The sequence below is a fragment of the Muntiacus reevesi genome, chromosome 18, assembly GCF_963930625.1.
Source record: "Muntiacus reevesi chromosome 18, mMunRee1.1, whole genome shotgun sequence".
NCBI lineage: Eukaryota > Metazoa > Chordata > Mammalia > Artiodactyla > Cervidae > Muntiacus > Muntiacus reevesi.
In genome coordinates, this window is record NC_089266.1 from 39015921 (window position 1) to 39084136 (window position 68216).

Genomic DNA, 68216 nt, shown 5'->3' on the forward strand with positions numbered 1-68216 from the left:
CCCACATGCTATGTAGTGTGGCCAAAAAATAAAAAACCTGAAGTCTTGTGCTTCCCAGGTGGTGCCAGTGGTTAAGAACCCACCTGCCAAAGCAGGAGACATAGAGACGCAGGTTCAATCCCTGGGTCGGGAAGATCCCCTGGAGGAAGGCATGGCAACCCACTCCAGTATTCTTGCCTGGAGAACCCCATGGACAGAGGAGCCTGGCGGGCAACAGTCCATAGGGTCGCAAAGAGTCAGACATGACTGAAGCAGCTTAGCATGCAAAATCCTCTGTGTTAAAGAGCTGGCTCCACTGATTGTAGAGACAGGAAATCTCTTCCCAGGGGGATTGGTGTCCTAAAGTGTGAACCCCCACAGAGCAGAGAATCAGTCCCAACATTATATAGTTCATATCTCGTATGGTGACTCTGTGCAGTATAGGTAGACCCAGCCTATAAAGACGGGACCAACAAATTCCTAAAGGGCTATTTGTCTTCATATTAAATTTAACATAGCTCAATATAGGAGGAGGAGCAGGGTAACGAAAGGTAAGGATAAAGCACTTTTATTGCAAAGTATACAGTGAAACGTAGGGGCAGCCTCATATAATATATAATCTGCCATCCCGCTAGTATTTTTTTCTTCTGGGGTATTTGAACCTTAAGTTGGAGTATTAAGTGCCCCTGGGGTCCAGAATTTTGCCTATGAAGAGAAGGGCCCCTGTGTCTGTGTCCCTCAGTACAAAGATGAAAGGTTGGTTAAGGTGATAGTCCAGAGGGAAGGTGAGGCGGGCAGGCTGGACCCCTGGGCTGGGGTTAGTACCTGCCCCATCCTCATTCCACTCGAATCCGATGCGATGTTCCACTTGAGTGAGTTTGATAGGTTTGCCCGTGATCTTGCTAAAGTCTGGTGCATCAAACAGGGATTGCAGCTCTGCAGAAATTGAGAAAGATTTCCATTAAAACCTTGCCTTGTGAATGCTACAAGAAAGAATAGAAACCTGATTCTCAAGAAGGCAAGCAGAGTGGGGATGGAACACTGCTTTTGGCTGTCTGTGACATACGTAGAACTCTGGGCTGGTTAAGGGTTAAGTGACTTGCCTAAGAGCACTCAGCCAGTGAGGTTAAGATTAGAAACCAGGTCAAGGGACCTATCTTGAGAGGCAGTGTTCAGAGTTCCTGTTATAGGATGTATGCTCTGGGGGCTTAGGAATGAGTCTGATAAGGAAGGCAGTTCAGCCTTCCCCTCCAGCACTATTAGAATGAAGGGATCATCCGGAGCCCCAGTATTAGTCCGTGGAGGCTTTGCATTCTGTTTAGCAAGGTGGAGGACTTCCCTTGTGGCTCAGCTGGTAAACAATCTGCCCGCAATGCAGGAGACCTGGGTTTGATCCCTGGGTTGGGAATATCCCCTGGAGAAGGGAAAGGCTACCCACTCCAGTATTCTGGCCTGGAGAATTCCATGGGAATTCCAGTCCATGGGGTTGAAAGGTCAGACACAACTGAGCGACTTTCACTGTAGCAAGGTGGAAGGAAGGCTCAAAGATTCAACCCCACCCTCCCCAAGAGCACAGAGGTGTTGTAGCCGTACTCAGCTCCTGCACAGACTTCGTGAGTTCGCCTTCATAACTCAGCTTCAGCTTGGGAACAGTCAAGACCGCCTGAACAGTCTTCAGTTCTCGGTCTATGTCATGAATGAACTCAGAGGTGAGGCTCTCTTCTATCAAGGTCAAGTTCTGGGTCACTCTCTGAGGCAGGAAGAAGATGATACTTGTGCTCCCAGTCAAGGGCAGCTGGGCAATCTGAAACAACAGAGAGGAAGCACATGGGTTAGATGTTTGGAGCCCAGGAGCCTAGCCATGGACAAACGCCCCTAGCCGCCTTCTCTCCTGGACCAGGCCTTGCCTCGCTTCCCCCACCCCTCGTCTGTGTAACAGTTGTCCCTCTAAGCTGTTGCTTTCCGGCAGCAAGATGTCTACTGCTGGGACTTCCCTGGTGGTAGAGTGGTTAAAGAATTCTGGCATTGCAGGGGGCACCGACAATCCCTAGGCTGAGAAGTAAGATCCCACATGCTGCAGAGCAGCTAAGCCCATAGGCCACAACTAGAGAGTCCTTGCACTGCAATGAAAGACCCTGCATGAGGCAACTAAGACCTGATGCAGGTAAATAAATAAAAGCTATCTACTGATGTTTCTTCAAGCATAAACCATTGTCTTTTCTTAGCTGAATACCAACTGAAGTTATCTGCTGAAAGAATTTTCTTCTGTGGTTTTCTAAAGACCCAGAATTGAATTCCCAGGTCTGTGTTTTCTTCCAAAGTTTGTTGGCCAATAGTTACTGATCATCTGTTATATACAGAGCCCCGGACTAGAAATGAGGGCACTGGGAAGAGCAATGCAGAAGCAGCAATACAATGACCCTCTGAGCTGAGGTCTTTAACCTAAGGGGCAGATGGCATCGGGGGGTCCCAAGAGCCCCTGAAATCACCTGCAGAGATGCATATGTGGCATTTCTCTCCGGTGCTTCAGGCATTTTGTCAGATTCCCAAAGAAAAAAAACTACTGACTTAGAATTTTCTTAAGTCAGCTAGGAGAGACTTAGAATGCCAGCAACTTGGAGTTTGCGACAGATTTTGAAAGTTTGGATTTTTATAAATACAAGTTCTCCCCAAAAAAAGAGAAGAAGGAAAGACAAAAAAATAAATAAATAACCAGTATTTGAATGCCCAGTCTTGAGGACTCATTTTCACTTTACCAACCCTTGCAACAAACCCTGAGTTGCAGGATAAGTTTCAATAGCCATGGCCCTTCATTTTTAGAAACAAAGGGCTCAGCTGGTGGGGCTTCCCTGATAGTTCAGTTGGTAAAGAATCTGCCTGCAATGCCAGAGACCCCGATTTGATTGCTGGGTTGGGAAGGTCCGCAAGAGAAGGGATAGGCTACCCACTCCAGTATTCTTGGGCTTCCGTTGTGGCTCAGCTGGTAAAGAATCCTCCTGCAATGCAGGAGACCTGGGTTCTCAATCCCTGGGTTGGGAAGATCCCCTGGAGGAAGGCATGGCAACTCACTCAGAAAACCTCTTAATTTACTGAAGGGCACGTAGCAGGTAAAATTCAGACAGCTCCATAACAAGAGAAGCCACCACAGTGAGAAGCCCACCTCACAACTACAGAAAGTCCATGCTGCGCAGCAAGGAAGACCCAGCTCAGCCGTAAATAAGTCAATGAATAATTCAGACTGCTGTCAGATCTCAAAGGCCATTCTATTCCCACTGCGCCATCCTGCCTGAACACCACCACTCACTGCCCATACAGACCTTGCAGTTGAGATCAGAATCCAAGCCGTACCGTAAAACGGCCTTAGGGTCTGACATCATGGGGACTTTCACAGTCCTCTCCTCATCCAAGTGGAAATCCTCCAGGGAAGTCTTTCTGGAGTCAAACTTTGTTACCCACTGCCCTGGAATGAAACAGATGGAGTGCCCTGAGCCCCAGGAGACCAGAAAGGCATACTGCTGAAAATTGCCCAGCTACAGGAATCTTGGGATTCCTTGATGGCTCAGTGGTAAAGAACTGAGAATTGACCTGCGTCTCCTGTCAATGCAGGAGACGCGGGTGCAACCCTTGGGTTGGGAAGATCACCTGGAAGATGGCATGGCAACCCACTCCAGTATGCTTGCCTGGGAAATCCCATGGACAGAGGAGCTACAGTCCGTGGGATTGCAAAAGAGTCCACTTAGCAATTAAACAACAGCAGGAATCTGAGTCATCAGAGGCCCTTACACATCAGGGAGTAGATCTGTCTTGGGATGGGCAGTCTGGACCATGATATTTTAAGGGTCCTGACTACCTTCCACATGTAAACTCAGAAAAAAATATTGTCAGGTTTATTTAAGTTCTGTGATAGCTAGGAGAAAGGTGTAGAGTGTACACACTCTACAGTGATGTGTCCGGGAGACAGACTGCAGGGAGGCCAGAGTTGGAAGGGACTGCGACGTCATGTCATTGACCATCTCATAGATGAAAAACCATGAACGCCCAGAGAAAAGTGACTTGCCAGTGCTCACACAGTGAGCCGATCGTTTAACGTGGTCTTTAACATGCTGGTCTGTGACAGCTTCTTTCACTTCGTGGATCTCAGTGCTCCATGAAGGACTTTTCTCTGGGGGCTTAGGAGTCCTCTTTCAATACTGCCTGATAGACAGTTGTGAAGCTTTTTAAGGGGAGGTTGCCCAAAATCCCACCCAAGTCTCATGAATAGGGCTGGCCTCACACTGGGCCTGTGGAATAGTTGGGTACCTCACCATGGCCTATAAGAACATTATTAGAGAACTAATATGGTTTATCAAGGACTTCCCAAGTGGTGGTAGTGGTAAAGAATCTGCCTGCCAATGCATGAGATGTAAGAGATGTGGGTTCAGTCCCTGGGTTGGGAAAATCCCCTGGAGGAGGACATGGCAACCCACTCCAGTATTCTTGCCTGGAGAATTCCATGGACAAAGGAGCCTGGTGGGCTACGGTCCATAGAGTTGCAAAGAGACACAACTGAACCAACTTAGCACACACACACACTCGGTTTATCGAGTACCTGCTGTGTGTCCCAGGCATGATGCTAGGTCCATGAGAAGATAGGAGACAACACACATAGAGTGCCTCTGAAATCAGTTTGCCATCTCCCAGTGACAGATGAAAAAACAAGCTCAAAAAAGCTATGAAGTTCATGCAGGTCTCTCCAGCCAGAGCCAGGCATGGGCCCTCTACCAACGCCCGCCCCAAAAAAGGCACAGGATTGGGAGTGCCCCCTTATCTCTGCTGGTCTTTCTCCACCACCCCTTACACTTTGTAGGTACTTATCCAATGTTTGCCTCGAGTTTGGTGACAAGCAGGCAGCCTTCAGACAAGGACCTTTCCAGGGTCCTCCTCTGCCTTCTTTGACGTCCCCTCCTTCCTGGCCCCCTCTTGACACCCACTGTCCACCCTCAGCCGAAAGCCAAGTGGAGAAGCCCTCACCCTTGAAGTAAGCCACGCCCAGGAGGAAAATGCTGATCTCACTGGGCATCTCCCTCGTGGACCTAGCGACTTTCCCTTTCATCTGGGCCTGCACCCAGTTGTTAATCTCTTGAAGGTCTATTCGAGAGTTGCCGGTTAGGATTCTGGGCCTGGTCCCATATGACTTCTCCAGGGGTGGGATGAAGCTGGCTTTTATACGAAGCTCTGCAAAGAGATGGGGCAGAGGTTAGTGCACTCTGAGACCTCACCCAGCATCCTCCCTGACAGTCTGTGGCTCTGCCTGATCCTCGGCAGGCCCTGACTCCCTGCCTGGCATCCTTCCGGGGCTCTCCGGACTCCGTGCCAGCTTCCCCGAGCACTGGATGGGGAACAACAGATTTCACTCATTGCTGTTTCTCTTCACGTGACTGTCCTCCCCCATCCCTCCCGATATCTCCTTCAGCCCGTATCCTCTTTCTGATCCTCTTTGTACTCATGCGGCCCCTTCCTGCCCACCCCCCAGTGCCTGGCCTGGCCCCAGGCAGACATGCTCTGGTGACTCACTCCTCTCAAAGATAATCCGGGAAGCGCTCTTAAGGTTCTTCTGGGGGGCGGTTACGGAGGCAAGGAGGTCCTTGTAGGTGCCGTGGATGTCTGGGTTACTGATCAGGTCATAGTACAGAGCCCTGTGAATGATGGATTCTGTCCGCTGTTCCGCACCTGCCAAGGGGAACAGGCCTGTGAGCCTCTGTAACTGCTTGCCTGGCCCATGTCAGCCTAGCTCCTGTGGACACTGAACCCTGAGCCTATCTATCTGCTGGTACCTGGAGATTTTCTAGGTGGCAAGGAATTTGAAGGCAGTGGAAGAATAATAGGTTTTCCTGAAGGTAGGCCAAAGGCATCAGGCCTGGAAAAATAAAAGGATGGGAGTGAGGGTTCAAAGTCCCCGTACTTCTCCCATCACAGCACTTACCAGACTGTCCTACAGCTTCCTATTTCCTGCTTTTCCCCATGAACCCAGCTGTGTGGGTCGAGTGAGAGCAGAGACTGTTGGTCCCAAGGCCACACACCTCTGTCGGCAGTGCTCCGCGCCCCCCTCCCCAACCTGAGCCCCCACTCGTACATGCCAGGACCCTGGGCCAGCCTCTCAGGCCTCATCACCCTCCCTAAGTGAAGTGTGTCCAGGGCCTCGAGTCAGCTATGTACAGAGGTCAGAGGGCGGCTCTGGGATCCCGGGCTTTCTGCAGCAGCGGACTCACCCAGCGACAGGGCAGAGAGCGCCGTGGCCACGCTGAGCGGAGACAGCAGCACGTTGGTGGTGGGGCTCTCGCCGGATCTCACGCGGTACAGGTCGTAGCCAAAGTTGGAGACGGCCGCCGCCAGCTTGTTCACAGGGACCTTGAAGAAGGGATCCTCTTCCTCCACTGGCGCCCCCGTGCTCTCGGGGGCCATGGAGCCCTGCATTTGAGTACAAGGACCAGTGCAGATGAGCAGGGGCTGACTGGTCTCCTGGCTTGGCGTGGGACTGTCCTTCTAGTCCCTGAAGGCTGTCCTGCCTGAGGAGGTATAGCCATGCGTTGGACTGAGTCTGTGCCCCCTACTCCTATGGGGGTGCTCTGCTGGGGAGAGGCAACCCTCAAGAGAGGTTAGCTGGCCAGCTTTAAACACCAGTGACCTGTGAGCTTCAGGCCTGTGACTCGGAAAAAGAAAAAAACGGAGGGAAGTCCCCCTTCCCAAGAAATTCTGTTCTCAGGCCAGAGTCTCCCTGTCTGCTCAGACTTGCCCACTGCTCCCAGGTCTCCACCTGGACCCTCCTATCAAACCCTCCTTGTCTTTCTTGGCCCGGATCAGACATCACCTCTTCCATCACAGACTTTCTCTGGTGGCCCCAATATGAAGGCATCTTTAGTTCTCTGGCCATTGTTGAGAGTCAACTACCACTCACATATTAACCACTTACCATGTATATACCATGCGCCAGGCTCTGTGGTGGTTCTTTCCATTTGAGTTACTTCATTTCATACTAGTTGATGTAAGTGATATTCTCAAAGATTAATGTCTTAAAACAGTTCCTTGAAGGCCAGAACTGAGTCTTTTATATTTCCACCCATCCCCAGCACCTACAGAGTGGGTGTTCAGTAGATAAATAAGTCACTGTCCACGTTGGCCCTGTAAGGATGGGTATTTTTCATCCCGTCTTATAGATAAGAAAATAGATTGAAGTTACAGTGACTTATCTAAAATTAAAAAAAAACTGGTGACAGGTAGAACCAGAATTCAAACTTGGAACTCACAATAAAGTCCAGAGCTCCTACCAATATACCCCACCTGGCCTGGCCACCCTTGTGACAGTCACCACTACCTCCCTACCCTCGACTCTCACATAGCCTAGGCCTCTTGGCATCTGCCTTTGCAACCCGACTGTACTCTGTCTGGACAGGAAAGAGGCATTTCCATGCTCTTACATCACTGCTGCCCCCTAGTTAGGATCGGAGCAAACATCCAAGACCACCAGCTCCTCAGTGAGACCCATAAGTAATGCAGGGTAATGAGAAAATCTTCACTGAAGCGCTTGTTAAAGGGCTTTCGCCTTTCACCTTCTTGGATCTCCCCCCAGCCCCCCCGCCCCCCCGCTGCCAACCCCCATCCTCTGAAAGGCAGGGCCAGACACTTTCTGTTTTGCTCTTGGAAAAACCAAGGCCCTGTCTGGACGGAAAGACCAGAGCCTGGCCTGCAGCCTGGGTGCTGTCCAGTCTCCCCGTGCTGCCTGACAAGGTGGGACTGGGATTGCTAACGTCGTCCCCCCACCGCGCCCAACTTCTACTGACCGCCTCCGGGCCGGCGTTCTGGCAGCAGCCAAGCCCAAGGAGGGCTCCAGTCCAGAGGAGTAGCACAAGGGCCTGCATCTCCGGGTCTGCAAGAGAGCAAAAGAGGAGGCAGGCTGCAAGAGAGCAAAAGAGGAGGCAGGCTGCTTCCCTCACCACCACCCTGCACCACCAGCTGCCCTGGGCAGGGAGCAGGGCCAGGCACCTTCCGTCCAGCCTCCCCCCGGGCTGGAAGTGGACCCTAAGCTTGCTAACCCCTCCCTCTCAGCACCTCCCCAGCCCTCCCCCTGCTCACAGCCCACAGTCCTATGGCAAGCTTGTGTTTTCATTCATGGTCTGTGCCAGGAGACCCTCCTTCAGGCCTAAACCTCCAGGATGGTGAAGGCCCAGCAGTGGGCTTCTGTGTGGGGGCGTGATCCAGCCCAAATGCACACCAAGGCTGTTCAGGCACCTGACCAGCTCGTTATGTAGGATTTGGATCTATGTCTAGTAACAGCATGGGGGCAGAATCTCAGATGTAGAATCATAGAACACAGAGAATGGGAGCATCTGGTCCAGTCCCAGGTCCGCCACAAGAAGCTCTCAAACTCTCTCCTTGAATTGCTCTGCCCTGGAAACTGTGGTTTCATCAGGGAATCATGGGATCTTAGTTCCCTGACCAGGGATCGAACCCAGATCCAGGCAGTGAAAATGCTGAGTTCTAGCCACTGGACTGCCAGGGAATTCCCATCAATCCTGTGTCTTTTTTGTTTCTCTGTTTATGGCTGTGCCAGGTCTCAATTGCAGCACATGGGAATCTCTTTTTTTTTCTTTAGATGCGTGTGAACTCTTAGTTTTGGCATGTGGGATCCACTTCCCCAATCAGGGATTGAAACTGGACCCCCTGCATTGGGAATGCAGTCTTAGTCACTGAGCTACCAGGGAAGTCCCCAGTTCTGTGTCTTAATACCTCTCTAAAGCCCAGTGTCTTCTCTTGTAAAATGGAAATCAATTCTTACCTGTTGCGATGAGAATTAAATTCAGTGATGCCTTCATAGCACTCAGCGGGGCCAAAGACAGGTGAGTTCTCCAATGATCCCTGAGTCAAATTGTGTCTCCCTACTCCTGGAACCTCAGGACCCACCCTTTCCCCTTGGGAAGCCAAATCCTCTTCCTCCTACCAGCTTGGAACCCGCTCTGACACCCCTCAGAGTCCTTTCCTTCAAGTTAAATAATACCATGTCTTAGTAAGGCCACCCACATCCCTACACCTCCCCAGCAGTAGCCTCTTTGGACATGACTCTGATCCAAACTCTGGACCACAAGGACAAAGGGAACTCTAAGTGCAAGACTCCCCCATCTCTTGCCCTCCTACATTCACTGCCTCTGTGAGCTCAACCTTGGGGGCAGGATGTGGAGGTGGGAGGGGATGAAAGCAGTGGGGAGTTCATAAATAAGGTCTTCTGAGGGCCTTCTGGTTAGAGAGAGGGATAAGGTCCCAGCAGTCAGGACCTCTGGCTGGTCCCTGTTCTCCCTCCATTCACATTGCTGGGTCAAGAACTTAAAATCTGTCTTCCCTACCTCTCACCTCCCCTACAACACACACACAGGCCAAGGGTCTCAAACTCTTTCTTCCTTTTGTATACCCATAAACACATACTCGGGGCTTCCCAGTAGGCATTACTGGTAAAGAAGCCCCTTGCCAGTGAAGGAGATTAAAGAGATGCAGGTTTGATCCCTGCCTTGGGAAGGTCCCCTGGAGGAGGGCATGGCAACCCACTCCAGGATTCTTGCCTGGAGAATCCCATGGACAGAAGAGCCTGGCGGGCTACAGTCCAGGGGGTCGCAGAGAATGGGACACGACTCAAGCAACTTAGTACACATGCATGCAAACACACACACTTTTCTGACTTCTCAGAACAAATAGGAAAATTAAGAGTGCAGTGTGTGGGGAATTCCCTGGTATCTAATGGTTAAGACTCCAAACTTGCAATGCAGGGGGCTGGGCTTGATCCCTGTTTGGAGAACTAAGATCCCACATGCTACGTGGCCAAAAAAAAAAAGAATGCAGTGTGCGATTTGGGGGCAAAGTCCTTAAAATTAAGTCTGTCTTGGTGGCTCAGACAGTAAAGAATCTGCCTGCAATGTGAGAGACCCAGATTTGATCCCTGAGTCAGGAAGATACCCTGGAGAAGTGAATGGCTACCCACTCCGGTATTCTTGCCTGGAGAATCCTATGGACAGGAGAGTCTGGCAAGCTACGGTCCATGGAGTCACAAAGAGTCAGACAAACTGAGTGACTGACACAATCTTCTGGACAATGTGAAAGGCACCAAAAGAAAAGATGGCCTCTGATTTTGTTCTGCTTATGGCTGGATGGCCAGTGGGTACCAACCTGGCTTTTTCTCTAAACCCTGATCGCGAGCATGTATCTCCCAGTGAGTTCCACTGACCCCTCTGTTCTCAGCCAGCTGCTCTTCTGCATGGCAGCCCCTGCCACTCAAGGAGAAATTGTCCACCGAGGCAACGGGAAGAACTTTCTGCAGGCAAGATAGAGCCTGTAACAGCGTCTAGGCTCACAGCTGCTCTCTCCACCCGGCCAGCCCCACCCAGAGCTGGCAGGGCTCTTCCCTGCCTGAGCCCCAGCAAACTGGTTTAGCAGAGACTGGAAATTCAGTGAGATGCAGGGGCGGCAGGGCTCAAGGAAAAGCCATTAGCTCTAGTCCCTGGCCCAGGGTAGGGAGCCGACGGAGGAGGGAGGAGGGAGGTGAGAGATGCCACCCTGGCCTGGTGTTTAAGGAAACCAAATCCAGATGCTGTTGAAGGTGGATCTTCTCTATAGGAGCTCCTACAGAGTTTGAGCTCAAACCTTGGGTCATGTGATCACTGTTACCACGTGGGTGGGCTGAGAACTGAAGATGCGGTGGTGAGGGACCCTGGCAGGGAAAGGCACGCGGATCCATAGCTGCCGGAGCCAGTCGCCAGGACACACAGTATTAACGGTACCTCTTTGAACCCTTCACCTCAAGCCCTGGGGATGAGGGAAGTGGAGAGATTCTTGGAAGCCCCCTGCAAGGGCAGGGACAGGGTTGAGAGTAAGGGTCTTCTGCACAGGGGGGCCCCTCTGAGCACACTCGGTGCCTTGTCCAAGGGGGCGGCTCTGTGGGCTGGGCCAGGCAGCCATCACCTGGCCAGGGGCACAGGCACAGTGGTGCCATCCAGTCCAAAGGGCGGGGGGGGGTGGGGGGGGGGCGGAGGAGGTGACTCTCCTCCCAGCTCGGCCAAGCTCAGGTCTGCCTCTCAGCCACATTGCCCCAATCAAGAGACACAAGGAACTGCAATTTTGAGATCCTGCCTACCAGCTGGAAGGATACATTTGAGCCAATACATGTGTTTCAGATTAAACCCAGTGGTGAGACAAACACCATCACTCCTCCTCCTCCTCCTCCTCCTCCCAGAACCATAGGGCCTTTAAGCCACATGGCGGTGGACCTCACAGGCAGTGCAGGGAAGGCCACCGCCCTCCTCCCTGTCTCTGGGAGGGAGATCCCGAGGGGTCCCCTCCGGATCCACCCCACCGTGGTGACCCCACCAAGTCCCCAGGCAACTTTTTTTTCTGAAAGTCTTGGAACCTGAATACATGGAGGCAGAGTACACAGGGGTTTCAGCTCCCCACACCCCGGAAGGATCAGTCTTGGAAACAGAATTCCCTGGCCTGCTTCCCCTCCCACCCTCAGCCTGGGGGCTGAACTTCTGGTGGACTGGCATAGGCCAGACAATGATGGGGTTTCCGGGAAGCCTGAAGTTCTTCTCTGGCCCAGACCCGCCCCTCGATGTGGCTGGCCCCAGGGAGCACCGAGGGTGCGGGCGGCCAACCTCTCCAGCTCTGGCAGCTAAGCCCCCAGATCCCATACCCCGGCTGGACTCAATAGCGGTCATTGTTTGCGAGAGGCCGAGACCCCATTGATCTCCCAGCTTGTACTGGCAGCTGACTTGGCCAAAGAAAACGGGTGGGCCCTGGAGAGAAGGACCTCGCTGCCCTCCATCCCAGCACACAACCCCTGCCCCCGGAGGGCTCCCCGCAAGCCAGCTGCTTGGCAGTGTTGAGAAGTTACCTTTGAAATCAGCGCCAGTTGATGTTGAATGGCAACAGGGAGCTGAGTCTAAGCCATGGCCAGGCTGCCCGATGGGCTCCCCAGTGGAGGCACAGCACCCAACAGCCTCTTTCCCCCAGGGTTGCAGAGCACCCCACCCCAAACTGCTGCTCAGACCTGACCCAGCAGCTAGCCACGTTCTCACCTTCTTCCCCTCCACTGCCTCCTTCCTCCACTGTTTCCAGCCCATTCCATTCAAGAGTTTTCCTGGCTTCTTCTAGTGGTGCAGTTGGTTTAGGGATAATTGGGTTCTGACCTTCTGACCTCCAACTCCCTCTGTCCTCCCTCACATATTCACCCTGGTCCCCAAGCTGCAGGAACTGTGGTCTCCCCGCCTCTTCTCCCTGGCACCCCTCTTTTCTGCTCCCTGGAGTTATACCTGCCTCACCCTAGTCACCCCAGCCCAGGAGAGCCTCCCATCGTCCCCTGATACGCACGCGGACCAGACAGGGAGCTGCTTTACCTGTGGGTGCACCGCCGCTGCACGCCCAGCCTGGGTCTGCACACTGAGGGCCTCCTGTGAGCACCAGAGCCTTTTCTGCTGCCTCCCAAGCCAGCGTCCAGCAGGCTTCAGATTACAGCTACTCCTTTCTTAAAGCGACCTGCACTCAATTTGGACTCTGTGATTGCATCATTGTCTGGTGTTAACTTTAACCCACTGCTGGCCTTCTGCCACACACCCCCAGTTCACACATCAGACTGCAACACCAAACCTTTCTTTGGAGCCCTGGCCGTGCCCCCCATCCCTGGAGGGCAGCCTGTTCAGCCTGGGTGGGAGCGGGGCTGAGGAAGAGTCTGGCAAGAGGAGGCCCAGGAGTAAGCCAAAATAGAGGAAACACTGGTCCAGAACTGGGACTCAGGTTTTTGCTGGTCCTTGGTTCTGGTACCTAGATCTGGGGCAAGACATCATTCATGGCTTCTCCCTATCCTTGACTGAAAAATGAGTGAATGGGACTGGGATGTCTGTGTGCTTTTTCAGCCCTGAAATGCTCTGATTTCTGAAGATGAGGCAAGACAGTGGGGAAAATATCTGAGCAGAAGAAATGAGATGTACTGTAAACATTAGTCCTGAGAGAAGGCCAAGTGTGAGTACCTGGCACCCACCTGGGCACCGTAGAGTTCACCTGGGAGCAGTGCTCCAAGGCTCTGCTCACCTCGGGGCATTAAGAAACTTGCAGTGTGATTATGAGACTAAAATACTGACATGAGAAATGATTATAGAGAATGTACCATAACCTTCTCCAGGCACTTGTGAGTCCTGACACAGGCCCAGTGGTTGTTCAGAGAAGGAGGGACCAGAGAAGGAAGGGAAAGCACTCTGGGATATTTAGAAGAGAAAATTTAGGGGACCCTCACTGGTGGTTCAGTCAGTAAAAGATCTGCCTGCCCATGCAGGAGACCCAGGTTCAATCCCTGGATCGGGAAGATCCCCTGGAGAAGGGAATGACTACCCACTCCAGTGTTCTTGCCTGGAGAATCCCATGGACAGAGGAGCCTGTTGGGTGACAGTCCATGGGTTGCAAAGAGTTAGACACCACTGAAAGACTAATACACACACACACACACACACACACACACACACTTCATGTGAGGTTCCAGGGAGCAGAGCTGGGGCCTTTGGGTAGAACTCCCCAGTGAACCAGGTTGAGATTTATGTAAAGAACAAAGTGTCAACAGTCAGAGTTCTCCATTGACAGATGAATGGATAAAGAAGATGTGGTACATATATACAGTGGAATATTAGCCATAAAAAAGAACAAAACTGGGTTATTTCTAGAGATATAGGTAAACCAGGTGTTTGTCATACAGAGTGAAGGAAGTCAGAAAGAGAAAAACAAGCATCGTACATTAACACATATATCGAATCTAGAAAGATGGTACAGATGAACCTATTTGCAGGGCAGAAATAGAGACCCAGGCATAGAAAATGGCCATGTGGACACGAGGTGGGGGTACTGGGATGAACTGGGACATTGGGATTGACATAAACTCACTGTGCTCTTAGTCACTCAGTCGTGTCCAACTCTTTGTGACCCCGTGGACTGTAGCCCAGCAGGCTCCTTTGTCCATGGAGTTCTCCAGGCAAGAACACTAGAGTGGGTTGCCATGCCCTCCTCTAGGGGATCTTCCCAATCCAGTGATCAAACCCAGGTCCTCTGTATTGCGTGCGGATTCTTTACTGACTGAGCCACAGGGGAAGCCCCATCTACACACTACCATGTGTAAAATAGACAGCTAGTGGGAACCTGTTGTATAACATAGAGAGCTCAGCTTGGTGCTCCGTAATGATCTAGATGGGTGGGATGTGAGGTCAGGGGGAGGGAAGGCCAATAGAGAGGGGATAAATGTAGACATATAGCTAATTCACTTTATTGTACAACCTTGTAAAGCAAGTATACCCCAGTTTTTGAAAAAGCAGTCAGCGTTCAATCCTTTCAACCAAAAACTGAGGACCTCTACTCAAATCGCTTGCTAGGTACACGGAGAAGGAGTACATAGATGATTAAGACTTGGTGCCCGTCCTTCAGAAGCTCACTGGCTAAAAACAGAGGCTGATACGAGCCCAGATCCTTCCAGTATAATATGGCACATTCTGTGATACCTGTCTACAGCCATGCCATCTAATATGATAACCACTCACCATGGGTCACAGAGCTCCTGTAAATATAAAATACACACTAGGTTTTTAATATTTATCATGAAAATTAATGTGAACAATAGCAATAATTTTGACCCTGATTAATATACTGGATTAAATAAATATACTGTTAAAATTAATTTCTCCTGTTTATTTAATGTAACCACTAGAAATCTTAAACTACATATGTGGTTTTCATTGTGTTTCTGATGGATGGCACTGCTCTATAGGTTATCATGGCAGCAAAGTTGGAATATATGAATCTAAGTTGAGTTTTGAAGGATGAATACAAATAAGCTAATCATAGGAACATGGGAAGGGGACTTTCCTGGTAGTCAAATTTCCACGATCCCAAGGCAGGGGTCTGGGTTTGATCCCTGGTCAGGGAACTGGACCCCACATGCTGCATGTAAGAGTTTGTATGCCACAACTTAGAAAAAAGATCCCGCATGCCACAATGAAGATGGAAGCGCCTATGTGCCACAACTAAGACCTGGAGAAGTCAAGTAAAAGAATATGCTTACTGTTTACAATAGCCAGGACATGGAAGCAACCTGGATGCCCATCAGCAGACGAGTGGATAAGGAAGCTGTGGTGCATATACACCATGGAATATTACTCAGCCGTTAAAAAGAATACATTTGAATCAGTTCTAATGATATGGATGAAACTGGAGCCCATTATACAGAGTGAAGTAAGCCAGAAAGATAAAGACCAATACAGTATACTAATGCATATATATGGAATTTTAAAAGATGGTAACGATAACCCTATATGCAAAACAGAAAAAGAGACACAGATGTATAGAACAGACTTTGGAACTCTGTGGGAGAAGGCGAGGGTGGGATGTTCAGAGAGAACAGCATTGAAACAAGTATACTATCAAGGGTGAAACAGATCACCAGCCCAGGTTGGATGCATGAGACAAGTGCTCGGGCCTGGTGCACTGGGAAGACCCAGAGGGATGGAATGGAGAGGGAGACGGGAAGTGGGATCGAGATGGGGAACACATGTAAATCCATGGCTGATTCATGTCAATGTATGGCAAAAACCACTACAATATTGTAAAGTAATTAGCCTCCAACTAATATAAATAAATGAAAAACATTTAAAAATTAAAAAAAAATGTGCTTAGTCGTGTCTGACTCTTCGTGATCCCCATGGACTATAACCTGTCAGGCTCCTCTGTCCATGGAATTCTCCAGGCAAGAATACTGGAGTGGGTTCCCCTGCCCTCCTCCCGGGGATCTTTCCCACCCAGGGATGGAATCCAGGTCTCCCACGTTGCAGGCAGATTCTTTACCATCTGAACACCAAGGAAGCCCCAAATAAAAGAATAATAAGGAAGAAATATGGGAAGGCATGACTATCTTTGTGGACAAGCTAAAGTTGGATCCCTGTTTTACACCATACACAAAAATTAACTGTAGGTACGTTAGAGATTTAAGTGTTTCTGAAAAACAATTTCTGTTTTTGCAGCACCTTTTTAATGCATTTTTATTTAAATTATTCACTAATTTTTGAATAGGTATTTTGTTCATATGTTCAAAACTCAAAACTATCTAAAGACAATGTCTTCTTTTCACTCTGATCTCCAGTCACCTGAGTCCACACTCCCTGGAGACAGATAATAATAATAAAAATAATTCTTTCAAAGATAATTTTAATGGCTTAAACAACAAATTCAGGGGCCACAGTCCTTGAGGCACTAGCCTACTGTGTTTCCCCTTTGCCTGGCAAAGAAATAAAGGCACTCACTCGTTCCTTCTCTTCCATTAAAAAAAAAAAAGCAAATACAAACAGAAATACACAACAGGAAAAAAATGTAAACATTTTAGAAAATTGTATAGATGAATTTCTTTGTGATCTCTGAATAGGAATGCTTTTTTAGACAAGAGACCAAAAGAAGCACAAATTGTGAAAGACTGATAAATTTGGCACTAAAATTAAAAACTTGTTCTCGTGAACAGGTACCATAAAACAAAATGAAAAGACAAGCCTCACACGAAGAGAAAATGTTTGTAACACTGATAACTGACAAAAAAGATTACTAACTGTAACAGCAATAATAACAAATCAATAAAAACATAAATAAAAACAATTCAACAGAAAAACAGGCCCAGGTAATTCACAGATGAAGACTCCTGAGCGTCCAATAAACTTACGAGTAGATGTTTTTTTCACCAGCTAATCAAGGGAATGCAAATTAAAACCATACTTTGATGAGTGTACTTCACACTCTTCAGATGGGCTAAACTGAAACGGCTGAGAATACCAAGTACTGGTAAGCATGAGGACAGCTAGGATCTCTTGGGCCCTCCTTATGAGAATGTAAATTGATACAACCCCTCTGAAGAACAATCTGGCAACAAACGGCAAAGTTGTGCATAACCGTATTTAACATGGGACGTCCCTGGCAGTCCAGGGGCTAAGACTCCACGCTTAGTGACCCGGTTTCAATCCCTGGTCAGGGAACCAGATCCCACATATCACAACTAAGAGTTTGTGTGCCACAACTAAAAGACCCTGCGTGCCCCAATTAAGACCTGGCGCAGCCAAATAAATTTTTTTTTCTGGTTTTCAATTTTGTTTTATTTCTCTTTTTAACATAATACATTAGTGTATGTGGGACTGTTCGTTCGCTTCAGTCATATCCAACTCTTCGAAGCCGACTCTTTGTAGCCTTCCAGTCTCCTCTGTTCATGGGATTTCCCAGGCAAGAATTCTGGAGTGGGTTGCCATTTCCTTCTCCAAGGTAAATATTTTTTTTAAAAAAAGGATTCAATGCAGGGGACACAGGTTCAGTTCCTGGTCGTGGAATTAGGAGCCCACATGCTGCAGGGCAACTGAGCCCACGTGCCACAACAAAGACCAGGAGCAGCCAAAATTTCAAAATAATAATAATAGTGACTGTGTGTGGCAGCCCTGGCAGTGAAAGATAGAAAACACAAACCCACAACTCATTTACTCTACTTCTAAGTGTTTGAGCCAAAAAGACTGCATATGTGCACAAGGACATAGCAAGAATGTCACAGCAGCACTGCATAGGTCGCCCCGCTCTTGCATAATCAATGTACCCCTCTCTGAGGGACCATTCCACAGCCTTAAAACAGCCTCTGTTACTCCCCTGTTTAAAGGCACTGCCTTTATTGCCACATCCCTTAAAGCTACTGTCCAATTCTCCATCCTCCCTCCCACCTGCATGGGACAGAGCTATTTACCGTTGCATCTGCACAGCCTTAGCGCTTTCCCTCCTCACCCTCCAACTTGCTTCTGTGCCCAGCTCTCCTTGGAAACTGCTGTCAAAGGAGCAGACATCTCTGCTTGGCTGCAGGCAGCCAACTCTTCCTCCTTCTTGAAACCCTGACTCCCTACATCCTCCTATTTTTCTCCATCTCACAAGCCCCATCTTTTCCATCTTCCTTGCTGGCTTGATTCTGGGACCCCCTTTCTTCTCTTTCCATCTCCATCTCCTCTTAGGTGACATCAGCCAGTTCTGTGACTTTCAAAGCATCTGTATGTTCCCAAATACACACTTCCAGCCTTGACTTTGACATAACCAAATGGATGTCGAGCAAGTGAGAGGAGCATATAATTCATCATCCAAACACTTCCAAGTTCAAAAATAGGTGCTGTGAATTAAACTGGAACCACAGACATAACTCGAATTCCCCGGGCACACTGGGACATATGGTCGCTCTGTATTAATGTAGCATTTCAGTCATGTTCAAAATGGACATCTCCAATCAATCCTAAAGCCTGTCCCTCACTCAGATTCCCATCTCAGTAAATCTCATCTTCTCAAGACAAAAATAGGGGATTTGAATCATGAACCCCACATCTGCGAGCCTCTCCTTTCCCTCATCTCTAGTACAATCTGTGCACAAATTCTGTAACATCTACCTGCACAATATACCTGAAGCCTGATCACTTCCCTGCATTTCCACAGCCAGCACCCTGGGCCAAGCCACCTACGACTCGACTCTTGCCTGCTAACCAGCCTCCCTCCTCCTGCGTTTGCCCCTTGATGTCTGTTCACACAATAGCCAAATGAGCCTTCCAGAGCTTACTTCAGACCATGGCGCCCCTCAATTAAAGTCTTCCACAGGGAGTGAATAATTGCCATCCACATGGCACTGATGAATCTCACAAACAGGAGGTTGAATGAAAAAGAGTCGGGCACAAGGGAGCACGGATTGCATGCTTCTTTTATTTCAAGTTCAAAACCAGGAGAAACTAGTCTATTACCAGGAGTTAGGAGAGTGAGTACTGTTTCTTGATCTGGGTACTGGTTGCACAGGGGTGCTCAGTTCATGAAACAAATTCATTACACTTTTGTTGTTGTTCCGTCGCTATGTCGTGTCCAACACATTACACTTCAGCATACTATGCATGCGTGCATGCTCAGTTGCTAAGTCATGTCTGATTCTTTGTGACTCTATGAACTGTGGCCTGCCCGGCTCCTCTGTCCGTGGGATTCTCCAGGCAAGAGTACTGGAGCAGGTTGCCGTGCCCTCCTCCAGGGGATCTTCCTGACCCAGGGATCAAACCAGCATCTCCTGTATCTCCAGCATTGCAGATGGAGTCTTCACCCACTGAGCCACCTGGGAAGCCCTATACTTCAATCCAAAATTTTAACTTGTTTATTGTCTAGACCAGCATCTCTAACCTTTTTGGTACCTGGTAGTGGTTTTGTGAAAGATAGTTTTTCCACGAACCCAGGGGGGTGGGGGGTGATTTGGGGATGATTCAAGCACATTACATTTCTTGTGCACTTTATTATTATTACATCAACTCCACCTCAGATTATCAGGCATTAGATCCCAGAGGTGGGGGACTGCTGGACTAGACCAGTCCACCTCCAGATTAGGTTCTGCGGGGGAGAATCTTGTCGGCTTTTTCATCACTGCAGCCCCAGAGCTTGGGGTGCTGCTGGACCCAGCAGAGGCACCTGACAAGTATTTACAGGGCAGAAGACGCAGTCAAGGCAGCCAGAGCATCAGCAGGGAGAACCTGGGTGTGATGACTAGAGCCAAATGGTGGCTAGAGCCTGAATAGACAGGAGAGGACTGAATAAAACTCAGGAGTGGGATAATTAAGCTGGTGGGGTGGCCGATTTGTTCCAATAATTTTCCAATGATCTCTTTACAATTCTCTCTCTCCCCAGGCCCCACGGATCTCCTGCTCATCCTAAACCTTTTGGGCAGCTCCCACTCCTCTTCCTGGGACGCTCTTCTTCAGGATGTCCCCCTGGTGCCTGCCCTCACCTCCTTCTAGTCTCTGCTCCAAAGTCACCTCCTCAGGGAGGCCTTCCCTGCTTTACTTCTCAGCAGAGCTCTTATCCCTCTCTCACACACATATGTCACTTGTTGACTTATTTCTCATCTCCCTACCCTGCTGGTTTGTTAGAAGCCAGAGCCTGTCCTAGGGACTTGCTCTTAACCACTGCACCACAGGGCTGCAAGTGGCTGCTGCCACACAGACACCCTGCACTCCCAGACAAGCGCCCACCCGCGTGGACAGCCATGTGGCCCCACCCCTGCTCCCGGGAGCCCCCAGTCGCTTCCCCCAAATCCTCAGGCGTTGATAGTCTCCAGCTGGAGCCCGTGCTCCCAGCTGCCTGCTCCCCCGCCTCCCTGGCTGGCGGGCGCCAGCTCCTGACAGAGGGGGCCGGCATGTAATTAGAAATTCCTCAAGCTCCCTAATTGCCAGTTCTTCTCCCAAACCAGGAGGCTGGCGCTATTCTGGGCCACCTTTGTTGCCGCTGCCTGAGGCCGGGAGAGAGGACCAGGCTGAGAGCAGGGCCAGGCTGGCGAGGTCAGAGGGCCTGCGCGCTGGACAAGGGCTGGCGAGCGGCCAGAGGCCAGACGTGGCACGGGCAGGGTTGCGCCCCGGAGCCCAGCCTGGTTCTCCTCGCGTCTGCTCGGTGGCCTCATTCCCGCCTTCCCCCAGCACCTCCGAGCTCCCACCCATTCCCCGAACAATGACATCAAAGCAGACAGGCCCATTCATTCTTTATTCAGGTGGTGTAAAAATCACTACAAAAACTTTACAAAAGAGCCTTTGAGAGGTAATGCCCCCCACTTCCCCCACCCTCTCAGCCGCTGAGATGCCGCGCAGAGGGGGCAGAGGGGAGAAGGAAGAAGTCTTGGCAGTGTTGGGACCTCCAAAGATCAGCAGTGGGACTGAGGTGACAGTGGGCGGGAGGCTGGCAGGCCCTGGGCAGCTCAGGTCGGACGGAGGCAGTGGTGCGGGGAGCTCAAACTCCACCTGTATTGTGCAACCTCAAGACGGCCGCCCCCTCTCCTCGGCCAGGGTGTCCCCTCCTCCCTGCCCCTCCCTCTCTGATAAACAGGTGTGGAGGCACACAGCTGCCCTAGGGAATAAACTACCTACCTTCCCGACAAAACGATCCACCGCTGCCCCTCTGTCTGAGCCCCAAACCAGGACACCCTCCAGGCCCCGTTGGAAGAAGCGATGTGGGACCGAGGTCCATGGTTTCCTGACGCCTACCCTCCTCCCAGAGCCACCCCACCCCAAACTCCCCAAGAGGAGACAAGAGAACGGCTCCCTTCCTCCCTTCTCCCAGACTGCCCTCCCCAGGCCCCCAGCCCCAATCCCACAAAGCTGTTTTTGGAAAGAGTCACACGAGTTGAGAGGTTGGTCCAAGCAGGGACTCGGGTTGCTAGAGGCCACAGCTCCTCACTTGGGGCTGCTGGGCTGAGGGTAATCCTCTTCCGAGGGGGGCCCAAGTTTCAAGTCTGGGTCGAAGGGCTTGTCTCCACGGGGGAGGCCTTTGTGATCCTGGAAAGAGTCCCTGCCGTCGGGGGAGTCCTGCTGCTCCTTGCGTTCCGGCTGCGCGCCAGGGTTGGGGTTCCTCACGCTGCCCACGAAGAGGGGGAGGCTCGTGCTGTCCTCGAGGATGAAGAAGAGGAAGGGGCGGTTCACGATGAAGGAGGACAGGGACATGCGGGACATGGCCGTGCTGGTTGCCGCGGCCGCCTCCACTCCGGCCTCGCTGAGCTCCAGCGCCGACTGATGCTGCACGCTGGATACCACCAGCCTCTCGTCAGAGATCCCACGCAGGTCCGGGGCCTGGAATAACTCCTGCAGGCCTGCCCCGGGGCAGCAGATGGCTGGTCAGAGCTGCCTTCTGCCCCACAGGCTGCCTGGACCTGCCTGGGAGAGTGTCTGGCATCCTGGTCAGGGAACACCTTGAACTCACAGAGGGCTAGTTAACTCCTATTTAACCTTCATGTATCAGCTTAAAGGCCCCTTCCTCCAGGAAGCCTTCCCTGATTCCCTGCCCCAAAGTCCAGACAGGTGCCTGGTGCCTTTTTGATGTTCTCCCAGGTGAACTGGAGAGAAGCCTTCTATCTTAACACTGATGCTGAATTGTTAGTACCTGACTCCTCATCTGCCCACCCCATAAGACTGAGCTCCTCGTACGTGGTCGGCTTGCCATGCCCCTTGCAGGGGAGCCAGGGAGGCTCCTGTGCCACTCTGGCTCTCCACTCAGGATTCTTTACAGAGCTCAGTCTTGGGTAGAGCAGGCCCTCCAGGGCCGGGCCACCCACCCCTCCCCAGGACAGAGGAGCCAAAGGCTCCCACCTCCCTAAGCCCCAGAAAAGGCCAGGATACAAGGCTAGCTCTGACTCTGACCTGCCAGCTGGAAGCTTTCTCCTCACCCGCCCTACCTAGCCTGAGAGGGGGCTGTCCCATGCCCAGCCTCCTTACCCAGCTGGCTGAGGGTGGCCACCAGGTCCAGTTGGTATTTGAGACGCAGCTTAGGCAGCTGGACCTTGGTGGGCCTCTCCCGCAACGAGGGCTGGTGCAGAATGTCCCAGGTCAGGTTGGCCAGCACCTGGGACACGTTCCACTCAAAGCTGGTGGGCATCAGGACCACGAAGCTCATGTTGTTCTTAAAAGGGAAATGAGCCACCTACAGACAGGAAAAGGAGACACCATGAGGGCCAAAAGCACCCAGGCCCAGGTGGGGGCTGGGCCAGCATCCCTTATGAGACAGCCCATCCTTCACAGGTGTGTCCCTCCCTGAGCCTCCACTTCCTCATGGGCAGAGTAACACTACCTGCCCACACTGCTCGCTGACATGTGACGGAAAGAGATACACTGTTAAAGCTTCTAGCAGAGTGTTTGCACATAGGCGGTGCTCACTCAATAAATGGTGGTTTTCTCTCTTCCTCTGGTGCCAGCCAGCCCATGACTCGGGATGAGGAACTCCCGGTGTCCACCTCTCGCTTCCTCCCTGTGTACAATGGACCAGGTTTCCCTGGTGGAGGGTGGTACTCTCTCTATTCCTTTCTCCTCCAACAGTGACTTGCCTGGCTGCCTATTTATACTGTGATTTGGGGTAAGATTTCACGTGAATGGGAGTTTCTGCAGCTCAAGAAGGGTGAAAACCAGTGGGCTCCACAGGCCCTAGTGGATGTGATTCCTCAGGCTCCAGGCAGAGCACCCAGGGGGCAGGACCCCTTCGGTGGTAGGGGGAGTGCCAGCATCTGGCTGCCTGGGCCGGCCTGCAGAGGGCACGAGGAAGAGGAGGGCCAGGGAGGGCAAAGGATGGAGACTAAAGGATGAAGGAAGGGACTTCCCTAGAGGTCCAGTGGTTAAGACTTCGTGCTTCCAGTACAAAGGTTTAATGCCTGGTTGAGGAACTGAGATTCCACATGCCTAGTAGCGCAGACAAAAAATTTTAAAAATTAAAGGGTGAAGGAAGTGTGGGCAGAACACAGCCTGGTGGGGAGGACAGCAGGAAAGGCACTGGTGGGGAGGTGAACCAGACGGTCCATGTGTCAGGGTAAACTGGAGAGAAGCCGGAACACTGTTCCAGGGGGCCCATCTTGTCCACAGCCCCTCTCAGTCGTGGCCTTGTGAAATTAACCAACACTGCCATCTCAGTTGACTGGCCCAGGGACCAGTGCTCGCTCAGGCCAAGGGGACCATGTTTAGGCTAGAAGCTAGGGAGGCTGCACCTGAGATAGCCAGGCATAGCACTCTCTTTAATCAGAACGCTCCATCAGGAAGCTGACGAAGCCTTCCCAATCAGACCCTCCCTTCTAAGGAGCATGCGTGAGAGCTCAAGTCACATCTCAAAGGCTTCAGGTTGCTGAGGCCCTGTGCTGCCCCACAACCCACAGGTCCTTGAAATGAATCCCCACAGCCAAAGGGGTCTCAACAGTGTCCCTTCCTCAAAGAAGGCTCTCTGACCACTCTAGCTAAAATACCTCCCCCGACTCTTTGAAATTATCCTGTTGATCTGTTTGCTCATGCACTGTGCGTTTTCTCTGGATTTGTTTTTCCTTGTTCTCCACTGAACCACAGTGCCTGGGACAGAGTCTGCACACAGCTATTGCCCAATGAATGAACCTCAAAGAGACTCAAGCCTCAGTTCCCCTGGGTGAGGGCCCAGAAAGACTTTTCAGAGTCACCTGCCCCAGTGACAAGACTGCAAGGAAGGTGGGGTGCACTGTTGAGCCCTAAGGTGGCCCACAGCTGCACAGTTCCTTCCCCACCTCCCAGCACCCAGCCCGGCCTGAGCAGTCAAGGGTAACCTGGATCTCAGGCTGCTCCAGCAGGAACCAGTGCAGTGGGTATGTGAGGGCTTGCATCATGTCCACTGGCACGGTGAACTGCTCGTCCAGGTGGAAAGTGCCTCTCTGTGTGAGGTTTGGGTCGAACTTGCTCCTCCAGAAGCCTACATCCAACAGAGGGCAGGGCCGTTTAGACTGGGACCAAGGTAGGTCTACACTACCAGCTTCTTCTTCATTCCACCCAGAACCAGGGAAAAAAGGTGGAGGGTAAGGCAGCAGGCAGTGGTGTGCCAGGCGATACCCAGGTGATCTGAGGTGTCTTCTCTGGAGCGATTGCAGAATCTGGGCTTCCATTCCCCCTACCCTGCTCTGCTCCCAGGAACATCCCCCCATCACCCCAGGTTTTTTTAGACTTCATTTCTTCCTAGGGAGGACTTCCCTATAGTTCAGACGGTAAAGAATCTGCCTGCAATGCAGAAGACCAGGGTTCAATTCCCGGATTGGGAAGATCCTCTGAAGACAGTATTCTTGCCTGAAGAATCCCATGGACAGAGGAGCCTGGCGGGCTAAGTCCACGCTGTCACAAAGAGTTGGACATGACTGACACTGCTACTATTACTACTACTCCTAGGGCTGTGCTGTGCTTAGTCGCTCAGTCGTGTCTGACTCTTTGAGACTTCATGGACTGTAGCCCGTCAGGCTCCTCTGTCCATGGGGATTCTCCAGGCAAGAATACTGGAGTGGGTTGCCATGCGCTCCTCCTAGGGAACTCTCCACGAAAGTCCCATCCAGCTCCTGGGCCTCCTCCCAGCAACACTGTGACCTGTCTCCTACCCTCCCCACCGCCTCCCAGCCTAGCCCTGCCTACAGGGCAGGGGTAGGGGCTGCAGGCAGGGACCCAAGAAGGGGAGGAGCTCACCCTGGAAATGGATGGCATTGAGGAGAAGCAACACTGTGTCATCTGGCAGATCTGAAAGGAAATCCTCGATCTTCCCCTCCGTGGCCTCCTTCACCCACTGGTTGATGTTTGCCAGGTCCTCCCCCTTCCTTCCCGTCAGGCTCATGGGCTTTGAACCAAAAAGCTGTTCTGATTGTTCCAGGAAGTCCTCTTTGATGGGAAATCCTACACAGAAGGGAGCGCAGTCTGTTGCCAGGACTTGGGCTCCAGAGCCACCAGCGTTCCGACCAACTGCCTGAGCCCATGCCCGTCTCCCTCACCCTGTCCACCCCAGAGCACTACTTAGCTATCTAGGGAGTGTCTGCCATCACCCAACCTACCTTTCTGCAGGTACATTCTGGCAGCCAACCGGAAAGCTCCAGGCCCCAGGTCCTGGCAGAGGCGGCTGAGCAGGTGGGGGAGGCAGGGCCCTGAGTCTGCGTGCAGCACCTGTTTCAGCCTTTGCAGTGTTTGGTTCTGAGCACCTGAGCGGGGAGGACATAGCAGCAGTGGGGATTCCCACCCCCACGTCTTTTCCTAATCTTTTTTTTCCGGGGGCGGGGGGGGGGCGGGGAGCTGTGCCTTGCAGCATTGCAGGATCTTAGTTCCCAGACCAGGGATTGAACCCATGTCCCCTGCAGTGGAAGCGCAGAGTCTTCAGTGCTAGACCACCAGGGAAGTGCTCCTGTCCCCCCTGAATACCGACAATGAGTATGCCCATGAGACCACACTGTCTCCTCCCACCTCCTGAGGGTCAGGACACCCAAGTTTTACTTCCATCTCTGCTGCTGCCAGTCTGGGTGACCTCATCTCATCACCTTCCCTCTCTGAACTCTGTCGCACCGTGAGACCCTCCAGTCCAAAAGAGACGTTGGAACTGCCAGACTCTTGCATAAAATTCACCAGAGGCCCATCCAGTCCCTGAGACTCTGATTCACGGAGACAGGAGTCTGTGGTTGTTTTTTTTTTTTTTTTTTTTAGGAGTCTGTGTTTTTAACAAACTTTCAAGAGACCCAGATAGAGGAAGCGCCCGCTAGTAAGCTCTGGGGAAGGAGGCGAGTTCCTACTGGCCTCCCAGCTCTCCTAGTCTGCTGCCCCAGTACCTAGTGCCACGTGAGACAGTGCCAGGGCCACACTCAGAGGCGACAGGATGAGGTTGGGCCTGGTGGAGCTTTGGGCCACCAGGGAGAAGAGGTCTGTGGTGAAGGTCACCATGGCCTGGGCCAGCCTGCGTGTCTGCTCCGGGGTTGGGGACGCCTTGCAGTCCCCTGGGGCCTTCTTCGGGGCAATTTGGCTACCTGGCTCCTGCATGGACAGATGGGGGGGAGGAGCAATGGGGTCAAGGGGTCAGCTCTGTATTGAAGATTTCCTTCAAAGCCCCTGGGGACAGCAGGGCCTTGTCTCAGTCTAGACATGGGCAATGGCATTCTGGGGGCTAGGTCCTTCCCTCTGGTCCCTCCCATCCTCTCCCTTCAGGCCTCAGCCTCACTGCCACCCTCCCCTCCCCGTTTCCTTGCCCTTCGGATCTGCCTTCCTCCCGCGGGTCCCGCCCACTCTTCCCCAGCCCCACCTGGTTGTACCTGGTTGCCCAGCTTGAGGAGGGAAAGTGGGGGCAGCTTCTCCTGGGCCTGCCCGCCCATGAGCTGAAGGAAGGAGGAAGCAGATGGAGAGCAGCCCTTCCCCGCAGCCCCCCACCCTGCACCAACCACAGGGGAGGCCCCTGGGGACCTTCCTCCCCAGCCTGCCTCTCATTCCCCAGTACCTGCAGACCCAAGGGCTCCATGGCGCTCACAGGAGAGAACTGCTGAGAGAGGGAGGGGGAGAGGAGAGGGAACCTCTGAAGCCAAGACCTCCCTCAACCCAGCCCCCCCCCCCACTCTTTCCCCAAGACCCTTGACCTCTCCCAAAGCTGCTGCCCTGTCCCACCCAGACCACGACCCAGGCTCACCGCTGAGCACGGGCTTGGCAGGCAGGAGAGGCTGAGCACCAGGAGCCCCCAGAGCAGCGCCATGTTCCTGTGCGGGACGGGAAGGCTCTGTTCCTGCCTCACCCCCACACCCGTCAAGGAATCCCACCCACGGGCTCATGGGCAGCTGGAGTCCTGAGCCATCACTGCAGAGGGGACAACGCCAGCTGCAGTACCCACGCCCACAGTGTGCCTCTCTGAGCTTCAAACTGCTCCAACTCTCTCCTGAATTGCTTTTTCCCCTTTTGTGTTTTCTGGTTTTTTACACTGTATGCCCTGAAAGTGTTTTGGTTCATGGCGGAAAATATTACCCAAACAGAAAAAGTCCCCATTCCTCAAGGCCGGGAGTTGTGAGTCAGACCTGGGTTTGAATCCAGGCTTCGCCTCTTGGCAAAGGACCCAGGACGTGTCCCTTAAACTCTCTGGGCTCTGCTTTATCTTGTAAAATGGTGGCAAAATTCCCTTCCTCCTCCCACATGAATTGTGGAGACCAACCTAGCTCGGTCTTGGTGAGCCCTGACTGCACAGGCCGGCACGCAGTGATGGCTCTTGTCAGCCTCCCCAGACCCCTCTTCTGGGAGGCCTGTCCTGAAGCCTGCTCTGTACTGGAATTCCCTCCCCAGAGCTCCTATCCAACCCCCATTTCTGGCTGGCCTGGTCTTATCCACAAGGGTGGGCAGGCCTGTGGTCTCAGCAGGGGTGGAGAGCTGGGCCAGAGACTGGCCTTATTGACCCAACGGCAGAACCCAATGAATGACTGTGGCCAGAGCCACCTTTGGACTTACGGAAAACACAGGCCTCAGCCCCCGCTCTAGTCCCAAGCTGACTCCGGGAAGCCAGGATGACTGGTGGGGATGGGCAGGTCTCGGTCTGGTCCCAGAGTGGGTCTCGCACACACCCCGACCCCGCCCCCATCTCAAATGTCCTTCTCTCACCCCTGGCCCCCTCCGCATCCCACACAAGGACCCTTGGCCAGGGCCCCAATCTCCAACCTGGGTTTTTGAATCTTCCTGCCAAGAAAAAGACCTCCGATTTTTCACTTCCCAAAGAGACTCCCCCTGAAAGCCCCAACCTTGGCTCCTCATCATCTCAGGAGGCTGGGAAGTCACAAACCTCCTGAATAAACTCAGTCCAGACCCTCTCAGCAAGGTGGGCAGCTTCAGGCCAAGGCACCCCCCCCCCCCCCCCCCCCCGCCCTTACCTCCGCAGGCTCCTCACTGCTGTACACAACGTCCCTCCGGCCCCGCTTGGTGCTCCCACGCTCTGCCCCGGCTCCAGGCAGCCCAGCCGAGCCCGCCCCTCCCACCAGGACCTTTGCTCTCAGCCAACCACTGTTCCAGTTGCCTTCTCTTCTGGTAAATATTGACCTGCACATCCGGTTAAACATTGATACTGGGACCAAAAACCCCTTTCCCACCAGGGCATCTAATACTGGGGCAGCCAACTGGAACCCCGGGAGAGGTGGGTCCCCCCTGAGCCTGGAGAAAGGAGATTCAGGAGACAGTCAAAGAGACTGTCTTCAATCGGAGGGTTAGACCCAAGGACAGAGGACTTTCAGTGACCCTCGAAGTGGGGGTTTATCCCCACTTTAGTCAGGCTCAGAGAAGCTGTGTGACTTGGCCAAGGACGTAGAGCTGGGCTGAGAGTCACATTCAGGTTCCGGCTTCCAGTGTCCTCGCCTCTTCCTCAGAACTGCCTCCCCCTCCCAAGAATAGGGAAGAGGAAGCTGCAAAAGGCAAGGGATGAGACCTGGATCAGGATGCAGGATGCGAATCCCTGGTCCTCCCATGTCCCAGCTCCTGGTTGGCTGCCTCCAGCCTGGGACCAGAAGGCAGGGGGAGGGGAGAGAAAAGATGCCAGCTAGGGACACAGCCTCTCCTAGCATCCCACCTCCTCGGAAGCAATGTTTCCTTCCCCTCCTCAGGGTGAGGGTTCTCGGCTGAATGAACCAGAAGCCATGGATCTTGTAACCACCTGAAGAACCATGGTCAGGATGCCTCCCCTCCTCCTCCCTGTCCCAGAGGCTGTGGGGCCCCAACCTTTCCTCCCCCCAACACCACCATCAAGAAAAGCCTCACTCGGATCCATGGCTCTTCCACAGGATTTATTGATTATATTTACACCTATTGCAAATAGTGAGAAGGCAGCAGGGGTCCAGCCTCAGACCTCATCTATGCTCCAGAACGTGAGGGCCTGCGAAACCTGGATCTTCCTGTCCCCCTGGGGAGGGACACCTGAGATGCAGAGATGATTCTTCTCGCCCCTTCTTTCAGGGTCTTGGACCCCCTCCCCCAAGGCTTCTGGACACAGAGGCTGCCTCATCAGCTCAAGGCACAAACACTGTGGTGAGGGGTGGGCGGGTAAGGTGTGGGGTCACTCCAGGCAGGCACCACCTGGCCCCATTCATCTGCCCTCCTTTGGTCCTGCCCTCTTTCTTCCCCTACTGGTCCCACACTGGCCAGGGCCTGGCTGGGCGGACACTTAAGAGCCCAACCCAAGGCTCTTAACTCCTGGACAGTGGTCAGCCCTTAGAGGCTGGAGTCCAAGCGGCGTCAGTGTCCTGGACTGGGGCAGCTTCCCTATCCTTGCAGGACAGGGTCAGAGAGCACCAGCTGGAGGTGGGCTATGGTGGAGACAGCTTAGCAGGGGGTCTCCTTCCCCTTCCCCAGAGCATCCTGTCCCCATACGGACGCAGGGGCGGAGCTGGGGAGAAAGGAGGGCAGCGGTGCTTTCCCAGGCTCTCCCTCTTTTTTTTTAAATTTTTTATTTTTATTTCTTGGCCACACCATTCGGTATGTGGGATCTTAGCTCCTCAACCAGGCATCAAACCCACACCCCTTACAGTGGAAGCACAGAGTCTTAATCACTGGGCCACCAGGGAAGCCCCTGCCAGGCTCTCTCATCTGCTTCCTGCTGGCTCCAAGCAGCATGGCCCCAAGCCATGAATGAGATCCCCTCTGGGGGCCTCAGTGGCTCTGGGGGTTCAGGAGCCCAGACTCCCACACCACCCTAGCTGGCAGGCCACGTGGCTACCCAGTGCATGAGGCCTGGGGCTTGCTAGGAATGAGATGCTGGGGAAACATGATGAGGGACGGCTTCCTGGAGGATGTGTGCCCGTCTCCACCTGACCAGATCTCGCCTCAGCCTACGCCAGGAGGCGGACCACCCCGTTGTCCGAGCCCAGTAGGAGGTGGCGTTTGGTGGGCAGCAAGGCCAGGCTGGTGAGCGTGCCGCGGAAGTTCTCAGAGCTGAGCTTGGTGGTGGCCTGGGTAGGCGGCTCGAGCAGGGAGCAGACGCCGATCTTGTTGGCCACAGTGCCGGTCACCACCTCGCTGCCGTACAAGTCGAAGGTGTGGATGGGGTCAGAGGCTGACTTGTAGTGATGCGTGGGCTTCGGCTCCAGCTCCTTCCAGACCGTCAAGGAGTGGTCGGAGGAGGAGCTGACCAGGACGCTGCCCTCCACTGCCTGCCAGGGAGAGGGGAGAGCCTCAGCGGGGGCCGGAGTCTTCCTGTTCTCTCCCACATCTCCTCCCAGGAAGACGTGTCGTCCTGAGTCAGGGACAGGCTGCCACCCTCCCACATTATATTAATGTCAGCTCATATGAATATATTAATGTATCATCCACCCAGTCATCATTGTAACTTGAGCGCTTACTACGTCAGGTGTTATATCAGGCACATTAAACATCTTACAATTAACCTTCATAACAACTCTATGAGATAGGTGCTATTGTTTCCATTTTACAGAGAAAAAAAAACTAAGGCTCAGGAAAGTTAAGTCATCATACAAGGTCACAGAGCCAGTAGGTGGCAGACCCAGGACTAACACCCAGGCTGACCCCAGAGACCTCCTGATGCTTTCTTGGAAAGTCAAAATTTAGAGGCACCCAGAACCCAGATCAAACCAGTCAATCCTAAAGGAAATCAACCCTGAATATTCACTGAAGGACTGATGCTGAAGCTCCAATACTTTGGCCACCTGAAGTGAACAGCCAACTCATTGGAAAAGACTATGATGCTGGGAAAGACTGAGGGCAGGAGGAGAAGGGGGAAGCAGAGGATGAGATGGTTGGATGGCATCACCGACTCAGTGGACATGAGTTTGAGCAAGCTCAACTATCACCAGGAGATAGTGAAGGACAGGGAAGCCTGGCGTGCTGCAGTCCATGGGGTTGCAAAGAGCTGGACACAACTGAGTGACTGAACAACGACAGAACCCAGGGGGCCCTGGAGGCAGCCAGGGGCGCCCAGCCCCCAGCAATAGCAGTGCATGTCCCCTGGCTGCCACTTAGGTCGGGGAGGAACTCCCAGCTGCCTGGAAAAACCCTCCCACAAACAGCCCCGGTTCCTCCCAGCCTGGACCTCCCTGAAGTCTGTGATTGAAAAAACGGGGCGGGGGTGGAGGTGGGAGCAGGATTCCCAGGCCTGACCCGCCCCTTCCCCCACCAGGTTAGCCCAGAAAGGGGCATGGACTCTGCTCAGTGGTCTGGGGGCAGTAAACAGCCTCCCAGCTGAGCTTTATTTAACCTGACTGGGTCACGGACAGGGCCTGACCCCTGATCCCCCAAATAAGACAAATATGGACAAGGGTTACTCATTAGAACATCTCCAGGAAGCTCAGGGTCAGCTCGGCCCCCTGGTTCCCGCCCCCGGGGCCCACCTCCTGCCCAAGTCCCTGAGGTGCAGCCTGGCTCCTGACCCGCCCTGCCTGTCAGTCCTCTGGCAGGTATGAAGGACAACAGCAGGGGGGCCCGTCCTGGGTGGACCCTAAGCAGAGGTGAAGGCTGGAGCAGTCAGGCAGGAGGGGAGGGGCCCTGGCCTGTCACCTTGATCTGCAGGATGTCCCCTTCGTGGGCAGGCCAGCCACGCAGAACCAGGCCCGTACGGGTGTCCAGCAGCACCATGAAGCCCGAGGAGAAGCCGGCCACGACGCTCCGGCCGCTGGGGCTGACAGCCAGGGAGCGGACGAGCCCAGGGTTCAGCCCGCTGCTCAGGCGGAACTCATGCTGCCAGCAGAGGAGGACAAGCTGGGACTCCACCACCCAGTCCAACCCGCGTTTCCCCCCTCTAGGTGCAGCTCAGCCTCCAACCCCCAGAGCCTCATTACCCATCAAGGGGAGGCCCCCAGGATCCCAGGCCAGAGTCCCACCCCCACCCCAGAGGGTTTGTTGCTGCAGGTGATCTGTCTCCAATGAGAAACTCTGCCCTGGGCTCCTCTCTTCCCGGGGGCAGGGGGCAGGGAAGGGGTTTCTCTCCTCCCTGCCAGGCACCCAGGCCAGGGCTGGAAAAAAGGACGCCCCTGACCTGCAGGCCTGGCTTCCTGCAGTCCACAAAGCGCAGGGTCGAATCAGAGCTGGCCATGGTGATGCTGGTGTGGGGGGCGGGCATGACGGCCACAGCGGTCAGGGGCACCCGGCTGTCCGATGGCTCCACCGTGCGAAGAGTCTTCCCTGTGAAGGAAAGGCATGGTGGGTCTGGGGTTCCAGTCACTGATAGAAGAGCCCCAACTCCTCCTATTCCTCCTGCTGCTGCTACTGCTAAGTCTCTTCAGTCGTGTCTGACTCTGTGCGACCCCTGGACAGCAGCCCACCAGGCTCCTCTGTCCCTGGGATTCTCCAGGCAACAATACTGGAGTGGGTTGCCATTTCCTTCTCCAATGCATGCATGCACGCTAAGTCACTTCAGTCGTGTCCAACTCTGTGCGACACCATAGATGGCAGCCCACCAGGTTCAGCTGTCCACAGGATTCTCTAGGCAAGAATACTGGAGTGGGTTGCCACTTCCTTCTCCCCTATCCCCCCTACCCACCCCATACTTGCCTCCCACATCCCAGATCTCAATGAATACTAAGGATGTTTTTTGACCTTCCCACCTTTCTATTAACATCTCCGTGGCCATGCCAGGCTTCTCTCTTCACATAGCAAACTGTGGCCGAAAGCTACAGCTTCCACCATCTGCTTTGATACTACTCCATCCCCCCAATCCCTGCTTTTTAACCTTCTTTCTCTCTACAATGATGACACAAAATAAGCAAGCAACTGTTTAGCAACCAGGATACTATACGCTACATGTTAACCCAAACCTCTAGGCATTATCTACTTAAGCACTTGTTCTGATTCCCATTTTGCAGATGGGAAAACTGATGTTTCCAGGGACTTCCCTGGTGGTCCAGTAGCTGGAGACTCTTCGCTGCTAATGCAGGGGGCACGGATTCAATCCCTGGTCGGGAAACTAGGATGCCACATGCTGGCAGCATGGTCAAAAGATTAAAACACATCCACACATATACACCAATGCTTCCAGCAGCAGAGGGACTTGCTCAAGGTCACTCAGTAAGGAAGCTGGCAGACCCTCAAACTCAGGTCTGATGGATTCCAAGTCCTAAATGCTCCATTCTGCGGACTCACTGCATCACCCCCAACCACATACCGTTACACCCCAACCCTCCACCCTTGGTGGAAAGGACAGCAGCTACAGAACAGGCCTCACCTGGGCCCGCTCACCTGTGAAGGGGTCCCAGACGTGCACAGCCCCATCACAGCTCACCACGCACTGTGGAGCCTCGAGCTGGCCCACGAAGAAGACACTCTTGCGGTGCTGGGCGTAGATGAGGCGAGGGGCCGTCTCGCTGGTGCCGTCCCCGGAGTTGTAGAGCGGCCAGAGGCGGACAGTGCGGTCCTTGCTGCCGCTCAGGAAGAAGTCCTCGCCGCTCAGGGGCACCACACACTTGACGGCCCCCGAGTGGCCTGGGAAGCTCTGCAGGCGGATCTGGTGGAAGTGGAAGTGGGCGTCCTGCTGGCTCACGCCGATCTCGTACTGCCAGTAGGCCAGCCAGTTCCCGCTCAGCCCATGCGCGCTCCGCGGCAGCTCCCGCTTCAGTGCGTTGTCCTCACTCTGGCTGCCGGGGTCCCCGCCACCCACCCCAGAGATGGGGCCCAGTGGACTGGGGCTGTCAGGCTGGGAGTCATCGGGGATCTGGATGCGGTTCCCAACCAGGACGCTCCCAAAGGTCCCTGAGTGGCCATCGTCCTGGGGGCAGCCCCCACCCTGGGGGTCCCACTCCGGGCCGGTGCTGGGCGCGGTGGGCTCCACGCCGGCAGGGCTGTGGCTGCTTGGGCTGATGCTCTCCAGGTACAGCCCCGCCAGCTCCCCCACCAGCTCGTGGTTGGGGATGATTTTCCGGATGATGTCACCTAGATGGGAGCAGGAGAGGTCCTGAGATGAAGGGGGATGGCCAGCAACTGCCACCACCCACCCAAGGGGCTTAGGAACCACAGCAGCAGGGCAGATACTGGCTGTGCAACTCTCAGCAAGTCACTCTTCGTCTCTGAGCTGGTTTCCTCCCTCCAGGAAAACCTGGATTCACACCTTCAGTATGGACACGTGAGCATCTTTTCTGTGTGCTGGGTGCCTCACCAGGCATCAGAAACAGAACGGGGACCAAGACAGGTGATGCTCTGCCTCCCACGGCTCAGACGTCAGTGCGGGGATGGCAGCACATCTGACCGGGGCTGTTCACACTCTTCAGGGTGATAACATACACAGACGCTCGGCACAGGGCCAGGCCCGCACAGGAAGCTACGTGAATAGTGGGCTGCTCATTCCTCTTGGGCGGCTCCTAAGACATCAGTCCAGCAGCCTGACTCCCCTCCCTGCCCCAGGGACAGGCTAGGCCACTCCTGTGCCCCCCCACCTCAACTGGCCAGAATTCAGTCTCTGTTTATATGTCACTGGGACTCAAAGGTCTAAGGCCAAACCCCTTTGCTCTGACCCAGAAAACTTTGCCTAATAACCACTACGGACTCCAGGGACAGGAGGTGGGGCCCTCCCAAGGGAAGAATGGTAGCTGCAGAGGCTGGGAGGGGACATGATGCAGCAGTACCCAACAGGCAGGAGAAGGGCACGTAGATTGTGTACGCCATCTCCAAGGTGAACACCTTCTGCAGCTCGTCCAGCAGGGCGGGGTCCGCCGGCCGCAGCTGCCCATCGGAGAAAGCCACCTCTGGCAGCTGGCCTTCACTGCGGCCCACGGACTCCAGTTTCAGATCCTGTGGGCAGGAAGCCCCGGGGAGTTAGCAGAGGCCGCAACCACTGGCCAGCCCGCAGCTGCCAGGCACATCTGCCCACCTGGTGCCGAAGCTCGTGCAGCTGAGAGAAGACGTGAAAGAAGGTGGCCACGGGCTCACTCAGGTGCTGCTGGACCATCTCCTGTCCGATACGCAGGCAGATGAGGGCGATGAGGCTGATGGTCTTCATACACAGGACGGTCCGGGCCTGGGCTCCACTTGGGAACCTGCAAATAGAGCTGATAAGCTCCAGCGCTCCCCAGTCTAGGGGATTTGTCCAGAATCTATTACAAGCTGGAAACCAAAGGGGCTGTAAGACCAGCTCATCCAACCAGATGAGGAAACGGAGGCACAGAAAAGTGTGGCTTGCTCAGGGTCACCCAGCCAGGATGAGACCCAGGAGGACTGACACCCCCACCCCCACCCCGGGGTAGCCCCCTCTGCTGGGCGCTCCATGGTGGGTGCGGGGGGCAGAGACTTACCCCGTGACGAGGGAAGTGAGGAAGCTGAGCACAGGCAGCAAGACCTCGTGGCTGATCCGGGGCAGGATGTCCATGAGGGTGGTATCCGAGAGGTACACGATGATCTTCTGGGTCAGCGTCACAGCTGCCAGCAGCCCTGCCTCCTTGCGGCTGTTCAGTCGACTGGGGCCTGAGGTGCTACCCGGGGCCACCTATGGCCACAGAGTGGATGAGGGCCAACCCCATGGACCCCCTGGAACCCCCAGAGGTCCTGGGTCAGCCCTCAGCCTCCTCAGCACCCCCAGACCCCAACTGACCAGGTAGCTGATGTAGGGCAAGTACTGGTAGGTGAGGACAGGCTCCCCATAGAGGTGGGCGATGTGCAGGAGGCAGCTGAGCACGGGCGCCGACACTACGTCGCCCAGGATCGGTCTCTTCTGATAGATGTTGCCCACGCTCAGCGGGGGGCTCTCGCCACTGCCCCCGGTGAACTGCTGCCGGGTGGGGCCTGCCAAGGAAGGGTCAGCAGTCCTGAGTAGCCCGTGGAGGGCAACAGAGAGGAGCCCTTCGGGGACTTCAGTGACCGCTCCCGCTCACTCCAGCCTGGGGTCTCCCCGTGCCCAACCCAAGGAAGGAAGGAGCTCACAGCAGACTAGGACCCAGGACCTGGCCAGGAGGAGGTCTGAGACGAGAGCGGGGAGGATCCGCTACAGGGAGCCAGAGAGACAAAGGGCTGAAGGAAGCCCCATGCCTGATCTTACCAATGTAACACGACGTCAGCAGGCGGAGCAGGTTCCGGGCCACGTGGCGAGAGGCCACAGTGGGGCCGAGCTTGGCAGACAACCAGCGGACCATCTTGCAGGCCGTATCTGCAGGGCAGGAGTAGTCCCTGAGTGCATCAGATAACAGGGGCTCACGACTCCCCCACCCCACCCCATGGGCCCCACCTAGTGACGCTGGTCCCAACTCCACCCAGGAGCCCAGCCTGAGCATGGTAGCCCCAAGGCCCCACACTCCCTTTAGCAGAGCTGCCTGTAGGAGCCTGGCTTTGGGGCAGCTCCAGGCTCCTCTGTGAAGTGAAAGTTGCTCAACCATGTCCAACTCTTTGGGACCCCATGGACTATACAGTCCATGGAATTCTTCAGGTCAAAATACTGGGATGGGTAGCCTTTCCCTTCTCCAGGGGATCTTCACAACCCTGGGATCGAACCCAGGTCTCCTGCATTGCAGGCAGATACTTCACCAGCTGAGCCACAAGGGAAGCCCTACTTGGGCACAAACTGCAGGAAGGTTACCCTTACGGCGACTCTCCCCCAGTTCCTAGAGGAGGAGGTGTCCTCCACCCTCTCCATTTCTCTTCACTCTCTCAGTCTAACCATACTGGCCTTTCACAGATTCTTGAATGGAACCATAACAGCCTTAGAGCCTCACACATGCTGTTCCCTCTGCTTGGAATGCTCTTCCCACCACAGACCCTACCATGTTTACCCAGCTTCCTCCTCCTCATTGAATTCCACCAGCGCTCCTTTCAAGGAAGTCTCTGACCCCTGAAAACGAGATCTAAGCCTCACTTTACATTCCCTCGTAGTACCCAGCCATGCTCTTTGCAGCACTACCAGAACTCCTGCCTATAGCGTGGCATCTCCCCTACTAGATGGAGCTCTAGGAGGGCAGGCCTGCATCTCTGCTGTGTGTGAATCGGCTCCATCCACTGCCCGGTGCAGGGTAGGGGCTCGGCGGATGATGACCATCAGACCAACACCTCCAGGCCAGAGAACTCACCAAGAAGGATCTTCTGTTCTTTGCCCTCCGACTGCTCGGTCAGCGGCTCCTCTTCTTCCTCTCCGTTGGCCCCACCATCGCCAGCCACAACCGTATCCATGGATAGCACAGTGTCGGAGAGCGTGAGCTCGGACGCCTCAGGGACCTCTTCCTGCTCGCCCTCCCCCTCCCCCACCTCCAACACCACACAGCCTTCCTCCTCCTCCTCGTCCTCCTCGGAGCCCTCACTCTGCTTCAAGTCCTGGCTGCTGTCACCTGACCTGAGGCTGCTCTTGTCCACCGGGACGCCCCCCTCGTCGGTCGCCCGCTCCTCGCCCAGGGAGGCCTCGCTGGTGCTGCTCTTGTCGCTCAGCCGGCCCAGGCTCACAGCCTCAGCCTCCTGGGGCTGAGGGGACTCGGCCACGTACAGCCCAGCCTGGAAGTCCTCCGTCTCTGGGAGGTCGGCCTGGTCATGGAAGCTGACGCCAGACATGTAGTCCGGGAGCCCTAGGCCCGAGGCAGCGGCAGGCTCCCCATCCATGTGGATCTCCTCCTCAAAGGCACAGGACCCGGGCCCGGCCCCCGGGAGCCCACTTTCCTCGTCCTCGGCAGCCCCCGCCAGGCCCTTGTTTTCCTCCTGGGAGGCCTCCACGCCAGCCAGCACCTGCAGGACGTGGGGCAGGAGGTGGACAAGAAAGGCCTGCAGGCCCAGCCGCACCATCAGCTGCGCCACAAAGCAGTCGGTGTACAGGTAGAAGCGGCCGTGGAGCTGGCAGGGGCTCTCGTAGGCCCCAATGAGAGGCTTCAGAAGGTACTTATTGGCATTCTTGGGGCCCAGGGCCTTGGCTACAGGTTCAAATAGGTACCAGGCTGCATACACGGCTGTGTGCTCCTCAGACATGAGTGACAGCACGAAAGGCAACAAGATCTCCAAGCCCTCGGGGGTGATGTCACTCAAAACGGCACCCAGCTGCTGCCACAGAGCAAAGACCAGCTCCCGCCCCTGGGCCTCGTCCTCCACGCGCCTCGCCTGGTACAAGAGGATGAATTTGTGCAGCGCAGGGAAGTATGGGGGGAAGGGGACCACAGAGCTGAAGGGGCTGAGGAGCTGGGCGGGGCAGGGTGGGGGCAATCCCTGGGAGACGGGCCGGTACGCAAACAGTGGGTCCAGCTTGCCCCTCCCTGCAACCACGGGGCCTTGAGGGCCACTCAGCTGCAGAAGTGTGTCCAGCACAGGCTGCAGAGACACCGGGACCTCCTTGGGATGGCGTGCGCAGAGCCCCTGCACAGCCTTGAAGCGTACCCACAAAGGCGCGTCAGGCTGCAGTGTCCGGACCCTGGTGGCGAACACCATCTCAGCCAACAGGACCCCCAGCGCCTGCATGTCCCGATGAAAGAGGTCCCGCAGCTGCACGGCGGGCTGAACCCGGGGTTGCTCAGGCACCTCCAAGCGGCCCCCTAGGCCTTTGGTCAAGAAGTTGCCTAGTTTCTCCAGCTCCTCCAGAGCCTGCAGAGGACTGAAGCCCTCCGGAAGAAGAATCTTGCCCTCCTCACCTTCCCCGGGGTCCACCCCAGCAGCTCTGTTCCGACGGCCTGGTCGAGAGGCTGAGGCCCCTGAGAAAGGCAACAGGCCTGGTGGGGCTTGACTGGAGGAGGAAGTGGTGGAGGGAGATGGTCCCAGCTGGTCACCTGTCTTCCCAGCCAGAGAGATGGAATCCAGAGCTTCTGTGGCCTGCTCCAAGTCATCTTCCCCTACCATGGGCCTGGCCCTGGCCCAGCCAGCCTCACAGGGAGTGGCCTCCAAAACCGTCCTGCCCATCCCATTCGTAAGTTGTGCAGGGAAGTCCTCCCGGCCTGTGCTCTCCTGGATGGTCTGGAACCACAGCTTGGGGACGAGAGGAGGTTCAGAGGCGAGGGCAGGGGCCCCCGCCAGGCGTTGGGGGTGAGGCTGATCAAAGAGCTGCACCACGCCATAGCTGGTCAGGTGCGTGTGGGCGTCCACCAGGTGTAGACACACGTTCTTCTCCTTCACAGCCTCCTTGCCCTGCAATTTGTAGCCAAAGGTGAGGTCAATCCAGTGGTGTAGGTCCTGGGACACCTCTCGGCTCTCCAGCAGCGCCCGGTGAGCAGCCACGAACTCCTCGTTGGAGCGGCACCAGGCCGGCACATCCAGGTCAGGCATGTCGGGGTGGATGGAGCAGAAGATGGAGGGGTCAGTGTAGAACTCGGGAATGCACTCATCTGGAGTCCAGCTCTGCATCCGCTCCATGCTGGCCGGGTACTCGTGGGGCTCCCACTGCGCCCGCACGTGTCCACAGAGCACCGACCGCGGTGTGCGGCGGGCCTTGTACACGTAGTAGGTGATGTCAGAAAGCACGTCGGAGATGTGGTGAGGGACGTGAGGTGGCTCCCCGCCGCCTGCACCCCCTGCCACAAACGCCTGCCGGGTCATCTCATATGTGAAGTCCAGCTGCTTATCCCCCTTGTTGAGGCGGAACTTGGACTTGCGCAGGTCTCGGAAGCGCCCACGGGGCATGGTGAAGTCGACCACCCAGGGCAGCACCGGGTGGTAGTTGGGGTCCCCCTGCCGCCGACCCGCCAACCGATTCAATTGCATGAGGTAGTGGAAGTTGCTGATGCGGCCGTGGACCCAGTCCAGCACGAGGCCCCGGAGCTCTTCCTGGCAGGTGGGACACCCGGGTTCCCGTCGTCCCTCCTCGCCAGGCTCAACGCCTGCCCCGTTTCTTGCTTGCCGGGTCTCCTCATCCCCCGCCTCCTCGCACCTCTCATAAGCACTCAGGTCCAGGCGGAGCTCGCTGCAAAGTTTCTCATCCACAGCGATGTGGTGCAAAGACAGGGCCCCACAGGCCAGTCCCTGGCGGTGACAGGCATCCATGGCCCTCAGCACACGGAAGAGAATAAAGAGCACCTTGGCTTGGCTGTTGGTCAGCTTGGCAGGGCTGAAGGTGACCACGTCGTGCAGGGAGAACTGCACATACGGGTGCACCACGTAGAGCATCTCGGGTGACTCCAACAGAGCCTCGGCTCTCAGAAGGCTGGGAGAGGCAGGGCAGCCCCGAGGGGCACAGGGGCCTTCTCTGGCATACGAGGGGCACTGCGTAGCTTCACCCACTGGCAGGAAAGGGCAACCATAGACCCTCTGCAGAGCTTGTCGCACTGAATCCAGGGCAGGGACCGCCGCCGGGGCAGGGCTATGACTATAGGGCTGCCCATAAGTGTGATACGCGTGGCGCCACAGGTTGCGATAATTTTGGGCAGCCACATCCTGCATGAAGCGAGTGAGGGTCTCCGGGCTGCCGGACCCCTCCTCAAAAGGCAGGCCACCCAGCGGGTAGGAGAGCCTTCGTTTCCGCAGCCCGTGCACCTCCACTCGAGTCCAGCCGGCCGGCAGCCTCTGCACGGAGCGTTGCAAGAGCGTCCCGACTTCCGCTTCGCTCAGGCCTTCGGCGCGCGGACAGGGTCCCGGGGGCAGCCTGCGCTCGCGGAGGCTGGCCAGCCAGCGCGCGGGCACTAGAGCCACCACGTGCGCGCCCCCCGGGGCCGGAGCCAGCTGCCGGGCATCGATGTTCAGGTCCCTCTCCACGCTCCGGAGCAGCTCCTCCATGTCGGGGCTCGGGGGCGGTGAACAGCCCTCACCCTTCGCGGTAAGCGCTACTTCCCGCCCCCTGCTCCCCAGGGCCATCCCCTCTTGGACGCCTGGGGGCGGCGCGGGGCTGAGCCCGGCCACAGCCCCCCTCGCCTCGGCTTCCGGGATGCCAGGCGGGGTGGGTGGGGATGAGCGAGGGACGCGGTTGAGGCGGAGGAGGCGGGGTTGGGCCGGGGACAGAGGCGGGCCGCGGGGGCGCTCTTACCCCTCCGCAGGGTCCTGCGCTCCGGGCGCGGCCGGGCGGGGGCTACGGGGCGCCAGCGCCGGGCTCCTCCGTGACGGGTCAGCTGACGCTGCTCACGTGATCGCCCCGGCGCGGAAACAACCGCACGTGGCTCGACTGAGCCCGGGGACCCCGCCTCCTCTAGGCCGCGCCACGGCCCGCCAGCCTCGGCGCCGGCTCCTTCCCCTCGCCCTGCTAGGCCTGGTGGCGGCTTCGCTTCCTCCGGGGCTGAATCGGGCAGGGGTGGGGGCTATGAGCGGCCCACGAGACTTCCCTTTCCCTCCTTACTTCCTCCTTCAAGCGCTGGTTCGCGGACCTAGGGAGGGTTTCCCTTAGAGAGGGCAGCCTTTAACCAGGTGATCACCCCCTCCGCCCGCCGCCACCACAACCACCTCGCTCTGGTTTTACCGAAAAGAAACCCGGAGCAGAGCTGGGACCTTTCACACTAAGTCCTTTCACGCCTCCATGCCGCCTTCCAAAAGAAAGAGCTTTTAATTTTCCAAAATGTTTGAGCAATAGCATTCCATTTGGCCCTGACAACACTCAGTGATTTAGGAAGGGCGGTTATTATTGTTCATATTTTACAGGTAAAAAACCAAGAACCTTGGAAGAGGCTTGTCCAAGTGGCAGCATGGAAACTCAAAACTGGGGCACAGATCTGCTCTGGAGTCCTCCCCACTGACAGCTCTTTTAAGGCTTTTTTTTTTTTTAATAATAAAATAAAAATTCTGGGCAATTTTGGGGAGAGAAGTTGCCCAGGCTGAAAAGCCGGGATGGAAATGTTCCCCCAAGACCTCCTGTTGAAGATCTGCCCCTGCTGTATGACAGAGCCTGCCTGGTGTTGTCAGAGCCTTGCAGATGCCACAGTGGCTGGGGGAAGGTGCACCACGGCAGGGAGCAGAAACCAGGGAGCTGGCGCCAGAACTACAGGATTTCTTCAAGAGGTCTCCGTTCTGACTCATTTGCAGGATTGACAGGCCATTGTCTTCAGGGAGACACCAGTATCTATTTTTCCAGTCCCACTCCTAGAAAGAGAGTTTGCCTCATGTAGGAGTCTGGTGTGGAGGTGTGGGAGCTCCATAAAGGCACTTAAGAAAAAAATAAAGTCCTAATTAGAGAGGAGACAGGAATGGCTCAGCCATAATTTGATTTCATCTGTATCCTTGAAAAAGTCAGCTAGAACCGCTGATGTGCTTGGTCACATGACCTTGAGCAGTAATAACTTACAGCCACCATTTACAGAGCGCTGATCAGGAGCCAGGCATCTTGCTAAGCAGTTTGCATACTTTAAATTCTCACCACAACCCTTTTTCAGAAGATAGTTTTAGATCCGTTTTAGGATGAGGAAGCTGACTACTTTAAGTGATTTGCTTAGGTCCCGTAGCTAGGAAGTGGTAGAACCAGGATTCAAATCTAGGCCTGGCTCATTCTAAAACCAATGTTCTTTGTACTCCTTGGCCAAGCACTATTTTGTTTTTAATTAAAAAAAAAATTTTTGGCCACGCCCTGTGGCATGTGGGGATATCAGTTCCCCAACCAGGGGTGGAACCTGTGCTCCCTGCAGTAGAAGCACAGAGTTAACCACTAGGTCTCCAGGGAAATCCCTTGTTCTGTTTTTTTAATTTTATTGGAGAATAGTTGACTTGCAGTGTTGTGTTAGTTTCAAGTGTACAGCAAAGTGATTCGGTTATACATACACATATATTCATTCTTTTTCAGATACTTTTCATATAAATTATTACAGAATACTGTGTAGAGTTCCATGTGCTGTATGGTAGGTCTCTGTTGGTTATCTGTTTTATATATAGTAGTGTATGTGTGTTAATCCCAAGGGCCTAATTTGTCCCTCCCCCACTGTTTTCCCTTTAGCAATCATCGAGCAGTATTTTTTTTTTCACCTGGGAAATTACATGTTCTTAACAATCTTGTATCCCCAACATTGGTCTGAGTACCTAAGACCAGAGGAGGGTCTGGAGGTAGTGCCTGCTTCTTGTGTGCTGGGTGATAAGTCGCTTCAGTCATGTCCAACTCTTGGTGACCCCGTGGACTGTAGCCCTCCAGGCTCCTCTGTCCACAGGATTCTCCAGGCAAGAATACCGGAGTGGGTAGCTATTCCCTTTTCCAGGGGATCTTCCCAACCCAGGGATCGAACCCACGTCGCTTATGACTCCTGCATTGGCAGGCGGGTTCTTTACCACTAGTGCACCTGAGCCTGCTTCTTAGTACCAACAAAATTTTGCAGTCTTCTTTGCTCTGGTTTCAGTTTACCTAGACTGAGGAGGCATTCCTTTTTCTTTCTGCAAGTTTGTGTGTGCCCTGCCCTCTAGTGGTTTTAGCTTGTAATGCACCAATGACCTTGAGTGTAACTACCCTTATCTCTTAAGAGTTCTTTCCATCCCTTATATTGAGATGTCTTTGCCATACTGAGCACTGGTGTTCTAAAATTCTGGGGTAATGACACCTTCCCCAATTCACACCCTAAGACCATGGTTTTTCAAATGTTATGATGTACTTCTGATTGAGACCTCTGGAATCTTAAGTTTTTAACAAGAACTAGGTATTTCTGATGCAGGCAATCTGCAGGCCACATTTTGAAATATAGTGTCCTGTAATAACTCTGTTCCCAAATGCTCCCTGAACCCCAGCCCAAGTACCCTTGGGCTTTGGGGGATCTGGCACCAAGTCAGAGACTCTCCTTCACCAAACCCCATATTGAGTTTCTCGGAGGTCATGGCTTGGATGGCCAGGGAGGGAGCCTGCAGCAGTCCCAACAGTCAACCCATGCTGATGGACCTCAGCTCTTGCCAGTGTGACAAGGAGAAAAGTGAAGGAAGCTAATGTCTAGTGCACCAACTCTGAGTAAGGTATTGTGCTAGGTGTTTTCAAACATATTCCTTTTTAAAACCCTACAATAAGCCATGATTTTATTATTCATTCAATTGTGTACATGAGGAAATTGAGGCTCAGAGATGTGAAGTGTATCTTCATCAAGCTTACAGGTGGTAAGAGTTGGAATTTGAACCCAAGTTTGTCTAACTCAGTGGTTCTAAATGGTGGGCGATTTTGGCCCCCAGGGGACATCTGGTCATGTCTGGAGAAGAGATTTTGATTTTCATAAGTGGGGGGCACGGTGGGGCCAAGTGCTAAAGGCACCTAGTGAACTGAGGATGCCAGTAAACAAGCTACTGTGTACAGGACAGCTCCCACAAGAAATTATCCAGCCCAAAATGTCAATAGTGCTGTGATCAAAAACCCTGGACTCAAAGCCTGTTGCTTTTGCCCTACAGGGTGGCAGGATGGGGATATGGTAAGTTAGAGCAAAACAGGAAAGGGCCTATCCCAAGGGTCTTGGGTGAGAAGAAGGGAATAGGACTTCTGTGCTAAGCATAATGGTAAATGGGGGCAGCTGGTGAGATTTCTCTTTCTTCCAAGCTCGGCCAAGACCCTGCTCAGTTTCTCCCAACCTTGCCAAGTCAGTCCTGGGACGTCACACTAAGCTTGTCCTGGAGTGACCCCGACTCCCAGCTCAGGGCTGGGCAAAATATTTACCTGGGTCTTCCAGCACAGAACTTGCTAGCCAAAGCCCCTGGTTCCTGGGGCCTTTGTGCTCCACCTGCGGCCCCTGAGAGGTTCCATATTAGCACCTTTGGCGGGGGCGAGGGGACGGGGAAGTGAAAATATAAAACATGGAGCAGTGTAAAAAGTGTCTATGGAGTAATGGGCAAAGCCAGAAGGATCTCCTTAGCAGGACCCTGTCTGGGGAGGAACCTGAGAGGGAGTAGTGGGGAGCTGGCCTGGGAAGCAGAGTTCTGACACAGGGGAGGCTCCTTTCCACAGTCATTTCTCTCCTCCATCCAGGTTTGGTCCGCAGCTTCACGGGACCTTCCCCAGTGCCCATTCCTAGAGCACCCACACACCCAGGCAGCCACCATTCTGGGCTTCCCCAGTACTGGCCTCCCAACTAGACCAGGGGAGGGCGGGTCTGAGCTGACTGTGCCGACAGGAAATGCCTCTCGTTCCTCGCTCAGAGCCTCTGAAGACCTAACCAGCAGGCTGGGGGCAGGAGAGGAAGGAGAAGAGGGAGGAAGGAGATGGGGAGAGTGGGGGAGGGAGAAGATGGGGGAGGGTGGGGGAGGGAGGCAGTCTTGGAGTGAGAGAGGAGCGGAAAGAACGTACAAGCAGGTCCCCCATATTTGGGGTTTCATCTTCCTTTCCTCACCACCCATGGGCGGGGGGTAGAGGGCGGAGAAGAAGGGGATAGAGGAGGGCAGAACTGGAGGAGGATGTGGTAACAGCTGATTCGTCCCCTGAGGTCACACTTTCCAACAATCAGCTGTTACCGGGGTGGAAGGCAGGAAGTTTTCTTAAAGGCACAATGTTATGAACACAGGTTCGGCATTCTGGAGTTCATGGGAGCCATAGCAATCCCTTGATGGAGCCCGTCTTTCATACAGAAGGAACTGCCTCACACTCCAGGCTGTTACCTTCACCCACAATTGGGAGCTTATGGAAACGTCATGGATCCCTCTCCACACGTTCCTTTTTGATGGTGGTGGAGAGACGGGAGTGATTGAGATGGGATGGACCTCACACTTGGGGTTCTGCAGCTTTTGCCAAGTCATTGGGTTCTTTTCCGATTATTATTATTATTATTTTGCCCATGTCCCCGCCCTCTATGCTCTGATTGGCCTCTGGGGAAGGAACAGCCTCCTCATTGGTCTCCACCTCTGAAATCTCTTCCCTAAGTAGGCCTGAGTCAGTGAAAAGCTTCTGGGGGGGCGGGACAGAATGGGGGTATCGTGCTGAGGACGGGGTTGCTGGCCAGTTGCACGTTGGCCCGGCCCGTCCCCTAGTTTCTGACCACAAGTCTTCCTTCTACCCTCAGGTGGAGGTTGTGCTATAAATCTTTCGTTGGGAAGCTGCTGCTTGACAGGCTTTGTCTCTCTGTGACTGAGGCAAGACATCTACCAGAAGTTTTCTCTGATTAGGAAGACCCTCCAGGAGGAGGAGTGGATTAGACCTTTCCAAGAGAAAGCTGAGGCCAGCCGAGGTGGGCAGTCCTCACTTCTTCAAAAGCCCCCAGGAGTCCTCATTTCAAAGGAAGAGTCTGTGTGCCCTGGGGCTGATTTCCACCTTCACTTCTCACTCCTGCAGCCTCTCCTGCTCTTCCTGAGAGAAACATCGCCTCCTGCAAGAGGTCAGTGAATCCGTTTGGGGGCTGTCTAAAAGAACCACTCACAGCTCCGAGAAGGAGGAGCTGTAGCCCTTTAAGGAGTTCGCCGGGATGGATTCTGAGTTGAGTTTAAAAATGCCAACTCACAGAGCGCGCTGGATTCTGGGAACGAGGTGTCAGACCGAGAACTACATTGACCAGTATGCACCGCAAACACACACGCCTCGACTTCCTTCTGCTCTTTAGGACTCGGATTTGACGTACCGCCCCTCTGAGCAAGTAGCCTAGACGCAGGGCTAAGCCACACCTTTTTACTTATTGGCCAGCTCTCGAGTTGGTGGGCGTGGCTTAGCTCTACTCCACTCGGCAAAGGGGTGGTCTCCTTGCCAATCAGAGCTAAGACGGCCAGGGAGGCGGGACCAAGGCGAAGCGCTGGCGCCCCCGAGTGGGTGTAGTCACGCTGCCCAGCAGTGGGCGGTGATTGGCCCTGGGCGGTGCAATCGCAGTTTGTGCGTCACGACGCCGCCAGCTGATCGGAGACTGGAGCCGGTGTGTGCTGGGCGCTGGGAAGAGACAGCGCCGCCGGCCGTGGGGATCGGACGCACTGATTTGCTCCCCTACCCTCAGCACCCCCCCACCCAGCACCAGGTGGGTGTGAGCTGGGGTCCCGGCAGCACAGGAGGGAACCGTGCTAACGGGGTAATGGGGGAAAGTAGTGTCCTGACGGCCACACCCTGCCCTTCCGGGGGAGGGGTGAGGGGGCGGCGGGGGTTGGGGCGCTCGGGGGGAGAGGGGCCTTGACTGGCTGGAGTAGTGTGTCAGGAGGTTTAAAGAAGGAGTCTGGGACAGTGATCTTGCGGAAGGTTTTGCGGAGTAGCTGGGAGGAAGACGAGGGGCCAGAGGGCTGGGGGCGGCTAACCTCGGCGCCCTCTGGTCTGAGGATACGGGAGCCGGCCTCCCAGCTTGAGGAGGATTTGGATGGGGCGGGTAGCGGGGAGGTGCTTTGCCTGTGCCGGCACTCACTGGGTCAGGGCCAGTAGAGCGCCCTGGCAGGGAAGGGGTCTCTGGGCGGGCCAGCCCCTCCTCTCGTTCCCTCCAGGGGATGTTATGTAAGGGGGGAGGGGAGAGGAGTAGGGGGCGGCGGTGCGGGGGCCTTATGCAACCCAAAGGTTAGGGTTTCACCGCGGGTTGGTGGGGGGAGCAGGCAGAAGGAGAGCCTGGAAACTCTAACCTTCCCCCCTCCCCAGCCTAACTGGCCGTCTTGGCCGAGAGAAGGTCACCTCTGCACCTCCCCCCAGCCTGTCCGGTAGTGGGGCCCCTAGCCCAGGCCTGGCCCTGACCGCCTGGGAAGCCGGCTGGCTGGGTGGGGCGCCTGGGTTAGTCATCACTGGGCTCCCTCTCTCCCCACCTCTCGGCCAACTCTTGGCCCCTCCCCGTGGCCTCTGGCTAGGCTATTGCCCCCACCTCTCTCCGGCCCTAGTTCCAGCCTCCAACTCATTTGGCCTGTCATCCTGGCTGTCAGACTGAGCTAGGAGCTGTCAGGGTGCCAAAGGGTTGATGGAGCAGCTGGTCAGAGGGTCAGTGCCCTGGGCCCACCCCCCCCTGCAGCCAAGGGCACCTGCTTGGCACAGACTCTGAGCAGCAGCTGAGTCCTATGGGCTGAACAGAGCCTACTCAGGCAGATAGGAGTGGGAAGGAGTTGAACTGGTCACCTGAGAGAAGGAAGATGCCACAAAGTTCATACCTCCCAAGAGGATTTTGTAATTTGAAAACCTCCCACCCTAATCTCTCTTTACCCTCTGAGCATAGATATCTAAAGGCAAGACCGCCTTGGCTCCTCACACTGGCATGGACCATGCCCTTCGACAGAGTGTCAGCACAGACCCACCCTCCCAAGCTCACAGCCTTCAAGCCTGCCACGCCCCCAGCCCCCTCCCTGGGCCATGCTGCAGGGCCCGGCTTTTCCTGCTGATTCATGCGTTGGAACTGTGGGGGCGGGGCTTGGAACTTGGAACAAAGTTCAGACATGGAGGGGCCGGCAGACAGCCTGGAATTCATACCAGATGTACCCGGAATGCGCAAGCGGAATGCCTGGCATTTAAGAGTCCTGGGGAAGCTGCCCAACCACTCTGCCCTACCTCCCTTTCCTCCAGCCTCTGGTCCCCTTTCCTGTCCTCACAGTCCCAGGAACCTCTGCTGACCTTCTTCGAAACCCTAAACCTCCTCCCTTCCTTACTCTTCCCCAGATGTAGCCCCCCCCAAAACGCTTCTTCCTGCTGAATTCCCTGAGACTGAGTCAGTTGCGCTGATCCCTCCCATTTCTGGACCTGAGGTACACCTTCTCACCTAATACCTGGGTAACTGGTGGAGAGTGTCCAGGCTCCCAGATCCTGCCCTCTCAGTGCTGAGGAGGCTGGAGGCTACCCTGTGAGTAGCCAAGGCAACATGGGGTGAGAGCACATCTAGGTTTCTACAGCATTCAGTTCTGGAAAGAGAAGCAAGGAAGTAGGTTCAGAGCTGCCTCTTGTCCCTCACTGGAGGCCCAGGTCAGAGCCAAGAAGCCCTTCATTAGAAGGTTGAACAACCACTGGAGCTGGACTTTGATGGCCAGTGGGACAGTGTCCCTGTGACATGGCCTTGCTCAGGTCTTTCCCATTTTTCTTTCCTTTCCCTTTTAGGAACTTGTGCCTCCCACATCCTCACCTGGCTGAGCCGCAGTAGTTCTTCAGTGGCAAGCTTTATGTCCTGACCCAGCTAAAGCTGCCAGTTGAAGAACTGTTGCCCTCTGCCCCTGGCTTCGAGGAGGAGGAGGAAGAGGAAGAAGAGGAGAAGGAGCTGCTTTCCCCCTCCTCTGGAAGGTGACAAAACTGGGGCTGGGAAGGTCTGAACAGTGAGAGTGATAATACCTTTGGGGGAAGGGAACCCTATTCAGTTGGAGAACCTTGCCCCAGATTGACCCAGCAAGAGAGAAAGTTTCAGATCAGAGACCCTGGCTGAATTGAGGAATAGAGGGCTCTGAGTACACAAGTTTAGTTGGTCTTTGACAGTGGGAAGAAGTGGAGTAAAGAAAACCCTGCCTTCCCCTTTATGCAGGAAGGATCCCCTTTCCTGATCCTCCTTCCTTCCTTGCCCCTCATTCCTTCCTACTGGCCTTTCCAAGTTCAAAAGTAAGTTTCTTCTTCAGGGAAAAGGTCATACTGAGTTGCCCATCTGAGTAGTCATCCCCCTGCTCTTACCTGTTCCCTGTATTTCCTTAGTCTGGCCCAGACTCTAAAGTCAGGGCTACTCACCTCCACATGGGACCCTTAGGCCTCCTGTCTCTGTTTCTCCACCTGTGAAATGGGGAATCACACAATTGAGCGTGCATGAGGGAATCAGAAGTCCACTTGTGTGGACTCAGAGCCTGAACTGTCCTCTTCTGTGGGTGGGAACAGAACAGCTTTTCACATAAGCTGTTGCCCTTCCCCCACCCCTGACCAGAACCCCGGGGAGCTGGGGCTGGAGGTTGAGGGGAGGGACTAGGGTCAGACCAATGCCAGGAGCTGCTGGGAACTCAGTCTTGGCATTGACTTCCCACCAAGCAAAGGTGGCTCAGGCTTCCCCTGCCTCCCAGAGCAGGACCACAGCCCTGATGGGTTTCCAGCTACCACTGCTGACTTCCCCCACTTACTCTTCAAGGATAGGGTGTGAGATTCAGCTCAGGCCTGTGCAGGCAGGAAATTCTCCTCTCCAGCAACCAGAAGAGATGGGTTATGAGATGTGACCGCTTTAGGGGCATCAGGCAGAATAAACCTGCCACCCCCAGCTCCTGATCTAATCTCACCCTTGGGCTCATGTTCTGGTGTGGTTCAGCCTTGGCCCAGTCTCTCTGCCTGAAAGTAATTGAGTTCAGGGGTTATTGGAAGCTGTTCTGTTTGGGAGCAGGAGTTGTGCAGGTAACTGGGTCCTGTTCTCCACTTTTGAGGAACAGTTTTAGGAGAGAGTAGCTCATTGAACCCACCCTCTGCAGCCTAAGCTGGATGTGAGTGGACTGCAATAGAGGAGGGTGGGTAGACTTGAGTCCACTCACAGGCTGCAACAAAGGTTGCTCTGTCCCTGGACATTGCTTCCATCCTTTCTTCCCCCTCCTCACTTCACGGGCCACAGTGTCTTCGTCCAGCCTTGAGTACATGGCTCTGCCATCCTCACCCATCATGGAGCAGAAATGAGGAGAAAAAGCCTGGAAACACAGAGGCAGACAGAAGACCAGTGAAGGACCAGGCCTGGAGCACAAAGGGCCCTGTCTGGACATCCTGCAGAGGGGGGCCCGTAGGGGCCAGGAGCACCCCCAGGAGGAGGGAGGACAGCCACCCTCCATCGAGGACAAGCTTCCAACCGTCTGCTTCATTCTCCATTGCTGGCCAGTCTTTCTGCCTCCCTCAGAGATGTGGGACCATGTTGAAGTGTACTTCGCTTCATCCTCCTGCTTCCACCTCTCCTCACCATGTAATTTGTCTATAAGCACCCTAGAGGAGCAAGAGCCAGCTGTGAAAGGACATATGCAGAAAATTCATGAAAGAAATCCCGATAGATAAAACCATGAGAAAAGGTGTGCTTTTTTAGTAATTAAAGAAAGGCTGCTATAGCTGGAAGCATTTTTCCTGTAGCAAACTATAAGAGAAAAAATAAGACCCAGTTATTGACAAAGGAGTCCTAACACTCTCATGCGTTGCACACAGGTATACAAGTGGGTAGTCTTACTGATGTCAGTTTGGTAATGTGTGCCAAACATCCTGAAAGTTTCATGGCCTTTGATCTAGTAATTCTACATTTGGGAATGTATCCTAAGAATATAATTAAAGATTAGTTATAAGATGTTCATCCCAGCAATGCAGTAGGAAACATTGAGAACCAACTGTCCAGTTGGGAATTCATTTCTTTTTCTGCTGTAATGAAAATTTGCAAGAGGGGTTGCTTGAGTAAATTATTATGTATCCACCCAGATGGTGGAACACTGCGCAGCCATTAAAAGTCATGTAGGAGAGCATTTGACTGGAAAGAAAAATGCTCTCTGAATATTAAAAAGGTTATAAAATGGTGTGTATTATGTGATCTCAATTTTGCTTTTTTAAATATGGGCGTATACGTATAAGAGTTTAAAAAGACTGCAGACAAATTGTTAATAATAGTGGTTATCTTAGGATGATGGAATAAAGTCGTTGTAATTTTCCTGTTTGGTTTTCTGTAGTTGCCAGATTTTCTACATTAATCATGTATGGCTTTCACATCATAAATAAGATTTAAAAGAATCTGTAATTTTTAAAACTTCTGGAGCAGTGGGTGTGGAAGAATGAAGGGATCCCCCCAGCCCACTTCATTTAATGGGGTTTTGGTGGAGGAGGGGAGTTGTGAGAACATTTGTGGGAGCACCTATTGCTTTGTGAATTTTATTCTTTGGGAGCAGCTGGAATCCACTCCTTGTACAGGGAACAGCTATTGCTCTGACTTGGTGGCAGCCCCCTAAAGAGATGTAGAGTGGATGGAGTAAAATGGAAAACAGGAAGAACCTGTCACTCTTCAGGAGAGAAAAAGCTCCCCGCCCCCAAACTGAAAGCTTCTGTATAATCCTGACAGCCCTGCTTCTGAAAAGCAAGATGGGGCTTTTTCCCTTTGACTCTGCCCCAGTCTTGAGGTGACCCTGTGTGACCTCTCCTTGCCTCCTCAGATTGGCAGAGATACTCACTCCTCCCCTAATGGGTACCAAGCCCTGGCGGGGGGCGGGGGAGGGGGGAGCTGCTTTTCAAGTCTGTGGGGCTGGTTGAATGGTTCCCTTCTTGATGGTAAGGGTCCTCCAAAGAGGTTAGGGGAGGGACCCTGGTGGGTCGCTCTTAGAGAAAGGGAGTTGTTCCCTATGAGAGGTACCATGTCAAAGGGCAGGACTCCTGGAGTTTACATGGGGTTGCTGAAATGTGTTCAAGGTCTGGAAACCTCGGCAAGGAAGGTGGCTGGAAGGAAGTGAGGTGCTCCTCCGCTCCACAACCGAGACTGGGGTGGGGCGCGGGGCAGAGCGATGGCGAGATTTATGTACGTAGGAGTTTGCCCTGGCCTCTAACTTCAGGGCTAAGTAGGTAGGGGGCGTAGGAGGGCCAGCAGGTGAGAGGTGAGAGCAGGTGAAGTAGGTGAAGATTCATATGGCTGGGCCTCTGAGAGCGTCAGGTGAGATTAACAAGCCATCTCCGGATTTGCGGGGACGTGGGAACACCAGAGAGCTTGGGAAGACCCCTGTCGACATCCAGAAAGCCTCCCTAAGCTGCGTTTACGGGTCTGATCCCGGGAAGTCCCCTACCCTCCATCCCCCTCCGGAGCGGCACGCGATCGATCGCGGTGCCTCAAGGGGCGGTGGCCCCACCGCTTCTCCAATCACCGCCCAGCCAGGGGTTGGGGGCGTGGACGAGACCTGGAAAAGTTAAAGCCGATTCCGAAGGCGGAGCGGGCGGGGGAATCTAGGCACCCAGCCTTGCGGGGAAGCCTGCTCGCAGTCCCCGAAGCGGGATGTTGGATGCGTCGGGGCTGAGAGCCCGGGAGCCCCAGGGACCGATCCGGACCTAGCCCGCCCGCCAGGCCATGGCGCCCTCTGGGCTCCTCGTCACTGGCGCCTCCTTCGCTGCCTTCCGGGGGCTGCACTGGGGGCTGCAGCTACTGCCCACGCCGGGATCTGCCGCCGAGGACCGTTGGAAGTGGCGGAACACTTGTGTCTCCCTGGTGCACAGCCTGCTTACGGGGGCCGGGGCGCTGCTCGGGTGCGGGGCTTCAGAGGTTTCGGAGGCACCGTGGCGAGGGCGAGGGAGGCGGGCGGTTGGCTGGAATTAAAAGACCCGGGGGCTTCTTTAGAATCCTTGCGAGATCTCAAAGAGTCTGAGGCTGGGGTGGGGTTGTGGATGAGTGGGTGCTGTCGATCCGTGTCTACACAGACGCTGACCATGGCTGCCCCATCTCCTCCAGGCTGTCGCTGTACCCTCAGATGTCCGTCGACCCGATTCATGGCCACCCTCCCTGGGCTCTGGTGCTGGTGGCTGTCTCTGTGGGTGAGTCTTCAGGGAAAGCTGGGCCAGTTTTGTTACAGGAAAGGGGACCCCTTCCAGGGCCGGAAACTGGGCTCTTGTCTAACACTCGGGAAATGAATTGTCCGAGGAGACATATGTGCTGACAAAGCAAAAGATTTTACTGGGAAAGGGCACCTGGGCGGAGAGCAGTAGGTTAAGGGAACCCAGGAGAACTGCTCTTGTCACATGGGTTTTATGGTGATGGGATTAGTTTCTAGGTTGTCCTTAGCCAGTCATTCTGACTCAGAGTCCTTCCTGGTGGTCCACGCCTTGATCCGCTAAGATGGATGCCAGAGAGGATTCTGGCAGGTGGTTGGACAGGTGGTGTCTGTCTCCTTTTGACCTTTCCCAAACTCTTCTGGTTGGTGGAGGCTTATTAGTTCCCTGTTCCTTACCAGGACCTCCTGTCCTAAAACAACTCATGCAGATGGTTACTATGGTGCCTGGTCAGGGTGGGCGGTTTCAATCAGTGGGCTTCCCCTAACAGTTTGGGGCAGGGGACAAACTTCCATAAGTCATTCCAGGTCTCCTTCCCTCTTCCATTTCTTGATGGAGTGAAATGTTTCTGGCAGCTTTACTGAGAGGAAACTAAAGAGCAGAGAAAGGAGCGGGTGGAGATTCTTTTCAAGACTGGACACTGTTTTGGGGGAGGCCTAACGCCAACCTCCCCTCCTTGCCCACAGGTTATTTTCTGGCAGATGGGACTGACTTGTTCTGGAACCAGACCTTGGGCCAGGCCTGGGAACTTCTCTGTCACCATGTGGTGGTGAGACTTGGCAAGCAGCGAGACAGGGAAGGAGGCATGCCCAGCTGGGGATTCTTCGTCTCTCATCAGCTTTCTGTCCTGTGACTTCCCCCTGAGTTTCCGACCCCTGCTGGCGCTTGATCCTCCCAGTCTTGGGCTGAACTGGGGGGAGGGGATTACTGCTGGCCACAACTGGAGTCAGCACTGCCCAAGGAGACTGGATTCCCACAGGTGTCCAGTCTATTGCAGAAACATTGACTATAGAGCTTTAATAAGAAGGGGGAGTCCCAGTACTGGGAGTGGGGATGGGGTGTGAAAGCGTAGGAATGCAAATAGTGGGGGGCAGACAGCCTGGGGCCAAAGCTGCTCCAATCCAATTCTATGGAAGGGTTGTTACAAGGCCGTTCAGCTCCTAACAGAAGGGTAAACATAAGGTTGGCTTTGTTGGAGGCTGTGTGGGAAGTGCCACAAAATGCTTGGGAACCCTTCTCGAGGACTGGGATGTTGGGACCTGATCATGTTGGGATCTCATGGGTGGTCAGTCATGGAAGGTCCTCTGACCTCTGACCTCGGTTCCCCAGGTAGTGAGCTGCCTCAGCACCGCCGTTCTGTCCGGCCACTACGTGGGCTTCTCTGTGGTGTCTCTGCTCCTGGAGCTCAACTCCACCTTCCTGCACCTACGACGGCTGCTGCTGCTCTCTCGCCAGGCTCCATCCCTGGCCTTCAGCGTGACCAGCTGGGCCACCCTGGCCACCCTGGCCCTCTTCCGCCTGGTACCACTGGGATGGATGAGCCTGTGGCTGTTCCAGCAACGCCACCAGATCCCTCTTGCTCTGGTCATCCTTGGTGGAACTGGACTGGCCACTGTGGGTGTCATGAGCATCAATTTGGGCGTCCACATTTTGGTCAGTGATGTTTTGCGATCTCAGCCCTGCCCACCCATCCTTGGAAACAAGGAAACCAGGGGCACCAGGACAGATTGTGATGGTGAGTCCATCACTAGGGATGATTCCACTCTCAGCCTGAAAGACTGAGCCTCAGGCTCCTCCTCTGCCAGGCCTGGGAGAGGGAGGACCAAGACCAGGAGACACTGGTCTTCAATGCACTATCCCCCAGGGACAAGGCCTGGACTGGGTTTTCAGTATTTCAGTTCCTCTTCCAGCTAACTCCTGCATTCCTAGGATCTGAGGAGAAATGCTAATATTCATGGATGGGTGGGAGCATGGGCTACTGTTCACTGAATCCCATCATCAGACAACTGCCCTTTTCAGCAAATTAATTCCAGAGGTACAGTCTGTGCTACCAATAAAGGGTAGTGGGAGGCATGAAGCTGGATGAAACTGCCAATGGGAACAGAGACTCTACTTTAGCACAGGAACAGATGAGGAAAGTGGAAGTCCTTCTAGGATCAGAAAGAGATCTGCTCAGAAGGGGTGAAGATCAGAGAGAAGAGAGACCTCATCCATGACCAAATTATGGCAGAGGGAGGAAGGTACAACAGGTGCTATGTGTAACCAGTAGGGATGGACATAACAGTTGCCAAGAGACAAGAAACTGGTGATTTTCTGGTTCTCAAAACCACATTATTCTGTTTGTATTTCAACTTAGTCTGACTATGTCCAGCATCCTCCTTTTACCTTTTTTTAGTGTCTTTGTACCTTTTCAAAGAAAATGCAGATTCTTAGAGGAATTCTGAGATTCATTAGAGGAATGAGCACCTGTCTAGGTCTGTCTTCTCCAGACTGTACTAAAGTCTAGAGCCATAGCAGGAACTCAACCACCCATTCTGGGTGCCCCGTATAGGATCTTCCCAAGCTCAGGCTTTCATGGAAGAATGAAGTCAGAGGCAGAAGCAAATGAGGTGAGGCTCCCACTTGGATGCAGAAGCATTAAGGAATATCTGACTCTCTTCTGGGATTAATTTGCAAGCTCTTCTTTCTCTCTGCTGCTTTTACTTCATTTTCTTTTTTTTTTTTTTCTATTGCACAAGACACCTCCCTTCTGCAGGCAGAACATCAAGGTTGTATGAAGTATAAGCAGATGAAGGTTGCAATTCCACTAAACAATGAGAAAGGAATAGATAACCCTTAATTATCCACAGAAAAGTTACAGGAGACAAAAGCAAGAGAAAGATAAAAGCAAAAAGCTGACCTAGTGAGAGACAAAGGGAATGAAAGAAACAGACATAGGCAGATGGAAGAACAGCTAGGAAAAGATTTGTTGCATAGAAGAGACAGAGAGAGAGCAAGACACAATCCTTGGCAGAAATTTCAAGAAAGTCTGTTATAGATGCTGAGAAGAACCAAAATCATAGAATTGGTTAAATGGTCATAAAGAAAACAAGCAAAATAGAAATAAAGGCTGATGGGAAGGGACCCCAATGGTGGAAGATACAGATAGTCTAGATGGTGAAATAAGGTGAGTGAGTGACAAGGAGGAACCACCAGATCTGGGGGAGACAGCTAGTAGTGACTGACAGATTAGCAGAGTGAGAGGAAAGGTGGTAATAGAGACCAGCGGGGGACTTCCCTGGTGGTCCAGTGGTTTAAGATTCTGCACTTCCAATGCATGGGGGCATGAGTTCGATCCCTGGTCGGGGAACAAAGATCCCAAATGCTGCATGGTGTGACCAAAAAAAGAGAGAGAGAGAAGAAGATTAGTCAGGGAAGCTGAGAAGCAGAACAGAAGGTAGAGGAGGCAGTCAATGGAAAGATTCATTGACAGAAAAAGCATGCAATATGTTGAGTTGGAGACCGGCAGAAAGTCAAAGCACAGCTACAGTGCACAACACAGAGACAAGAACTGCGAGGCAGAGACTGGTAGGACAATGAGAAGTAAGAATAGGAAATGTGAAATGACACAGAAGAATAAGCAAAGGGACCAGAGAATAAGAAAAAAAGGGGAAGTGGGGGCAGAAAGATGAAATAAACATTCAAAGAAAAAAGCTAGGAAAAAGAGGGAACGTATAGATAGAGGAAAAAACAGAGAGGGGGACAGAGAGAGAGAAGGATTGTGAGATATCCCCATCAAAGAGTCATTAGAACCAAGGCACAAAAGGGGAAAATGACAAATAGAGACAAGGCGAAACTGCAACAGTTGGAAGTAAGCACAGGCAGAAAATAAGAGCAGAGGGTTTGAATGTAGTGAGACTAAAACCAGAGTTGCAAAGGTGTAGAAACTGAGATAGAGACTTTTTTTTTCTATTATTCTCTCGGTCATGCCATTTGGCGTGTGGGATCTTAGTTCCCTGACTAGGGATCAAACCTGTGCTCTCTGCACTGAGAGAGTGGAGTTTTAACCACTGAACCACAAGGGAAGTCCCAAGACTTAATAAAGTAGTATCTTTAAAACTCAATTGTTATTTTAACCAAATGCCTTGATTGACAAAAACATTGCCTTGAGCTTTCAAAGAAAAATGTGACAAACGATGGGAGGAATCTGTTCACAAATTTTGTGTTGATGTCAATGCTGGATCATTCCAATCCCTACACCTTTTCTTTAGTTGCTGTCATGAATTCACGGTTCAAGTGAGTTCCCTTCTCGAGAAAACTTGGTAGTATCTGTGAAGGGGGCCCAAGATGGAGAGAGGAAAAACCATCATAGAGGGAAATATGAGGTGAAAAATGGCTATCCCTATGGGTTAGCTCTTAAAACACAGCAAGTGATTGAGCTACCTGGGGTGGGGGGAGGAGCAGGATGTAAGTGGATACCTGAAGAATTTGGGATCACACACAATTTTCCATCATGGTGACCCAGTGAAATTTTAGGAGGGCGGGACTGGACTGTGATTATAATTGAGTAAGTGAACATCTCATCAACTGGTGTTATATATGTTGTGGACCAGATATAAATGATGTGAATCACAGAGGCATAGTCAGTTGAGAGTCTAGAAAAGAGAAGCTAAAAAATGCAGAGGTTTGCAGATGCTAAATTTGGTAAAATGAGTTGGGTTGCCATGGTGGAGGTTGGCAGATGCTAAATTTGGTACAATGAGTTGGGTTGCCATGGCGGTGCTCTAGCAGGCCTCACCATGGCCCAGTGAAGTGGTCCTTAAGACTGACTCCATGCTTACCTGGCAGGGGAGATAACGTGATCGCAAAGATTGACTCCATGCCCACTGAGCTACTGGCAGATAAATTATTTGTCCTTTGGCATAGGGGAGAGGATTTCCTGGATGGGAAGCATTGATATTTTATGGTCTCAGAACACTATCCTGATCAAAAGTTAATAAACTGCTATGTAAATAAGATCATCAGTCTTTTGTGAATATGGTGACTTTGAGTCACTTTTCTTGGCTCCAGAGGTGTCCTGGTTTATAATGTGATGCTGGCTCATGGAAGCTTTGTTGTGAGATCTTTTGGCACTAACTCTTTAATCTACAAAGCCCTAGATCCTCTACTCTGAAAAAGTGAAACAAACGTCTTCAGTAGAATGGACTTAGAGCAAGAGAAAGGATTCAGACAATTTAGACTGATTCTCAAATGTCAAGGGTTGAACCCAAAAGAAGCTTTTAGCTAAATTTATCCTGAGTTAACAAGAAAATCAAACAGAAATATCCATAACTGAGTTGTCAAAGCCTTGTTATATGTAAAATCTGGATTTGCTCGGCTGAAGGTTAGGAGCCCTCACTCTGCAGGTGATTACACAAGGGAAGTTATTCTCTAAAGAGCTGCTCCTTCACTGAAGTGCAGTATTTGTTCAGAATCATTAACGAAAGTCACACCATCCTAGGCTGAACATGTGTCATGAGCCTTCCACATGAGGCACCTTTGATACCTTCTCTCATTTAACCCCACACAATAGAGACACATCCTATATACATAAATATATATATATATATATATATATATATTTAATTTCTGGCTGCACTGAGTCTTCGTTGCTGCTTACAGGCCTCCTCTAGTTGCAGTGAGGGGAGGCTACTCTCTAGTGGTGGTGTTCGGGTTTCCCTTTTTGGGGAGCACATATTCTAGGTGCGTGTGCTTGAGTAGTTGTAACCTGTGGGCCCTAGAGTTCAGGCGCAGTAGTTGTGGTACGTGGGCTTAGTTGCCCTGCAGCATGTGGGATCTTCCCGAACCAGGGATGGAACACATGTCCCCTGAAATGGCAGGCAGATTCTTCACCATTGTGCCACCAGGAAAGTCACCATCCTGTTTTTCAGGTGAGAAAACCAAGATGGCTTACTCAGGATTACCTAGCTGGTTGGTGACAGGGCCTGAACTCAAGCCCATATATATGTTTGTTTTCTGTTATAGCGCCTGTGTCCAACACCTGCTATTTTTGCCTGCCTAGCTCCTCTGTCCCTCTCCTCTCACTGGGCATGTGACTCAGGGCTAGCCAATCAGAACACAGTATCCTTTTTCCTTGAGATGATCCTGTGACTTGGGCAGAACTATGAGCCTCCATACCTTGCCTTCTGCTAGAACTTTTGGCTGAGATGCACTATGTGCTAACATCGTTAGTCCAGGTTGATATAAGATAACTTCCCTGAGCATGAAGCCAAGACAGAAAAAAAGGATTCAAAATATGGAGAGAGATTTCTACCATCATTTAAATATCTGGATCAAGCTCTACCTGAAGCAATAACTTCACTCCCCACCCCCGGACCATTCAGTTACACAACTCTAAAAACTCCCAGATTTGCTTTAGTGAGTGTGAACTAATTTTTTTTTCACTTGTAACAGTGAGTCTTTATTAATATATCACCTTCAAGATTATCTTTCCATTTAATTTCTTAATCCTTTTTTATTTGTATTTTATTTATTTTTGACCGTGACTTTTGACTTGTGGGACCTTAGTTCCCCAACCAGGGATCTAACCCATGTCCTGCAGTGAAAGCACCAAGTTCTAACCACTGATCTGCCAGGGAATTCCCTTGCAGAAAATTAAAGCCTAGAAAAGTTAAGTGAGGGGACTTCCCTGGTGATCTAGTGGCTAAGATTCTGTGCTCCCAATGCAGGGGGCCTGAGTTAGATCTCTGGTCAGGGAACTAGACCCCACATGCTGCAACTAAGAGTTTGCACACAGCAACTAAATATCCAGAATGAATGGCCCAACTAAATAAATAAATAAATATTTTAAAATTACTTAAAAGCAAAAAAGAAAAGCAACCTATCCAAGCATACCCAACTACTTTGTGACACAACCAGAAGAATCCAGGGAACATTCTGATACACTATTTTGCCCCTTTCTTTATAGGAAGCCTGAGAAAGACAGAAACCTGTAGAAAGTTGACAACTGAAGATCAATCAAATCAGACAAATTGCCTCTGAAGTGGTATTTATAAGTCAGGATGCTTCTTCAGCTGGAAAGCCAGACTTCTATTCATCAAGTATGGATTTCTGCACTTTTCAGGAATGCAGTCATTGTGCAGGTCAGAGGTCCATTTCGGCATTCCCCTGACAACACAAATATCACTTAACTCAGTGTTGAGAGCACGTTGTTCCCCTCCCCCTAACCATGTGAATATCTATTTCTGCTTTATTGACTATCCCAAAGCCTTTGACTATGTGGATCACAATAAACTGTGGAAAATTCTGAAAGAGATGGGAATACCAGACCACCTGACCTGCCTCTTAAGAAACCTGTATGCAGGTCAGGAAGCGACAATTAGAACAGGACATGGAACAACAGACTGGTTCCAAATAGGAAAAGGAGTATATCAAGGTTGTATATTGTTACCCTGCTTATTTAACTTATATGTAGAGTACATCATGAGAAACGCTGGGCTGGATGAAGCCCAAGCTGGAATCAAGATTGCCGGGAGAAATATCAATAACCTCAGATATTCAGATGACACACCCTTATGGCAGAAAGTGAAGAAGAGCTAAACAGCCTCTTGATGAAAGTGAAAGAGGAGTGTGAAAAAGTTGGCTTAAAGCTCAACATTCAGAAAACTAAGGTCATGGCATCTGGTCCCATCACTTCATGGGAAATAGATGGGGAAACAGTGGAAACAGCAGCTGACTTTATTTTGGGAGGCTCCAAAATCACTGCAGATGGTGATTGCAGCCATGAAATAAAAGACACTTACTCCTTGGAAGGAAAGTTACGACCAAACTAGACAGCATATTAAAAAGCAGAAACATTATTTTGTCAACAAAGGTCCGTCTAGTCAAGGTTATGGTTTTTCCAGTAGTCATGTATGGATGTGAAAGTTGGACTACAAAGAAAGCTGAGCACAGAAGAATTGATGATTTTGAACTGTGGTGTTGGAGAAGACTCTTGAGAGTCCCTTGGACTGCAAGGAGTTCCAACCAGTCCATCCTAAAGGAAATCAGTCCTCGGTGTTCATTGGAAAGTTGAAAGCTGATGTCAAAGCTGAAACTCCAATATTTTGGCCACCTGATGTGAAGAGCTGACTTATTTGAAAAGACCCTGATGTTGGGAAAGATTGAAGGCAGGAGGAGAAAGGTACGACAGAGGATGAGATGGTGAGATGGCATCACCAACTCAATGGACATGAGTTTGGGTAAACTCCAGGTGTTGGTGATAGACAGGGAGGCCTGGTGTGCTGCGGTTCATGGGGGTCACAAAAAGTCGGGCACGACTGAGCGACTGAACTGAACTGAACTGAACCAGTTGGGGGACAAACCTTCCCTGGTCACATCTTCTACAGGAAGTAGATGCTGAAATGAAAGTGATTCTCAGACTGAATAAGCTCTTTTCATTGAGATAAGAATGCAGGCCATGTGGGCTTTAAGAGTAGAAGAATAGGATGTCATTCTTTTTTTTTTTTTTTTGGTCATGCAGCGTGGCATGTGGGACCTTAGTTCATTGATTAGGGATGGAAGTCATGCCCCCTGCATTCGAAGCACTGAGTTCTAACCACCAGATCCCCAGGGAAGTTCCTAGGAGGTTGTTCTCACAGAGTGAAATGAGAGGTTCCTGCAACGGTTCTTCCACCCTGTCACCATTCAAACCCCACACAGGCTCTGGCATAGTAGCTGACATTCAAAGGATGGTAAATGATTCCTTTGGATTAAACTTTGTCCTGTCAGGCTCTGGCATAGTAGCTGACATTCAAAGGATGGTAAATGATTCCTTTTGATTAAACTTTGTCCTGTCACTCTGACCTGCCAACCTATGCCCTTGGAAGGGCTCCTTCACCTCCTTGAACTTCACTCGTTGGCACTGCTAATCCCTGGGGCTGAGAGACTGGCACAGAGGCTCGCTGTGCCCCAGATCCCAGGTCAGGGCACCACCAGAGGATGGAGAAGCCAAGGAACAAGGATGCCACAGATTCCTGCTGCCGTGTTGGCCCAGAAAGATACTGCCCATCAGCCCTTCACTAGCTTCCCTCAGCAGCTTGTCCAGACGTTGTTTTCTTCACGCCCGTGACCTTCCTTCCTTAACGCCAGCTCTTTCTAGAATCCAAATGTTTCCACCCTGGCAGCAAGCAGGGGTGGGGAGCTGGGAGCATGGAGGAAACAGGGGGAGGGAGAGAGGGGGGCCTAGCCTAGGGTAGCCGCTGCAGGCTTTCCTTGACATATATTGAATTTAAAAAATTCATGTGAACTTTGCAGCCTGCTTCAAAATCTTTTCCCATCTCTTTTAATATAAAATAACACTTGAAATCACTTAGAAGTTGTAATACTTGAAAAAAAGATTTTTTTTAAATTTTACTAAATGTCAAGTGAAACTGTTGGTGTTAGGATACATGAAAATGTGCCATTTTATTTTGTGGCTCTGACTGTGATTGGCACATACCACTCTATTTTTCCTTTCAACAAGTATTTATGAAGGTCCTACTATGTGTTTGGAACATAGGTGATGTAACAGTGAGTAAACAAGACAGAGACCAGGCTACAGGGAGATACAGGGAGGATATCATTAAAGTGGGAAATTGAGGGACTTCCCTGGTGGTCCAGGGGCTAAGACTCTGAACTCCCAATGCAAGGGTCCCAGGTTTGCTCACTGGTCAGGGAACTAGAACCCAGATGCCGAAACTAAGAGGTCGCATGCTACAATGAAGATCAAAGATCTCGCATACCACAACTAAGACCCAGCACAGCCAAACAATTTTAAAAAAAATTTTAAGGTAGGAAATTGAGAAAGTAGAAGTCATCCAAAGGAGGGAAACCAGAGGTAAGGGATGTAGAAATGGGTCATCCACAGACTGAGGATGACCTGACAACATGTTGAGGAAGGGATTGTTGCATTCTGACATTCAAGGGCTTGTCCAGGATGTTTCCTCCCGGACCTTCACCCTTTGTTGTGTTCCTGGTCTGTGCACAATACTGCCATCAACTCACTGGTTAAGACAGGAATTTACGAATCATCCTCAAGCCATCCCACTCCCCCACACACACATGTCCAATTAATCATCGAGTTCAGAATGGCTTTCATATTCATTCCTTTCCGTTTCTTTTATCCCACCCTGGCTGGAGTCACCATCATCTCTACCCTAGGTAACATGATGCTGTCTTGGTTACTGCTTTCTGCATAGTGATCAGTCTATGGTTGTTAAAATGCAAATTGGATCATGTCATTCTCTGCTTAATACATCCAGTGTTCCTCCTTTTTCAGATAGAGGCATAATTTATGATATGACCTGTAGGCTTCTGCATGGTGACCCTTGTCTACTGTCCAGATTTGTGGTACTGTCTTTTTTTTTTTAAGATTTGTTTATTTCTGGCTGTGCTGGGTCTTCATCACTGGCAGGCTTTCTCAAGTGACGGTGAATGGGGGCTACTCTCTGGTTGCCATGTGCAGGCTGCTCATTGCAGTGGTTTCTCTCCTGTTGGGGAGCACAGGATCTAGGGCTCATGGGCTTTAGCAATTGTGGTGCCCAGGCTTAGTTGCCCCTCTGTATGGTGCAACCTCCCAGACCAGGGATCGAATCCATGTTCCCTACATTGGCAGGTGGATTCTTAACCACTAGACTATCAAGGAAGCCCCATAGTATTTTGTTTCACTCCCCCCCACCCCTTATTTTTCCACCCTGCCATGTGACTTAGTTTCCTGACCAGGATTTGAACCCCGCCCCGGCAGTGAACGTGCTGAGTCCTAATCGTTGGACGGCCAGGGAACTCCCTCTGTGTCGCTCTTTGTGTGGCTTTATTCAGTTTATAAAATGTGCCATGCTCCTTCCTTTCTCAGGACCTTGCGCGGACAATGCCCAATGCCTGATAGGCTTTCCATTCTCCCCTGTTTCCGTCTTCCTGGCTCCCTTCCTTCTATTCCACCCCTTTATCTTATACATTCTCACTTCTCATTGGAAGTGCTTATTACAAGTTTAATAGGAGGACTGATTATGAGCTCTCAAGGAAAGCCTCTAACATGAAAAATGTAGAATGGGACAAACAAGGGAAAACACAGCAAAGACTATTCATGGAAAATAAAACTTCAGAAAAACTCATTATTTTCTTCAGAGAGATAAGGGAATATATTGTAAGCATGAAATAATGTGCTACCATAATTTTTTAAAATCCAGTCAGAATTAAAAGCGTATTTAGAAGTGTGATATTGGAAATGAAAACTTCATGGAAGAGTTGGAAGATAAAGTTGAGAAAATCTCCCAGAAAGAAGATATTAGGGACAAAAATGAGACAATCATGGTACCCGTCCAAGACACCCAACATCAAAATAATGACGAGAAAGAGAAAACTGAGAAAAAGGAAGGAAAGACAGAAAAGAAAAATGAAATCATGAAAGAAAAATTTCAAAACCAAAGGACATGAGTTGCCATACTGATGGGTCATTGAAATTCCCAGAAGAGTGAAAGAAAACAGATTCACATTGAGCAACAACAGAATTAAATTTCAGAACATTGAGATGAATGCTTCACAGGGGAAGAGAGAAATGTTACATACAAACACCAGGAATGAAAATGACATCAAACTTCTAAACACCACACTGGAAGCTAAAAGGCAATCAAACAACTTCACCAAAAATTTGAAGGAAATAGAATAACATATCCAGTCAAACCATCAATCAAGTACGTGGGCAGAATAAAGGTATTTTCAGGCATGCAAAGTCTAAAAACATTTATCTACCATGAACCCTTCTCAGAAAGTCACTAGAAAATACACTCCATCAAAATAAGGAAGTCAACCAGGAAAGAAGACCCAGACATATTAATAGAAAACAGGAGATCCAACTTAGAAGATAGGACTTCCCAGGCTGATGGTGAAAGGGGATCCTAGGAAGACAGCTAAACAACAAATAGAGAGGGAAACTTGGATATGCTGCAACAGTTTATGAAGCTCTGGGAAAGACTTTTTTTGCAGGGGAAGGTGAAATTGATAGACTACCTTATATGTCTGAACATTTTAAAACAGATTTAAAAACTAACAAACAGCCAGAGCAGGAGTTGGCAAAGAATCCATCTAAAAAAACAACAAAGAACTAAGCAAATACAACTACTAACTATGGGAAAAATAAACAGTTGCTTAGAAAAGGAAATGTAATCAAAGTTTACTACTTGAATAAGTAAGCTGCAAATCTGTGGGTGCCTGTGAACAGAGAGGCATAATAAAGTTTTTGTGTGTAAATGTTTTTATTTTTTTCAAGACTTTCTTAATGTGGACCATTTTTAAAGTCTTTATTGAATTGTGGCACTATTGCTTCTGTTTTATGTTTTGGTTTGGTTTGGCTTTTTGGCTACAAGTCACGTGGGATCTTAGCTCCCTGACCAGAGATCGAACTCACAACAACCGCATTGGAAGGCGAAGCCCTAACCACTGGACCGTGTTTGTTTTACATTTTAACTTCCTATATAGTAGTGACGATAGAAGCCAGCCGGAAGTGACTGCATTTGACAGAGGGGAGGGAGCTAGGACAACTTTGGGGAAGAGGGAGGGAAGGTGCAGTTTCCCTCCCTATAGCCTGGATCCTTAGCAAAGGGGCGATGTCTGCCTAGGAGGTAGGACTGTACTTGAAATCTTAGGGAATAGTTGAGCATCTCAGAGGCTGGGTACTCACTCCAGTACTGCTGAGTCCTTCACAGAAAGCCAGGGTGGGTACAACAGGTCCTGGCTTCTACAGCCAGAATACTTGGATTTAAATCCCAGATTTTCCGCTTACTAGTTACATGGTCTTGGGCAAGTTACTTGACCTTTCTGTGCCCCAGTTCCCTTATTTGTATAATGGAAGGGCAATAATAGGATTATCAGGAGAATTAAATGAATTAATGTTAGCGTGCTTAGAAAAGTTCCTGACACAGAGTAAATGCTCTATAGGGACTAGCTATTACTACTGCATGCACAGTTATGGAACCCTTGATTATTAATCTCACTAAAGTTACAGCCATATTGGGAGTATGGGGTAGTGGGAAGCACATACAAGCACATGAGAGGCTAAGGGGAGAGTTGGAGCTCCATTTTTTTATGTGTGTGTGGTTGCTCTGTGGGTTTGCGGGATTTTAGTTCTCCAACCAGGGATTGAATCTGTCCCCCACCCCTCACCGGCATGAAAGTACAAAGTCCTAACCACTGAATGGCCAGAGAATTCCCAGGATCTTCATTTTCTACAGTGGAAAGTGAGTAGATAATGCCTCAAAGTAGAAAGTCGAGAAATAGCAATCTAAGTTTATTGCTTGGTGAAATGGAAAAACAGGCCCAAATAATCAGCTAAAATTGGTAAAAGTGATTTCTTTTGGGGAGAGAGAAATAGAGGGAGCATTCTTGGCTGTGCTTTGGAACAAACCATTGGAACAGGTTCTATAAGACTCTTGTAACTTCGTAAAAACTAAAAATCTTCCCTGGAGAAGGAAATGGCAACCCACTCCAATATTCTTGCTTGGAAAAGTCCATGGATAGAGGAATCTGGTGGGCTACAGTCCATGGGGTCACATGACTGAGCACGCACGTTTGAGGAGGGTGGAGGGAGATGGGTTGGTAGCAATAAACCAGTAGAACAACAACAACAACAAAAACTATGAAAATCTTAAATGTATAACTAGCTATTTAACATCTGTGTTCCCATCTAGAATACAAGCTCCCACCACATATGGCCTCTGTTTGGTCTGCTCTCCACTATATCTGGGCACCCTGGCAAGGCCAGCACTGGGAGGTGTGCATTAAGCCTTTGTAGAATGAAATCTTTTCAGTGTTAAGTATACTTTGCAAAGACATACTGCATTGAACAGGAGTTTGGGCACGATAATCTCTGATGTCTTTGTTGGTTCTATGATTCTAATCTACCTTCTTTCTCATCTCAATTTCTCTTCACCATCTTGCTTCCGGTTTAAAGGTTTAAATTCTTGTCTTTTTTCATGTTCAAATTTTCAAATGAATGGTGGATTCCCATTTCCTCCATTGTTTCATGATCCTCCTTGGCAACTGAGAAGCTTCCTCTCCCCTTATTTTTATGACACTGCTCTCCTAGGTCAGAAACCTCTTATCGATCTTGTATCCTTTCTCAGTCTTCTACCTCGTACATCATTTCACATGACAGAGGGTTTCTTTTTCTTGAAAGTTTTCCCTCCTGTGTGCCTCTTTCAATTTTTCCAGCTGTGCCTTCCCTGGGTTTTTCAGGCCTTTTCTTATTCCAGACCATGTGTTTCTCCAGCCTTCCTCATCACTTTTCTGTTATTCTTTTTTCTATGTACTGATTCTTTCTCCTGGCTTTCTCATGAACTGATGGTTCAACCTCTCCTCTGTGTTCCTAGACTGCCACTTGCGTATTTTAAGCCAGAAGACTCCTTCACCTATATCAGCGGTTCCCAAACTCCAGGGTCTGATGCTTAATGGTGGTTCAGATGGTAAAGAATCTTCCTGCAATGCAGGAGACCTGGGTTCAATCCCTGGGTTGGGAAGATTCCCTGGAGAAGAGAATGGCTACCCACTCCAAATTCAGACTTAAATTGAAGAAAGTAGGGAAAACCACTAGACCATTCAGGTATGACCTAAATCAAATCCCTTATGACTATACAGTGGAAGTGAGAAATAGATTTAAAGGACTAGATCTGATAGACAGAGTGCCTGATAACTATGGATGGAGGTTCATGACATTGTTCAGCAGACAGGGATCAAGACCATCCCCATGGGAAAGAAATGCAAAAAGGCAAAATGATTGT

General features: G+C 52.2%; 4 protein-coding genes and 1 long non-coding RNA gene across 9 annotated transcripts; 2 read left to right on the top strand and 3 right to left on the bottom strand.

Moving 5' to 3' along the window:
- Positions 1-531: 531 nt before the first annotated feature.
- Positions 532-12490, bottom strand: SERPINF1 (serpin family F member 1). Of its 2 annotated transcripts, none has more exons than XM_065909874.1 (8): positions 12390-12490; positions 7797-7882; positions 6228-6426; positions 5533-5688; positions 4990-5193; positions 3297-3439; positions 1573-1783; positions 532-915 (listed from the first exon to the last, which is right to left on the bottom strand). In XM_065909874.1, the coding sequence occupies exons 2-8, from the start codon at positions 7872-7874 to the stop codon at positions 656-658; spliced, it is 1251 nt and encodes a 416-aa protein (XP_065765946.1). In that variant the 5' UTR covers positions 7875-7882; positions 12390-12490; the 3' UTR covers positions 532-655. The 2 variants fall into 2 exon arrangements, with proteins under 2 accessions (XP_065765946.1, XP_065765947.1); XM_065909875.1 differs by lacking the exon at positions 12390-12490 and adding an exon at positions 10168-10188.
- Positions 12491-20571: 8081 nt separating this feature from the next.
- On the bottom strand, positions 20572-28312 carry SERPINF2 (serpin family F member 2). 3 transcript variants are annotated; one of them, XM_065910485.1, is made up of 10 exons: positions 28220-28312; positions 27001-27067; positions 26815-26853; positions 26633-26695; positions 26156-26357; positions 25394-25537; positions 25035-25238; positions 24137-24279; positions 22302-22506; positions 20572-21679 (listed from the first exon to the last, which is right to left on the bottom strand). In XM_065910485.1, exons 2-10 carry the CDS (start codon positions 27061-27063, stop codon positions 21267-21269), a joined length of 1476 nt encoding a protein of 491 aa, XP_065766557.1. In that variant the 5' UTR covers positions 27064-27067; positions 28220-28312; the 3' UTR covers positions 20572-21266. The 3 variants fall into 3 exon arrangements, with proteins under 3 accessions (XP_065766557.1, XP_065766555.1, XP_065766556.1); XM_065910483.1 differs by having other exon boundaries at positions 26815-26856; XM_065910484.1 differs by having other exon boundaries at positions 26815-26856; positions 27001-27164; positions 28220-28288.
- Positions 28313-29111: 799 nt separating this feature from the next.
- Positions 29112-41237, bottom strand: WDR81 (WD repeat domain 81). Of its 2 annotated transcripts, XM_065909678.1 has the most exons (10): positions 37328-41237; positions 36307-36414; positions 35863-36053; positions 35567-35757; positions 35146-35311; positions 34901-35066; positions 33522-34211; positions 32323-32468; positions 31845-32024; positions 29112-30484 (listed from the first exon to the last, which is right to left on the bottom strand). In XM_065909678.1, the coding sequence occupies exons 1-10, from the start codon at positions 41007-41009 to the stop codon at positions 30164-30166; spliced, it is 5841 nt and encodes a 1946-aa protein (XP_065765750.1). In that variant the 5' UTR covers positions 41010-41237; the 3' UTR covers positions 29112-30163. The 2 variants fall into 2 exon arrangements, 1 of the variants encoding a protein (XP_065765750.1); XR_010659676.1 differs by lacking the exon at positions 29112-30484 and having other exon boundaries at positions 31891-32024; positions 33508-34211; positions 37328-41233.
- Positions 41238-46652: 5415 nt separating this feature from the next.
- LOC136149995 (uncharacterized) lies at positions 46653-51657 on the top strand. Its single transcript, XR_010659730.1, has 3 exons — positions 46653-47017; positions 49048-49227; positions 50516-51657. It is a non-coding gene; the product is annotated as an uncharacterized lncRNA (long non-coding RNA).
- Positions 51658-52839: 1182 nt separating this feature from the next.
- Positions 52840-57551, top strand: TLCD2 (TLC domain containing 2). The gene is made up of 4 exons (XM_065910720.1): positions 52840-53148; positions 53351-53433; positions 54135-54217; positions 54778-57551. Exons 1-4 carry the CDS (start codon positions 52973-52975, stop codon positions 55228-55230), a joined length of 795 nt encoding a protein of 264 aa, XP_065766792.1. The 5' UTR covers positions 52840-52972; the 3' UTR covers positions 55231-57551.
- The last annotated feature ends 10665 nt before the right edge of the window (positions 57552-68216 follow it).

Coding starts and splice junctions, on each gene's coding strand:
- TLCD2 (XM_065910720.1), top strand. CDS start 52,973: ATGGCGCCCTCTGGGCTCCTCGTCACTGGCGCCTCCTTCGCTGCCTTC. Junction 53,149..53,350: donor GGGGCCGGGGCGCTGCTCGG/GTGCGGGGCTTC, acceptor CATCTCCTCCAG/GCTGTCGCTGTACCCTCAGA. Junction 54,218..54,777: donor TTCTCTGTCACCATGTGGTG/GTGAGACTTGGC, acceptor TCGGTTCCCCAG/GTAGTGAGCTGCCTCAGCAC.
- WDR81 (XM_065909678.1), bottom strand. CDS start 41,009: ATGGCCCTGGGGAGCAGGGGGCGGGAAGTAGCGCTTACCGCGAAGGGT. Junction 35,758..35,862: donor TGCCCTACATCAGCTACCTG/GTCAGTTGGGGT, acceptor CTGTGGCCATAG/GTGGCCCCGGGTAGCACCTC. Junction 34,212..34,900: donor GCCCTTCTCCTGCCTGTTGG/GTACTGCTGCAT, acceptor GCTCCCATCTAG/GTGACATCATCCGGAAAATC.
- SERPINF1 (XM_065909874.1), bottom strand. CDS start 7,874: ATGCAGGCCCTTGTGCTACTCCTCTGGACTGGAGCCCTCCTTGGGCTT. Junction 6,427..7,796: donor AGAACGCCGGCCCGGAGGCG/GTCAGTAGAAGT, acceptor ACTCAAATGCAG/GGCTCCATGGCCCCCGAGAG. Junction 916..1,572: donor GAAGTCTGTGCAGGAGCTGA/GTACGGCTACAA, acceptor CAATTTCTGCAG/AGCTGCAATCCCTGTTTGAT.
- SERPINF2 (XM_065910483.1), bottom strand. CDS start 27,063: ATGGCGCTGCTCTGGGGGCTCCTGGTGCTCAGCCTCTCCTGCCTGCCA. Junction 25,239..25,393: donor CAGAATGTACCTGCAGAAAG/GTAGGTTGGGTG, acceptor CCTTCTGTGTAG/GATTTCCCATCAAAGAGGAC. Junction 24,280..25,034: donor CAATGCCATCCATTTCCAGG/GTGAGCTCCTCC, acceptor TGTTGGATGTAG/GCTTCTGGAGGAGCAAGTTC.